Raw genomic sequence first — 72,089 nt, 5'->3', positions numbered from 1 at the left:
TATGTCGGCTATAAAAGACAATGAACGACGTCTTGCGGTAATGGAGACGAAGACATGGGGTTGCACCGATCGTGGGAAAATTGCGAAAGAGGCGTTTTGATGGTATGGTCACATAATTAGCGCTAAGGAGGATTCATTTGCCAAGATTGGTTTGAACATCGAAGTCGATGGTACGCGACCAAAAGGCCGGTCGAAACAACGGTGGCTTGATAAGCTGGATGGGGATTTGAAAGTCTCGCGATTGTATCCAGATCAAACTTTTCGTAGAGCCAAATGGGGAAACCGATGGCAACAAGCCGACCCTACTTGTGAACGGGACAAAGGCTGAAGAAACCGAAGGAGGTGAGGCTGGCTCTAACTAATTTCAGGAAAGGATTTAGGCCATATCTTGGGCAATGATAGAAAGGTATTGATGACTAACCATCTCGTACGGTTTTACAGCTTGAAGTTTTGTGCACACAAAGATCTATTCAAATTGATCTAAATGAATAAAATCATTTTCTTCCACTTTTAACACATCCAGTGGCCACATGCTATTGAATATTTTTGTTAGCCGCCCACTCCAAAGAATATAGAAACAAAATATAATTGATTTATATGATAAAAACTGGGGCTGAACTTCCTTGCAACTCCATAATCACGTCAATCCAGAATCCAATGAATTTTTGTAATGTTTACTTTGAAGTGTTTCTAAGTCGGAAGCCAGATTGAATCTCCAATTTGATGACAGATCAAATCACAGAAATATAATTTGGTAGCAGCGAATCCGTAGTGAACCTGTTGAGCTAGCGATTACTCGGAATATATCATGGCATGGATTGACACTGGACATATTCAAGAAGGACGTCAGAAGTCAAAAAAGGAATATTCTTAGAAAAATGTTAAAATGTTTCTATTAGTTCTTTTTGAAATTAACATGGCCTTCCCTTATTTAAAAAAAAAATGGCTGATATTAAAAGTCAATGTGCATAACTCCCGATAAAATAATACCCCCTTGCCTATACTTCAAAAATTTTCAAGAAAAAAAAATAAAAAAACAGATAGTTCTCCCGTATAAAATCTGGGCTTTAAGATACATCGATATTGTTTACCCTGATCAAACCTTTGATAAGAATATTGTATTAACAAGAAGCAAAAAAAAACGAAAAATTTGGTGTACATACTACTGCAATTAGCAAATTTAAACCAGGCAAAATATTTTTTTCTATGAAGGATTACTTCATTCTGCAACCTAAATTAGTGGTGGTAGCATGCCAAACATTACGTGTAAATTTCAGCCTTTCTTTTTAGTTTCGGTAACTTCTTGTGTTTCCACTCTTCTTGTTGTTTGTTTGTGGGTACTTTGACTATTATACACGATAGCTTTGAAAATACAAAATCTGGTTAGGAAAATTATGACAATATTCGTCATCCATAAAGAATTTCTGCTTTTTCGTCAACGTCAGCTTTTTCCTTTTAAAAGTAATTTCCCTCAGATATAGGCACTTACCCCAGCATCTTTCCTAATCCTTTTTGGTATTGCTTTTACTTCATCAATGGTGGGAAAATATTACCCTTTAACGGCTTCCAACAACATAACGAATGAAAGCAAGCCAACGAGCCCTGTATAACAATACGATAATCAAGGTTAAATGTTAGTAACAGGGTTATCAAGATGTAAAATTTCACGGCTTATTTGACCAAAATCTAGGCCCCTTGGACTCATAGCTTGGTATTCCTCATTGACCGGAAGATCACATGGTAGTTACTTATGATGCCTTACGCCTTTGAAGTCGAAGAAAACTTCACTCTTAATGCAAAGTTTCAATTTAATTTTGGTCTATCCAGTTAGGACAATTGGGTGTGGGAGCTATGACCATTTCAAGAACTTCAAGTTGATGACTTCTTTTAGAAATTCTTTAACGATATCTATGCTATCTGAATTTCTATTAACAAACAGAAAGATTTCTTCTGCTACAGGTTTCGTGTGCAAAAAAAGGGGAAAATTGCAGTACTTTAGACATAGACCACAAAAGTGGGAGAAAGTTTCATTTAGTAGCCCTAATTATCCCTCAATCCCTAAGCAGGCAAATTATGCAGCGTTATCCTCAGTAACTTCTCTAGTAGTATTTCTGCTATTGGAACAATTTTCCCGACTTGTTTCACTTTGTCATCGGTTGTATCGGTTAGATAAAACAAATTTTTGAAAATTGAAAATTTGGAAGCTGCGGTTATAAACAAGGACGATTGATGATTTCATCTAGGGCAGAAGCAGCTCACCAAACGCTGTCTCACGGACAAGGCAGAGGTGCAATGCGTGCCCGAAAGTAGTTACAGCTGTTATATATATTCGCAAACACGGCGTGATAATGATAAACGATGTAAGTTTTTTTATTAAAGGATTGAGAGAGTCCTGAATGTGCCATCTATTTTATGAAGGACTGAGCCAATTCGGGCGAAACTTTCTCGTATTTTTGTGGTCCACATTGAACTTTCTTTTTGAGCTAAGCGCCTTACTTCTTTTTTAAAAAAAAGGACACCTGACCGAGGCAACTCATTATTAAGACAAATCGGACAACCGGAAGCTGGACGCTTCAAGTATGTAAGGTTTTATGTATTTCTTATATAAAGACATGTGGGTCTGTATTTTTCCCATTAGTCTGTAGCACGTAATATAATATATGCATATATTTTGTGAGGATATCGACATTTAGTACTGAATTTGCAAAGAAGTGACAACTTTGACCTATTATACCTTTGTGAGTAATAATGGGTATCCACGAAACTTGGTAGGATCATGCTCTATGTTATACTCTACATTGTTGCAAAATTTCGTGGTGCTATAATGAGCTTAAGGAGGAGTTTTGCAGCCAATTATTAAAAATTAACTTCATTTGAATAGATATCGGTATGGATATTTCGGAGCTTAGGCACTATAAAGTGGCAACCGCTTGATTTTTCAGTTGGGTAGTTTCTGAGAATGGGTCCGTTAAAAAATGATCATTTTGGATTCCCCGCCATCCCCACCAGCCAAACAAATGTCAAAACTAAGACTGAAAAGTACGAATTGAGACCTTTCATTTAATACCCTACATTACTATATCTGATGAAAAAAAATCTACACTCCCCTTTTGCATGTATGGGGACCCCTCCTTAAATTCGATGTAGAATTATATAACTCACTGTATACTTGAGTTTCGACGCTTTCTACCAAATTTGGTGTGAATCGCTGCAGCCGTCCCCGAGAAAAATGCGTGTGACAGGCCGACAGACAGTAAACCGATTTTAATAAGGTTTTGTTTTACACCTTTTTTTTGCTTATCTTCAAAAGAGGTATCTATGGACCAAAAAAATTCGTTCCGGTCTCCAAATCCTTAAAGGAAAAATAAAGCTCGTTATTTCTTTTGATGACATTAGAGGGCTGCGTATTTGTGATCAAGTAAAAGCAATTTTTTTTTTATTTTTCAACAAAATGTTCAAATTACCTTCTGATTTCAAGTAAAAAACGGATTCCATTTTGAAAAAAAATTTTTTTCGAAGGTGCTCCATTTTGAGACCCATTTCCGGAGATCTTCATAACAATGAAATCACTGGCCAGCCAAGGGGTTGCTCGTTGATCTAATTAAATGGTAGTCTGGAAAAGCAATGTCTCACAATTTACCATATTTTAATAATTACAAACTTTCGCAACGTTGTCAAATAGCAGAATAATTTTATCTTGCCGTTCCTTCCATTCTGACCGTCCTTCAGATAGAGCTCGCTTTAAATAAATTAATTGCTGTCGATATTTTTTAAATTAAGGGTACTTTTTTAATTCAATTTTACTTGCTTCGCTCTTGTTTCGAATTTATAAGGTCACATGCACTTTCTTATTATTAACTTAACTAGTGACAAGAATTGAAAAAAAACTAAAAATAACTACAAAATATCACCTCGAGAGCTACACACTGTTTTGATGCGGTTTTTCATACTTCCCAGAAGGTTTTCAATAAAATTTTCCTCAATTTTCTGCCACTCATCCTGCAGCGCCGTTATGAGCTCTTTAACGGTATCGAATTAATAATCTTTATAAACCCGCTGTATAAGTATACCCCACATAACTTTAGTGGGTTTTGACAAAAACAAAGCCAAAGCTTCGCGGATGATATGAATTCGTGCGTTGTTCTACTGAAAAGTCCAGAGTGGGTAACCTTTCTCATCTAAAAATGGCACCAGATTGTCTTCTAGGACCTGAATGTAATCGCTAATTTTCATTCGAGATGTAACGACTTCCAATGAAAGGCATCCATTTGAAGAAAATGCACCCCAATCAATCACGCTACCACCGCCGAAACGAAGCAGCTCCTTTCTAGTGTTTGTTGTTGTTTTGGCTAGTAGCCACGAAAACCGTCGGGCCCATTCAGATTCCATTTTTTTTTTTCATGGGAGAATATGACCTGTGTCCTTGTTGCTTCAGACATTTTTACTGTGAACTGTATAAGGTAATGGTTACCAAATTCCAATTTGTATCCAAATTTGTCTAGCGTCCTTGTGACGTTGGGTTGCTTGGTGCTTGTTTCATTTTTCCATATCGAAGCGTCTGAGCACGTTTTTAGGTCCTCCAAATAGTGGATCGTGAAACATACACATCTGCTAAGCCACGCAAGCCTTCTGAGGACATTGTTGAATTGCTAGCGTTGCGCACAATTTGCCTTTCTATTCGCCCATCAAGATGTCTTTTACGTCCAGAGCGCTTTGTTGTACTATATTCACTAAGACTTTTCATAAAGTTTTGAACAACGCAGAGACTACGCTCAATTGGCCGTCGAGCAGAATTTCAGTTGCAAACTGCAACGCAAGTATCGAATCCTGTCAGTCCAATGGAAACCATATTTCGTTCTTCCGACTCAGTGTTTGGCTTTCTGCAAACAACCACTCTTCCATCGCATCCAAAGAGGTTGTATTTGCTTTTGTCTGCAAAAATAAAATCAAACCAAAACCTGTGGGCCTGTTTACGTATTCTCCAGCAAATTGAAGCCCTTCCTTGCGGTTCTTTTTGGATATATATGGGTTTTTCGAGCTGACCTAGCATCATAGCTATTTAAAAGTAGGTAATTTCTGATGGTTTGCGGTGTAGCCTCTATGTCTAAATGTTCCTTTGTAGCTTTTGCCAATTTTGCGGCATTTGTCTTTGGTCCCTTTTTAAGTTTCCTTACCAGCCAACGCCCTGCAGTCTTAGTCATTTTTTTTTGGTCGACTTGATCTGGGATTGTTACCAACAGAATTTCCTTCTTTAAACTTTTAATTATAAAATGCACAGTTGTTCTGGGTCTATTCATTATTTCCGACATTTTGATCACAGACCGTGTTGATAATGACTGATAATTAAATTTTTCACTTCTATGGACAACTGTTGTCCTTTGCGATCCATTTCGCTCAAAATCAAAACCAAAACCACCTCTTGCCTTCAAAATGTTTAATTCTACCTAACGGTACTTTTGTGTTTTTGCTTTCTAAAATTCTAACAACTCAGCGATGTCGAATACTTTTTTGCTGGCTAATTTGTGCATATGCAAATAATAACGGTTCCTTTGCTATGGTATTTTTTTTTTGTAATTACAAAAAGTGCTAGAGGAGAAGGTAAGCCTGGCTTGTGACAAATCGACAAGCATTTTTAAGGTGTTAACCACCTCCTTCTTCTTCCACTCTCCCCACGGGACTACTATAAGCATTGCATCACGGGGCTGGATCAGTTTTTAACTGCGGCTCATTATTGTTCGCTCCCTTTCTTGCTCTCTTCGCAGTTCTTCATGCCTTAGCTGTTCATGAATCATTTTCAGCTCAACTACCACTTGATTCCACGCCTTCGTTGATTCCAACATAAACTCCATTATATATTCAGGTGTTAAGCGCCTGTCTGCGATTGCCTCCAGCCTAGTTCGGTGTGCTGTAAACTTTGGGCACTCAAATACAGCATGCTCCACATTGTCAGCCACGTTACCATATCTTGGGCAGCATGGTGACTGATCGTGTCTAAATCGATGTAGAAAAGCCCGATACTCTCCATGTCCACTTAAAAACTGTGTTAGCTCGTAACTTAGTTCCCCCGTGGCTCCTTTCAATCCATCTTCGAATGTGTGGAATGATGTTTTTGGATATCAACCTTCCGGGGAACAATAGATTCAAAAAATTGACTGTAGCGCGTGAAGTGTGGCAAGTTGCTCCATCCTGCTGAAACTAGAAGCCTTCCGTGTCATTTTCTTCGATGATTGGCATGACAAAATCATGAATCATGGCCCGATAACGCTCGCCATTGATGGTAGCAGAGACTCCTTCGTAATTTTCGAAAAAAAAAACAGTCCGATGACCTTTTCTGCACAAACACCGCGCCACAGAGTCACTTTTTGATCGAAGAGAGGCTGCTCTCCAATTAATTGAGGATTTTCGGAAGCGTAGAAGCGACAGTTTTGCTTATTTACGCCTCCATTTAACTGAAAATGGGCCTCGTCTGACATGAGGAATTTTCCCCAAAAGTCTGGTACATTACGAACAATTTCCACGGCCCATTTGGCATAATCAAGGTGTTTTGGATAATCAGCTAGGTTTAATTTTTGTGGCAATTGGATTTTGTATGGAAACATTTTTAAATCGATACGAATTATGCACCTGAGTGTGGTTCTTGCGATGCCTAACTCCTGGGAACGGCGATAACTTGATGTTCTCGGAGTCTCCTCAATACTGGCTCGTGCAGCTTCAATATTTCCATCGGGATATCTTGTTCGTTGTCTGAATGCGTGATTGGTATTGCTGAAACTACTGTGGTTAATAAATTTTGTGTATAAACATGGATGGAGCACTTTTCACTTTATTTTTTTTTTACGAAATGCATGTTGAGTTAACACAATTGAGGGCTTATTTTCAATGTAAAGCTGAATTATTTCAGAGCGTTCTTTTGGAGTGTACTGCTCCATGCTATAAATTGGCATAAAATTATGGGGTATGTCACTAGTCAATCTGACACTCCTGCCAAAAGTTACAGGGTTGCCAGGTGGGCCCACATTAAATGGCCTACCGTGTATATCTATGGTGGAAAAAGAAGCCATGGCAGGGCCTGCCTGAAGTGGAGTGATAGTGTAGGCCAGAACGGACAGCTTTCAGGCATATCCAATTGACACAAAACGGGATGTCTGGAGTTCCTTGCCGAGGCAAGTCTAGTCCAGATGCTGTTGAAGATCCTTTGAAAAAACTTGATCTTATTTGGCATTTTAAGGGGCTAGAAATTATATCATTCTACAAAACGGAGCTTCTGTTTTTGATCCAGTTTACCTTTCATTTTGCTTAGTTGATTGAATTTCAAGAACTTTGAATATTAATTCTAAGGTTGATATTCCGCATATCAGATATATCCAAATTTCTGTTCCTAAATCAATCAATATATACTCTCGCAAATGACATAATCTGATATAACTGAAAGCCTTATATTTACACTAAATCGAATGAAACAAGAGAAAGCTAAAAAGAAAGGAATAAGAAATGATATTTGCAAGTACACAAAATGTTTAACTGACGAAAACTAGAAACGAATTTTGTGCCAATTCACTAAAATAAGTAAAAATTGGCCCACATAGCAATGCTTAAGCTTTCATCTCCCAGAAAACAGGCTTGGATTAGAGCGAACGTTTCCTGTAAATAATAATATAAAAATCAAACTTAAATTGTAATTCGAAAATATAAAAGCTAAATCAATGTGAATCGTGTCACCCTCCCTTTCAAAACAAATTTGAGACTATCAAGGTTTGATACATAACCGGGCCATAATAATTACCCGAATGCTGGCAGACCCATGCAATGCCCATGTTACCCGCAACAGAGTCGATAGTTACAAAAGTTTCAAATGTTACAAAAATATACAATTCAGTAGCAACTAAGGACAATAGGTCGATTTCAGCTGAAATTGAAATTGATTGAACAAAACCTGCAACCACACAGATATATTATGATAGCTCTAACGCAACACAAATATATCTTAATCATTTGAATATCTAAAAGGAAACAAAATATTTATAGAAATAGAAACAAAGATATTTTTTGATCCTCCTTCTTCATGGAAGTATGCGTATTTGGACGAAATGAATGTGAAAGTTTCCCCCACTTTTATGAAACGAAACTGAAATGTGATCAATTTAGAGATGGATAGGAAACGGTGATGTACAGGAAAGCATAGAAAAGTATTTACAAAAAAGGAAAATATATAAAAAAAAAACAAATACAAAAAATATATAATAAATAAAAATTAGATAAAAAAAAATTTAAAAAGAAGATAATATTTTTTTAACACAATAGCATGAAATGAAATTACTTAAAGGAAAAATACACGATGAGAGTATAAATTTTCGATACGACATAATGCCTTATTAAGTACAAAAACGAAATTGTTAAATTTAATTATAAAAAATCCAAATATATAATTGAATTTAATGAAGAAAATTGTATTAACTACTGTAAAAAAAAGTTGTTCGAGTGGACATTATGTTATCAATTTTATCTTTCTAAGGAAATGATATTTGAGTGATTTGCGCAGGCGAAGCAGAACTTATTTGTGATGGAACGATAGTGCATAAGTACGCTTAAGGAAACCAAGTTCAAGATTGCCCAGGTTTACATGAAAAGTGAACTTAAAGTACGTTAGTAGGTGTTCATTTGAGTTTTCTGTTTTTACCACAGTAGAAGGGATAGCTGTTCAGACTAAACTAGATCCTATTACTTTGACTTAACGATATAGAAGAACGTGTACAGAGATATATTTGATAAACAGAAACATAAAATATAAACCTCTCCATATTTTTTAAAAACATATTGATAAAAATGGTGGACATACCAAAATGAATCGGTCTAATTTGGTTCTTCATTGCATAGAGTGTAAAAATGCATGTTTGTTGTAAAATATCCAGAATCGAGCATGTCAGTAAATTATCAAATTCGATCACAGATCATCAACATATCATCCGTCTATTATTTTTTCTTAAGAATTATATCTTGAGTTACCCTAAAAATCCAAGTGTATACACATTGAAAAAATTGAATATAATTGTTGATGTAATATTTAAATTTGCTTAAATAAAATTAAAGCGATACGCTCATAACATAATTAAAAAAAAAGTATTCGTGGTGTGAGACATACAATATGAAATTTTATGGAATGAGTTCTTTGTATATTTGTAAGACGTGGTTAGGGCTTTAAATTGAAACAATTGTTGGATTAATATCATCAACTTTAAATTTGTATAATTGTTCGTTTCGAATCATATTCGTCCTAATCTTAAATGAACAGTTCATTTCATTTCTCTTTCTTATCGAGCATTTTCTTTATATATCCATATTATTATCATGATTAATATTAACTACTACTATTACTGTTAAGCTTGTTTATCTACTAAACCAACTATCTAATACCTAAATACAATTATAATTTTGTGATTGATATAAGATATTTTAACAAATGGAATATAAAACAAAGTGAAAAAAATACGAAAAACAAATGCAAAAATGTCAAAACAAAGTGTTCATTCAGTTTTAAGGGCTTTTAAAGTCAATGAAGCATTAGTGTCTAAGATGTTAAATTAAAAACAAAGAAGTAAATATATGAAAGTACGAAATAGACTATTCAATTTTAATTTTATTCCCAAGTAAAATTTCAGCATGGAAATTGAATCCTATTGTAAGGGGCCTTTGGTTCCACTTCAAACTAGATAATTGTTTTCATTGCAGTCAAAATAATGTAACTAAACCAATGTGGTCCAGGGACTAAGATGTGCCCACGAATGATGGTGACCTATGTGCACTAGACGCCCTCCAATTTCAACTAGCCTAGTTTTGGCAAAAGTGGCGATGTTGGAATCTGTTTACCTAGGTATGGCAACCAGTTACGAAAATACAAAATTAAGTCAAAGTCAAAATTGTGGCCTTTGATAATCAGAAGCTGCACGAGAGGACAAATCTAAGCTTATCAATAGAGAGTCTTAGTCCAGGCTCAGGTTTTTCACAAATTTACTTTGGGAAAAATTCCATTCACACATCTTAATCTACGATGGATAACCCACACCAGGCCCCTAATGCCAGTATAGTTGAGACGGGTCCCAGTTGACATGACTTGCTGATGCCAAAGTCTTATCTACCACCGCCTAGAATCCCCTCTGACAATCAGGTGAAAGTTGACAGCAAGAGCTTAGCGATATGGTGGCGTATGCAGAATCAAGTGGCCTCGAACCCATAATCGGTTGCGATGCGAATACTCTACATGTTTGTTGGCACAATACAAATGCAATCCAAGAGGCAAGAAGCTATTTGATTTCATCATTTCAGCTGGTTTTATGACTGCAAACGTAGGGTGCGGCCCTATGTTCGTGGGACCAAGAAGAAGCGAAGTAATTTACCTAACAATGTGTACCTTAAAGTGTTAGAGTTGATTACACACTGGCGAGTGCTAGACCAGGTCTCACTGTCAGATCACCGATACCTAGAATTCAATCTGACTATTGCGGGCGAACAGTCTATAGTACAAAGACGGACCCCAGGAAAACGGATTGGTCAAATTTCGATGAACTTCTTGGCAATAAAGTTCAGTTCCCTAGGCGACTAAGGACTCCTTTCCCCATGGAAGATGAATTGAAAACTCTGAACTGCGTACTTTTAGAGTGATATGAAGTGACTTGTCCTATTTCTCGAGGCCAAAGCGGTAAAACGGTTCCTTGATGGAACCGGGAACTGCAAAAACTCAGGAAATCAACCAGGCGACTTCTGAACCGTGCTTACAAAAGCAATAAGAACGAAAACTGGTTAAATTTCATGAACTCACAGCCTGAATATAAGAGGCTCATTAGGTGTTCGAAACGAGACTCCTTTAGAACGTACTGTAAGGAACTGGAAGGCGAAAGAGAGACTTCTAGGCTGTGCAGGATCCTTAAAAGGAATGAGTCGGCCAAGTTGGACTCTCTTAGAAAACCCGACGGTGCTTTCACGAGCTCCAGACTGAATTTAGTACAGACCCTCCTGGAAGTACACTATCCGGGAGAACGGGAGAGAGAAGCGGCAGGGGGAGGGTTGACGGTTCTTGTAACCCCTTCAACACGCAACTGCAACGTGAACTGGAACACTGCGAAAGTGGTTATTACCCATGAAAAGGTGAGAGCTGCCATACTGTCCTTTGAACATTTCAAAGCACCTGGCACGGATGGCATCTATCTGACAATGCTAAAAGAAGGTGTGGAGCACTTAGAGCAACCTCTAAGAAAGATTTTTCGTGGATGTCTTACTCTGGACTACGTGCCTTCCTCTTGGCAAAAGGTTAAGGTAGTCTTCATACCGAAGCTTGGGAAAGATGACTATGACTATTCTAATCCATTCTAATTCAGACAGATCAGCTTGATTTCATTCTTGCTGAAAGGTTTGGAGAGACTGGTGGAGTGTCACATTCGTGGAAACGCACTTAGGTCGCACCCACTTAATGCGTCCTGTGAGTCTGCTCTTGATTCTTTGATTACAAAGATAAAGGATGCAACTTTGAATGGTGAGTACGCGATGGGGGTGTTCGTAGACATTGAAGAGGCTTTTGACAATGCGCCTTTTCAAAAACTTTGTGATGCCGCCAGAGCGCATGGTGTTGATAATGCTTTAATTAAGTGGATCCATGCTATGCTAACGCAGAGATTGCTTTGCGTTGAGGTGGGTGTCGATCGCTATCTGACAGCAGAAGCAACGAAAGGCTGCCCCCAAGGAGGTGTGCTTTCGCCACTTCTGTGGAGTATGCTGATCGACTCACTACTACGCGAACTGCAAAATTTGCTAATACACGATCACGCTCAAGGTTATGCTGATGACTTGACTGTGCTTGGTGTTGATCGGGATCTTGAAACGATGTGTAGAAATATACAACGTGCCGTTGCCTCTCAGTTAATCCAAATAAAACCACAATGGTATTATTCACAAAAAGGAGAAAACTGGATGGACTTCGCCTCCCTGAGATAAGGGGTACTATCCTTCAACTCCTCGAAGAAGTGAAATATCTGGGAGCCACTCTAGATAAAAAACTTCTTTGGAACATGTAGAGGTAAAGATGAAACGAGCTGCAGACTCAGGCCTCATGTGGTAATGTGGATATACGTATCATTAGGCCGATGTTCGCTTATGCATCCATAGTGTGGTGGGTTAAGGTGAGTAAACTAACTGCACTGCAAACAACTGTGTGTCTGGGTATCACTGGTGCCATAAGCACGACATGCGTCGCAGCTCTAAATACACTACTCAATTTGCAGCCCCTGGATATATTTATTGAAAGCACTGCAGACTAATTCGATTTGATCTATGGGGAAACCACGGATGTAGGGGGCACAGAGCACGTGAAGAGTCACTGGGAGTACTGAATCCAGTGCTCACAATGCCTTCCGATTCTCGTGTCCCCATACATCAGTTTGGTAGAAGATATGAAGTTTCACTGAAACGTAGCGAGAACTGGGAAGTCTCAGAGGAATGCGTGACAGGATATACGGAAGTCTTCTACACTGATGGCTCAAAAACAGAAGAGGGTTCTCGAGCCGGAGTCTACCTCATGAATAAAACGAAAGGTGGATTTTTCCTTTGGAACAATATGCAACGGTTTTTCAAGCCGAAGTTTATGCGATCCTAAGGGCGGCAAACTGGGTAATTGACGAGCTGTTGAAGGGCAGGCGCATCGCGATCTGCGATGATAGTCAAGCTGCATTGAGGGCGTTGAGTAGTCAGAAACGTTTGAACTCTATCTCTAGATTCAATACGGTTGAACTACTCTGGGTACCTGGTCACTGTGGCGTAGAGGGAAATGGAATCTCGGATGCTTTAGTGAAAGAGAGGTCGATCGATGGGCTCTGAGGTATTAGCACCCTCAGATGTACGGACTGATAAGGTGGTATGCCACCCTTCCATGACTGTCGCCAAAAACTTTATTAGTTTCGGATCAATGCGATACAGATGTAGGATATCGATTAGCAAGGTATGCGGAACGCTATAGAAAGCCTAGGCATCATCGATATAGTAACTAGAGAGGTTTCTTTGGCCTCTAGTTGCTTGTCCTACAACTACCGAGTCGATAATGAGTTCCTCTTTGCAGCCCCTTTAACCAACTCGGCAGGTCTTATGCTCCTCGGACAAAATGTTGTTGGTCTCGAGGTGCGCACTGTCCCTTCCACTAATAATGGATGTAATGAATTTGTAGAGAGTTGGTAAGCAAGTAATCGGTCTTGTGTCTGCGGGGTCCTGCACTCAGTCCTTCTTAGGGGTAAGGTAGGTAATCCCCGCAGTGACGAAGGGTGGAAATTCCTCCAGCCGACTCAAGACCTGATCTATATTATGTGCCAACCGACTGTGTACGCTGGTAAATTTCTTATACCAGAAATTCTGCACCCGATCCAGACCTGTGCCCCTCCAATTGTTCGAGCTGTTTATGGCTCGTCGAACTTTCTCTTCGGTAACATCGGCAACATTCATGCCAGGTGTATTGGCATGGCAGGTGCCTTCGGCGGTGATCCACTCAGCATATTCAGCATGTTGGGCAGGTAACCCCCAAAGTGCACCCCAATACTCTTTCGGGTATCTTACTAGGGATGGCATAGTTTCTGTAAACTCCCTGCACTTTATTTCTCACCCGTCTGCTGGCATTGCTAGTACTGATCTGAATCAGCCTAGCAATGTCCTGCCTTAGTGAATCCCGCCGACGTTCCAGATGAATTTTCCACGGTGGATCTCTTTGTCCACTCAAACGAACAACACGAAAGCGAATCTTCTGACCGTGCAGTCTGATAGCCGCAACTGCACCACAATACACAAGTGATTGTAGTTGCAGCAGCGATATATCAGCACACAGCCGAGATGCAATCTCATCATTGATTTATGGTTGAATTCTCGGAGTTGCTGGAGATGCAGAGAGCCTAGGAATACCTGGTCTATGCAAGGGATCCATATCCGAGAATTCTTTAATATACACGCTCTTTGAAATTCGTCCTGAACTTCAGCGGAAACCTCAGCTGGACGGTGGAAAAGAGTGCTTTGGCGAGTACTGAAACGTTGCCTGCATGCGGCGTAGTGTGTGATGCCGCTGCCTCTGCCCCCATCGACTCTTGGTCACCAGTTTCCCCGATGACCTCAAGTCTAACACGCTCCTTGATGATAGCCGATATTGTGTCGCGACGAGATATAAAGCGGTTTTGGTCTGCGACTCGCTGCGCAGTCACGTGCACGAATTGCGGGAAACACTCGACGAATCTCTGGTGCAACAGGGGCGGTAAGATGCTGTACCCACCCCCGCCGATATTTCGTAGTAGGAGCGGATGATGAAGAGATTCATTTCTTCAGTCCACTTAATCCGCTGCCTACGCGAATCTCCTGAAGTGGCCGCCACAGATTGTGACGATACAACGGCAACAGGGGGAGCACCGCCCCACGACTAGCGGTTTCGACAACGTGCTGTTCATTACGAGAGCCCGACCCAGTCACCAAGTCAAACGACTCCCCGGTTATCCGTACGGGACCTTAAATTTCTTCTTCTTCTCATAGATGAATTTGCATTTTAGACCTAACTGCCAGGTGTGGTGATAGCTTCCTCAGTAAGTAATCTGCAAGACTGCAAAGTTGCTCCACTTTCCTCACCTACCGCCTGAGACACTGCGGTGGCGTACAGCCATTCAGACTGAAGCTATCCATCCCTCCTCCTTTCACAACCGGGCTTGCGACCGGCTACGGCGGAATTCTTATTTTTATTATTATTAAATCCCATATATGAACATTTGCTGCTTCTTAAAGTACAATTTACTGATATAATACGGTTGATTTTGTAATAATTCTTGTTGACTTTGTTGTATATCATGTTACACCCAACATTTCTTGATTATACTCTTTGACCATTTTCTTTATCCTCATTTGAATTTGGTGCCTAAATGTTTGTTTCCGAATAAAAGATTACTCAGAAAATGTAAGTAAATATGGAAGTTTACATAAGTTCTTCGTCAGTTTTACAAAAGATTTATCTAAGAGCTATAGATAGAAAATGAAAATAGTATCATAAGATGCCCCTTCCCTCTTCCCCCTTACATAAATGGATGCATAAATAGATGCATCACTAAACTTACGCATTCTAACAGATACCGTTATTATGTACGTTGTTATATATTCAAAAATCATACAAATAGTCACTATTTCTGTAGCAGAGTCAACAAAGGTGAGTATCTGTTAGCTTGAAAGTTTCTTTATCTAATTTGCATACGAATAAGATGCAATCACAAACCCAATATTTCCTAGAATATTTCAATATTCTCATTATAGCGTCCAATTCGGAAGACATTCTAAACGCGAAGCTAGTTAAGGTGCACCGAATTGTGGGCAGTGCATCAAGCCATGGTGGGTCTATCAGGAAAAAGTTATGCAACTATTTACATTAGCATAATGCGAAATGAATTCAAAAGCCTACACAGAAAAAGGCTACCCAATCTTGAGAATTTTCAAACAAGATACTTTTGTAGATATGAACTAGAAGCTTTCCATGGAGTTAAGCCGATGATTTTTTAGCTGAGAATTTATTTTTGGGAGGGCCAAACGAGTTACAGGGCATATGTTAAGGTCAGATCCCCAATCCATACCTCGATTGTGCAAGTCAAAAAGATGAATAGAACATGGACAATCTAAGGCAGAAGCAGTTGAGACATTCATTCGAAAGGTTCACTTTTAGAATTTGATCAAACTTAGTTTTCTGAGAAAAGTCTAGTGACAAAATGATTGGTGTTTTATTTGTGATAACTATTTTGATATTGTTCATATGGAAAGATACTGAGAAACCACAAGGATTCCCTCCTGGTAAGTTTCAAATTTACTTTTAGTTATTCTTGAGGCAGGACTTTTTTCTTCAATTCTCAATGAAGCTTTGTTGTAGCCTTTTTTTATGATGTCATTAAAAATCTCAAGGGATCCTGCGAAGATGCTGCTTTACCAGATTGTAGAGCGCACATTTGATGATCTCTATATTAGCAGTACCCAATAGTTGAGAATTCTATTCGCTCCTCCTTTAATTTATTCTTTCAGGTATTTTTAAATAGGAAAATACTGAACATTTCTGAAATTTTCAAATTTTTCCAACCATTTCCTCTTAAGACCATCGCAATCGAGTAAACCTTTCCCCTTTTTAAAACAGTGCCTATAATGCAGTTTCAGAAGTGTTTTTATTTCAATGACGGTCCTTAACGCAATTTGTTATTCTTGTTTGAGAGTGAGTGCAATTTGCGTTTTTAATATAAAGTATTCGATCTTTCAATCAAAAGATATTATTTCATTTATTTATATTGTTTTTGTGGGGCGCGAGATTTTCATATTATCGTACAATATATCTTCGGTCTCCCGATGCTGACCTTCATTCTTCTTTCAGTTTTTTCTTATTGTAAGTAGTATTGAAAGCCTTCCGAATTGAATAGTCCTTAAACAAGATAAAAAGGGTGAATTTGCGTCGTACCTTTCCAAGAGCAACATAATCACAGTTACGGGAAGATGTTCAGAACACGGAGCAGTACTCGAAGGTACTTGGAACGAGGGGGTTGAAGAGAGTTAAGGAGGGTTGGATGGAGTCAAATTCAGAGGAGGAGCGGTGTAAAAAGGTCGAAAATATTGCAGCCTGATTGGTAACGTAGCGAAGCTTATTGTCGAAAGTAACTCAGTGATCTCGAGTGTAGTTCTGATATGATAAGGGTTAGGATTTGAGCGAGTAGCACATAGGCTGACACTGTCTGAGGTTTAGCGCCTAATGATTAACAGAGCACCTGCGAACCAGAGTGTTTAGGTTTGATTGAAGGGAGACCCAGAGGGGAAGGTCGTTCATGAATAACAAAAATAACAAAGGACAAGAATAGATCCCTGTGGAATGCCAGAGATGGGGGAGAAGGAAAGGAATGTGCAGCTATAAAGACTGGACTGGAAAGGTAAGAGGCAAGCCATGAGACAGGTAATATGGGAAGATAGCGGAGAGAAGAGAGGAGAGTTTGGACAGAAGTATCTTGTGATTTACAGGCTTAAGGGAGTCATCCCGTGTGTTGGATCCGCGAGATCGAATTTTTTTTTTGCATCAATTGTATCTAGACATACTGTAGAATATATGGGCAAAGTGATTTTTTGATATTCGAAGTCATTCAGAAATTATAGTGTTAAATATGTGATAAGTCACATGCCAGATTTATATAGTTCGCCGAAATAAAACTTGTATTTATCGGTCCGAATGACGTTGGGATGACTTCGCTAAAAGGACAAGAATTGAAGTCAAGACTTTATATGTGTTTCCTGAAGAAACCTAAGGTTTATGGACTAGGCATAGCAGATTAATGGTCATTTAAGGTTTTATGGCTAAAGATCGCATTCTACTTTTTAAATGCATTTTTCTCGAAACTGCATGTTGAAAATCGGCTGCCACTATAGCCCAAAATCTATCGAAATTCTTTGAAATTTTCACGACTTATTCAGAACATATTTCTACGGTCCGTAAGCTACAATAATTGCGATTCATTCAGTAGTTTTTTTTATTCATGAAGAAACCGTGAAAAAAAAAAACCAAAATTCACAAAAAAAGTTTAACGCGGCGCCAAAAATTTTTTTAAATATTTTTTAATAATGCTAGTTTGCGGACTGTAGTTAAGTCTGTACGTCAAAATGCCGTTTACTTTTTTTCTTTAAGATGATCACAGCGCCCTCTAGCGTGGCAGCAGAAAAACACCTTTTCTGGAGATGGGTGTATAAATTGCTCTGTATTTCAATAACGAATTATGCGATCGGGTTGGAAGAATTACTCAAGATATCAGTAAATCTATTGCGGAAAATTCGTATTTGTATCTTTATCCAGTTCTTCACAAAAAAATTCTAAAAAAAGACAAAAAACGGGCTTCACACGGGATGACCCCCTTAAGTAGGAGATTTGAATGTGCTGTGCCTTTCTGATATAAAATATCTGATCTTTCATTAAATTTGAATTTTAAGATAGATGTACCTACTGTTTTGTTGTGTGTTAAAACGCAGCCTCTCTCAGTGTCGCTTTTGTGGGAGATGGGATTTTTATGCCACCATTCCTTTGGATATCACAAATGCCAAAAAGCAGCGGTTTATTTGTGCTCTTTCGACAAGTAGTAGTCATGCTGTCATGCTGACCTTCATTTTTATTTCAGCTTTTCTTATTATTAATGCGAGCATCGAAAACGCTTCGAATTTTTTATCTTTCCTACGAACTTTTCTGTCAAAGCTAAGACCCCACGATAGTTTCGGTATTTCGCCTTTCCAAAGGTATTAGTAACTAGCTAAACTCCGAATCATAAACACTACTTTGTTACAAATGGGATTAGTGTGATCTGAACTGCGATCGTTGACGATTTGTTGAGATGCGGTTCAACTGATCCCAGGATTTATTGAGAAGTTTATGCTTCTCCTCCACTGTTTTGCGCATAAGTTTCTCTCGTCAGCTACGCCATGTTATGGAGCCCTTTCTTAATGTGTGACTTATCGACTGCGAATTCCGCCTTTCGAACAGCTCATCTGCGGGTAACTGGCCAAAAAAATTCTTCATTCGAAATTGTATCAGGTCAGAATATCTCGATGACACGTCGCAGATAAATATTAACGAAGGTTTAGAAAATTTGTGTAACAGTGGAGACCACTCTTCATGTGCTACTTCTATATAGAAACACATGCTCCAAAATGGGCCGCATAGTCATGATGTGGTCAATGCAAAGGGATCCAGACTGGAATTCAGTCTACCCTCTGTCGATCAAGCTTTCGAGATGTTCTTTGATACGTTCCAGCCTTTGCGACGGCAAAGCGCACGCAAATATGTCTCCAGCTCTTACACTCAAGATAGATACCTTTTTCTTTGGAATTTTAGCGATCATTCCCCTTTCACTCTCTGGGAAAAATCTGCTATTTCCACGATTTTTGCGCAACTTGAAGTAGCAGATCTGCAGGAAGTGCAGGTGCAACGATGAATAACTCTGCGGGGAGACCGCCAAGCCCAACGATTTTACTCCATTTGAGTGCATTGATGGTCGAAATGGTTTTTATCTTCTGTTTGGTGGAACAGTCCGCATCCGCTTCTTACAGTGCTTAACCATTTCTTCCACAAGAAAAGGAATTCCACCAAAAGTGATTCGGTTAGGAACCGTAGTGAAGTGTTCATCATCTTTATCGTGAGTGAGGAGTCTGATGGTTAACGTGCCTCACAGGACCATTGAAAAGTTTTCGACCATATTCTTCAATGATGGTGTATATACTTGCGATCTGCGGCAACTGTTGTTCATCAATATTCTCAGGCGTATTACTCAGGGTATCTGCCATCCGATCAGCAAGGTAGCTCTCCCACTGTCAAACCACAGCTGGATCATATAAACGACCGATATTGGACTAGAACTCGCGACTCTCCAACCCTGTGAGAAGGGCGGATACAACAAGTGTGGAAACATGTAGATGTTTAAAGATATAATCCCCGGTTTATAAGATGACTCAGCTTATTTTAAAAAGGTAGTAAAAGCATGTATTTTGATAACAAGGTGAACTTGCATGTTTTTGGCTGTTATTGCTGTCTTGTTCATAATTTTGAAGTTTTATTGTTAAAATTTATGTTGAATTCCAACCCCACAGCCAACTGCAGATATCCCATCAAGCGGAGAAAGTTGGTCAAAGTTGTTTTAATATACGAACCCCTTTGAAAAATTCAACTTGTGTAAGAGATATCCTAACTTGGTAGTTCATATAACACCACAGGTTTACCCTTCAGGTACTTCCTGTCTGAAGTTTTGCGAGTGGCAAGCTCATAGTCAGCTAGTAACTGGGTTCCGCTTGGCTATAAGGCATTTCGTGTGTGCGAACAAGCTTTTTTCAGCATCTATAATAGATTGTCCTGTTTAGGTTCCGACTGCTTCGATCACTCCATCTCTCTAATGAACAAATGTTTACCTACAGCTGGGTGAGTCAATTCCTCTAGGTTCAACCATGTATAAAACAAAACCTTATTAAAATCGGTATACTGTCTGTCTGCCTGTTTTTTTTTTTTTTGAGGAGGCGGAAATCTTCAAAAGACACTGACCTGGACACACCAGCGTGTGGGATTCTTACCCACTAAAACCACCCCGGACTCCCTCCAACCCCCGCGGAACCACCATATGGTATTACATCACGGGGCGGAGTCAGCTCATTTAAGCTTGATCCCGTTTCGTCTCTACGCAGCGTACGTAACCGCGCCTTTCTAGTCTCCTCTGCTTTTGACAGTTTGCTCTGGATAGATGCGACCATGGAGTTGATCGCATCCCAGTCTTCCTGATATGCTAACATTCTTCGTACCAGATTTCTTGGTCCTGGAGTCTCCTCTAGGTTCTTCCTTTCCTCCACAAACCTTGGACAGTGGAGGAATACATGCTCTGTATCCTCTGGGGCTCCATTGCAGTTTGGACAATCGGGTGAGGTATCTAGTTTAAACCTGAACAGGTACTGGCGATATCCTCCATGCCTCGTGAGAAACTGAGTAAAATTATAATTAATCTCACCGTGTCGTTTCTCCAATCGCTCTTTGATGACAGGGATGAGCCTGTGTGTCCACCGGCCCTTTCCCGAGCGTTCCCAGCGCTCTTGCCATCTATTTAGAGATCTCTCTCTCCGTCTGCGATAAAGGGGAGATAGACTTCGCGCTGTGTATATTCGTCATCTCATCTGCTAAGATGTCAATGGGCATCATTCCAGAGATGACGAATGCTGCATCCTCTGAGGCAAATGCTGAATGCCGAGCACAACCTTAGGGCTGTTCTTCTGTAAACTGAACTCAGTTTGTTTGCGTTAAATAATAGCATCGAACTAATTACCCTAGTTCTAAGCAACCTGAAAGCACGTCGTGGCCCTCCCACGTTCAGCATCATATTTGCCAGAGCCACACTTGCAGTGGATGCCATGGCATAAGCATACTGCACGTGTTGTTTATAGCCAAGCTTCCCATCTATCATTACTCCCAAGTATTTGATGGCAGGCTTAGAAGTGATGATATGATTCCCGATTTGAATACGGGGAAAAATTTTTTTACGGCGCTTGGTGATGAGAACCGCTTCCGTTTTTTCCTCCACAAGTGTCAGACCAGAACTCTCTAGCCAACCCTTAACAGCACTGGTCGTTTAGCATGAGTATAACTCAGCATCTTCGAGGTGCTTTGCGATCACAACCAGCGCTATATCGTCGGCGTAGCCCACCACCATGGGAAGGGGAAGATTAAGTACTTCGGTGTACATGATGCTCCACAGCAGTTGGCCCAGTACGGAGTCCTGTAGGACACCCGCAGATCCAACGTACTTCTGGGGTCCGTTATCAATGTCATACCAAAGCCCCCTTTCTTGTAAATAGTTGTTGACAATAGCTGCAAGATAGTCTGTTTGTCCGTCACACGCATTTTTCTCGAAAACGGCTATAGCGATTAACACCAAATTTGGTGGAAAAGTGGAAACTGTGAACGCTCACGCATATAGTGAATTACGTCATTCTACGTCGAATTTAAGGGGGGAGGGGGGTACATGCAAAAGGAGGGTACAAATTGTTTTTTCACCAAATATAATCATGGTAGGTAATGTGAAAGGTCTTGGTTAGTATTTTTCAAAGCCGGGTCTAGTTTTGACATTCGCTGGAAAGATGAGGAGTGCGGGGCTCGAAAGTGATCATTTCTTTAACGGACCTATTCTCAGAAATTACCCAATCGAAAAACCTAAAAAAAAATCAAGAGGCTGCCACTATATACTGCATATGACCTCTTCCATTGTATAATATTCTTGAGAAATGTAATCTCAAGAATATTTCCCCATCATATCATCATCATCATCAACGGCGCCACAACCGGTATCCGGTCTAGGCCTGCCTTAATAAGGAACTCCAGACATCCCGGTTTTGCGCCGAGGTCCACCAATTCGATATCCCTAAAAGCTGTCTGGCGTCCTGACCCACGCCATCGCTCCATTTTAGGCAGGGTCTGCCTCGTCTTCTTTTTCTACCATAGATATTGCCCTTATAGACTTTCCGGGCGGGATCATCCTCATCCATACGGATTAAGTGAACCGCCCACTGTAACCTATTGAGCCGGATTTTATCCACAACCGAACGGTCATGGTATCGCTCACAGATTTCGTCATTGTGTAGGCTACGGAATCGTCCATCCTCATGTAGGGGGCCAAAAATTCTTCGGAGGATTCTTCTCTCGAACGCGGCCAAGAGTTCGGAATTTTTCTTGCTAAGAACCCAAGTTTCCGAGGAATACATGAGGACTGGCAAGATCACAGACGTTTCGAGCGGAACAGTCTTTCTAAGCTGAAATAGGCTCTGTTGGCTGACAACAACCGTGCGCGGATTTCATCATCGTAGTTGTTATCGGTTGTGATTTTCGACCCTAGATAGGAGAAATTGTCAACGGTTTCAAAGTTGTATTCTCCTATCCGTATTCTTCTTCGTGTTTGTGTTTGACCAGTGGGGTTTGATGTTGTTGGTTGATTCGTCTTCGGTGCTGACGTTGCCACCATATATTTTGTTTTGCCTTCATTGATGTGCAGCCCAAGATCTCGCGCCGCCTGCTCGATCTGGATGAAGGCAGTTTGTACATCTCGGGTGTTTCTTCCCATGATGTCGATATCGTCAGCATAGGCCAGTAGTTGGGTGGACTTGAAGAGGATCGTACCTCTTGCATTTACCTCGGCATCACGGATCACTTTCTCGAGGGCCAGGTTAAAGAGGACGCATGATATGGCATCCCCTTGTCGTAGACCGTTGTTGATGTCGAATGGTCTTGAGAGTGATCCTGCTACTTTTATCTGGCCTCGCACATTGGTCAGGGTCAGCCTAGTCAGTCTTATTAATTTCGTCGGGATACCGAACTCTCTCATGGCCGTGTACAGTTTTACCCTGGCTATGCTATCATAAGCGGCTTTAAAGTCGATGAACAGATGGTGCAACTGTTGTCCATATTCCAACAGTTTTTCCATCGCTTGCCGCAGAGAGAAAATCTGATCTGTTGCTGATTTGCCTGGAGTGAAGCCTCTTTGGTATGGGCCAATGATGTTCTGGGCGTATGGGGCTATCCGGCCTAGCAAGATAGTGGAGAATATCTTATAGATGGTACTCAGCAACGTGATACCTCTATAATTGCTACACTGTGTGATATCTCCCTTTTTATGTATGAGACAGATAATGCCTCGTTGCCAATCGTCAGGCATTGATTCACTGTCCCATACCTTGAGCACAAGTTGATGAACCACTTGGTGTAACTGGTCGCCTCCATATTTAACCAATTCGGCTGTAATTCCATCGACTCCTGGCGACTTATGATTTTTTAGCCGATGAATTGCACGGACTGTTTCTCCTAAACCTGGTGGTGGCAATATTTGTCCGTCGTCTTCAGTTGGCGGGACCTCCAACTCGCCGATGTTCTGGTTGTTCAGTAGCTCATCAAAGTACTCAACCCATCGCTCTAATATGCCCATTCTGTCGGAAATCAGATTTCCCTCTTTGTCTCGGCAGGATGAGCATCGAGGTGTATAAGGCTTCATCCTGCTGACTTTTTGGTAAAACTTCCGCGCCTGGTGCGGTTGCTCCCTGTACTTTTCTAGTTCATAGACTTGTTGGTTCTCCCAGGCTTCCTTTTTCCGTCTGTGAAGTCGCTTCTCCACTCGTCGGAGTTTGTGATAAGTCTCTGCGCGTGCCCGCGTTCTTTGAGAATGCTTGCGTCTTAAAATCCGTCCTGTCCGAGGCTCCTGTTGTGGCTTCGTAACGAATTGTTTTCCGTGTAGGGTTGTCAGCCCTACCCAACCCCCAACCTGGAGGACCAGTTGGTACAATTTGTCCCGTTTTTAGGCGCGGGAGACTCGCCTTCATCCTTCTCCGTCTGCAGCTTTTCGTTAAGAAAAAGCTCCCAGCGGTCACCACGTGGAGGTGGAGATAGGGTTTGGTAGTAGAGCTGTTGGTGTTGGTTCAGCAGGCATTTCCCAGGTTTTATACTCCATCGTGGGTACCAATCCACGTTTCGCCCTGGGACCTAACCTCCCCATCATATGTCCGAGAAAAGTGTTATTATAACCCACCTTGACATTCAGATCACCCATCACAATTGCAATGTCACCTGACTCAAAGAAAGCCTCTTTCTCCACTGCATTGAAGTCTTTGTTGCTGCACAAGACAGCGCTATTAAGATGTTCTCCAATTAGTATTTTTTCTGATACCGATACTAGGAACATGAGGGCATGCCTGCCAAATGCAGCAAGCATTAATCCGACCCATGAACACTTACTTTAGTCACATTTTACGACAATTAAGGAATACTTGAATTATAAACAGCTCACTCCGAAGTCACTACCTTAACTGGGTATGGCTTCATAGTAAATGCATTTAGTTCGGGTGGAGTTTACCCCATCCGCCCTCTGACACCCCTATATATTATATGGCTCTTCAGATTTTAGTGACTCTACCTCCGTCCTCTCTAACAGGCTTGTGTTTCTCTATTGTCAAGTTGAAAAATAGCGCAATAATGGTAATTCCTATGCCTATTGTATTTCCACTACTCAATTCTGACCAGAGAACATGGTTACCACCTAAGGACCCTTCTAGCGTTAATTGTACCTTCTCATAGAGCTCAGAAAATATGTAGTCCGTAGCCAAGCCAAGTTTTTAACAAGGACCTTATCGTAATATGCTTGATCTCTGATTTGAAAATGTGTTTTTTACGAAGACATACCTGCTAAATTGATAGGTTATATAGACAGTTGTCCGGATCCACCATTGGAAATTAAGTCAAATCATAAATATATATAAATGATTGCCCTTCACCCCTTGGTGGGATATAGCGCGTCGACCACACTTACGCACCATTGCTCGCGGTTTCCTGAAATGCGCTTCAGCTTCGCCTCAATGACTTCCCGAGACGCTTGCACTAATCTTTTACTGTTCACCGCCAAGTGCCCCTGGGGCAACCCACTCATTTGCCATCTTGGGAGAGTGGATTCCATCGTGTGTGTAGCCCGCAATGCAATTGTCGCCTATCCTTAAAGTGTGACCTATCCACTATGACTTCCGTCTTCCGATCGCAGTGCGAAGGAGTAGCAGGCCTGTGTGCCGAGCCGGTTCTTCATTTTATGGCGCAGACACGTACTGGCGAAAGCTTGGAGCCTTTGGGTAACAGTGGAATTCAGTTTCATGTGCTTCTCCTATATAGCAACACGGAAAGAACACTAGCACAGAGCCGTCGCAACCGAGAAAAACTGAGAGATCTGTATTTCCAGATAGATAGGGCAGCGAAAGCGGATCTACCGCTGTTAATGCGTCGGGCAACATCCAGTTCGATGCCACCGTCCGCAGAAACCACGCTTTCAAAATATAGAAATTGATCGACACTTTCAATACTCTGCACATTAATGCAGGTAAGGAGAGTGCATTGACCCGTCAGACTGAGAACCTTGATTTTATTGATGTTTATTTTCAGTCCAACTCTACTTACCTCTCTTTCCAAATACAGAGCCATTTAGCCAAGGTCCATGCCCCGGTAAGAGAGCAAACAGATGTCATTGATTGAACTCCTCCACGTCCTCTGGACACGGCAGATTTTACCTCGATGCAACACATGACTTTTTGCGCCATCATGTGTCGCTCTGATAACGACTATTAGTTTTTCTGGAGTGCCTGTCCTACGTAGAGCTCTTCAGATACACTCCCTGTTCATGTTATCGAAAGCTTTACCGAAATCGATGAAGAGTAGGTGTAGCGAACTTTATGCACTGTTCCCAAATGATCCGTAGGGTGTTGATGTAACCAATGCAGGACAATCTAGAACGGAAACCAGTCTACCTTCTGCCGATGAAGCTTTTGATATGTTCTTTGATGCGTTCCAGAACTATTTTAGCTCATCTTAGCTAGTATCTTTGCGACGGCAGGGAGTATACAGATACCCCGCCAATTGTCACTCTCAAAATGGGTCCCTTCTTTAGGGTTTTGCCGGTCATCCCCTTCATCCACTCTCTAGGAAAGGCCTCGAATTCTCAAGATTTCCGTACGAATAGAAGCAACAGATAAGCAGTCAAACTCAGCGGATTTACTCCTTTTGAATGCATTCATGGCCTCGGGATAAAACCAATCAAACATACCTATGGTTCCCGGCATTTTCCGAGAAGCTTGCATCTCCTCATGTTGCTCTAGGGCAGTAGATTGTCCTAGAGCCTATCGCCCTGGGGAAGCTAACCTGGGATGGTGGTACCCATTCCATGGCATAGTCCACGATAGAATTTTCTACTTTTCTTAATGTGTGACTTAACTGCTTCTTTCTCTACTCTACCCTACTCTACTCTACTCTACTCTTTCATTTAATATTGCTCCAAATCAGAGTACGCCAAAGGGATGATGCTGTTATCAGTTAACGAAAATTTGGGGCTTTCGAGTAGCAGCGGTGGTCACGTTCCATATGATACTAATACTGGGTGGTATCAATGAAGTTTTTACTTTATTTTTAATTTAACATCTGTAAGTAAATAATTGATTTTAATAAAAAAAAATTCCATTACATTTCAGGTCCAAAATGGCTACCAATAGTAGGAAGTATCCCGCTTATTCAGCAGTTGCATCAGTTTTATAAATTCTACCACCTAGTGTGGCAGCATTTCACTTCCTACTATGGTCCTGTGGTAGGTTTCCGTATTGGCCGTGACAAATTAGTAGTTGTTTCGGGTCGTGAAGCCATCAAGGAGCTATACAGCCGCGAAGAATTCAACGGTCGTCCTAAAGGATTCTTCTTTCGAGTCCGCACATTTGGAAAACGAGAAGGGGTTGTTTTCACAGATGGACATGACTGGGAAACGCTGAAACGTTTCTCCTTGAAGGCTATGAAGCAACTCGGAAATGGGCGAAGTGGAATGATTGCTCACATTGAAAAAGAGGCAGCTGAAATGGTAGAGTACTTTCGGTCTAAAGCTGACACCGAGTTACCTGTGGACATGGGCCACGCTTTTGATGTGCCTGTACTCAATGTAATGTGGGCACTACTAGCGGGGTATCGTTTCCATACAGATGACGACAGACTATTGATGCTTTTGAGTAAAATCCACGATAGTTTCCGAGTTATTGACATGTCCGGTGGAATTTTAAACCAGTTTCCTTTCATTCGTCATATTTTCCCGGAGAAAAGCGGGTACCGAAAATTAGTACAAACTCATTTGCCAATATGGAACTTCCTTGTGGAAACAGTTGTTGAAATTCGTGACAAAATGGTTCCAAATACTCCACCGAAAAGCATAATTGAAGCATTTTTGATAGAAATCGAGAGCAAAAATGCCAACAGTTCCGTTTATAACTCTGAACAACTGTTGGCAATTTGCCTGGATTTCTTCCAAGCAGGGTCGGAAACTACAAGTAACACCCTCGGTTTTGGAATCATTTATATGCTTCACTATCCAGAGATTTTGAGGAAGGTGCGAGAAGAAATCGACATGGTGGTTAGTCGGTCGCGTACTCCCTGTTTAGCTGACCGACCTAACCTCCCCTACACCGAAGCTGTGATATATGAGATCCAAAGATTCGCAAATGTTGCACCCTTAGCTATTGCCCATCGGGCTTTATCAACTACAAAGTTCTATGACTACGTTATTCCGGAAGACACCATAGTCATAGTCTCCACGTATAGTTTGAATATGGATAAAAGTTACTGGAAAGACCCACATAATTTTCGACCGGAACGATTCCTGGATGAAGAAGGAAGACTTGTGCATTATGATGCATTTATCCCTTTCGGGTTAGGTAAGAATTACAGGATATTGATGTGAGTATCCTTAATAGCTTTGTTTTTTTTTTTCTTACAGGAAAAAGACGTTGTATGGGGGAGAATTTAGCAAGGTCCAGTTTGTTCTTATTTTTTTCTTCATTTGTTCAAAATTTCGATGTCATTTTATTCGAGGGTCAACCCCTTCCTGATATTGAAGGTCTAGATGGAATTACGCTGTCACCGAAACCATACAAAGCTGTACTAAAAATAAGGAATTGAAATCAATAAAAAATTATTTTATTAATAGCTTCAAAAATGCTGCTTGAATTCCAAGTTATGAATAAAATTTTCTAGGGCGTTCCTTAATTGAAACTAGGGCTACCTTCAAATTTTACGGTTTCTTGAAACCAAATGCAGAGCTCATTGTAGCGATTGTTCATCCTGGGGTCTTCTTTGTTAAATAAATTCTTAAAAAGGTAGATGAAGCGGTTATGAACTTACTCCCTTTTAACCACTCCTTTGTGGATGATGTAACAGCCCCAATTAAACCTCGATTCGGAAATTGCGTTCTTCAGTTGACAAACCCTAGTATGGTGCTTTCACGGTTTATCTTAGACACTTTCCTCCTTCTTTATGCCCTAGGATCGAAATAGAAATAAGAGTCAAGTATGGGTACTGTTCGCTCTTTTATGGACTATATGGACTAAAATAAATCCTACCCCCCCTGGCAGTGTTTGAGGTTGAATTGTACCAACCCCATCTGCGTTGAGATCCCACGGGCACTTGCTACTGCTTGCAAAGTGCCGATGGTCCACACCCTCCTTTTGCACGGTGGGCAATTTGGCTCTGCTCCACACTCCTTGTCAAGGCAACTAAAGCACCGTTTCAGCAACTGCTCCCTAAAATAACACATAACCCAGCTCTTGTTTTCCCTGCTGCTAATAGTTTGAGTGCTGCCTCCATTGGTAGGCTGATGATGACGGTTTTTGTGGCGCGTCTTCAAGTCCAATATGGACGGACTCCTTTTCCAAGGCCTCCTTCCCATGAAGGAGGTGGTGACCTCAACTAAATCCTTGCTTACTATGCTATGCGTCCTTCTGGCTCTGATTTCTGCTCCCTGTGTCAAATAACTTTACAATTTGACTCAAGAATTTGACGATCGTTACATTCTTGGACTTTCTGATCTCCAACATAAGGCCTCCTTTCTGTTCTGTAAGTTGTGGGTCTGCCTCTACTCTCCTGAGAATTTCTGCGTATGCAAAAGGCTGCTTCATTTAGAGATGATAACAGCCTCCGGTCGTATCCTCCTCCTATCTTTCTTTTTTCGAGGTTTCACATCCTCCTTCGGGAGTCCACAGTGTCTTCCAGAAATTGCCGCTACATGAGTTTCGCCAGCAGCTTCAGCTATCCTCCTTACTTGCTGTACTTTTTTGGAGCCCCTTTTTCTCTTAAGTGTTTGGTGGCTAGTTGACGCTTTCAACCATTCGCGCAGTCTCTTTCCCGGCTTCTTCTCGTTCAAGTTTTGAGTGGGCGTTACTTGCTTTGGTTGGTTTACTTTTTCGCCAGGTGCCTTCACTTCTTTTTTATCCTGGACCTTGCCGTACGGAAACATAGGGCCTCTTATCATGGCTTTTATAGTCTGGTGAATATTGCAGCGTTCCTTGATAAAAGCGAAAAGCGACATTATTACTCAGTGTTCCCCGACGAAATTCGAGGGAAGATAATGTGATCCATTGAATTCCTCCACGTCCTATGGATAAGGCACTATAAAGAAAGTCGACGATAATGACGAGAAAAGATGAAAACATGTAACCCTGGCGGCCTCCGCCGTCGATTTCTAATTCCTGAGCTTTTACCTTGATGCAACCCGTAATATCTTGCTTTATGGGATAACTTCCCCATCTTTGTTGTTCCCGACCACTCAAGGTGGTCGTTTAACCATCTCCAATCGGAACTTGTCATTGCAAGCAGTATCCATATGACATATCTCAAGTCATTCAGCGGAGATGGAATTTCACTGCGTGTTATGCGTTCGTTGCGAAATGTTCCTTCCTTTTCTTCTGCTGCTCTTTATCGTAGGTTAGAAGCCAAACTTTTTCGTACTGCGGTAGATGGTGGAAAATCGTTCCTTTTGCTGCCCTCTCGAATGTAATGGTGGAATGGTGTACGTTAACATACTCTTCTCATTCTTTTTCATGGAGCTCCTACACTCACTGCGATCAATCGAATTTTCAGCTTCTTATGTTCCTAGGTTGCAATGGTGATGAACGTATCCATCGCTTCACGATTGGTTCGAGAGTGGTTGACCGCTTTTCCTGCTCTTCATGTTCCTCCATGGAGAGTCTCCACTTCAGTAGAAAACCTACATCCGGTGTCTACGGCGCGGCCAGCCAGAAAGGATATCACAGCAACTCCCTTCACTGGAAACCTGACTACGGCGGGCTTGTCGGTGATACTGTTTCCTAACTCTTCAGAAAAACGGGAAAGGAAGGCTCGGCAGAAGCAAATTTCAGTCGCAAAGAGACAGGACTACAGGCTTGCCCGTCAGAACCATCACCACCGCCTATATTAGGGAAACACGAAGAAAGGGAAACTGATAATGTAGACAACTGGTCTAATTCCGGCATGTAGAAACAGATCCATGTAGCCCTTAGATCGAGAACCTAGGGGGGAAGTTTCTTGGGAATGAGGTCATGGGCGTTGCTATACCACCAAGTGTGGTGATATCCAGAGAAATCAGACGCAAGAAAGCGCAACTTTCGGCGGGAGGTGAGGACAAGCTGATAACCCCAGTAAGATTCACAACGAACGCAGCAGACTTTTGAGCTAGCGGCGGTTTTCATATTAGACTGCATTTATGTCTACAAATATTGCCAAGTTAATCAAATTAGCCTGCATCATGCCAAAGCCTCTCTCTGGTTCAAGAGCCATGGGTTCGTTTCAATAAAATCTGTGGTATTGGATCAGTCAAGGGGACCAGGATTTTCTTCGATGAGAGATCCTCGAGACCGAGAGGATGCGTTCTGATGTCAAAATTATTAGAGGTAACCATGCTGAGGCAATTCTGTTCCCAGGACCTTGTTGCAGTCAACTCACAATACCAGGTTAACGGTAAGAGGAGAAATGTCATAGTTGCCCTACTCACTTACCCTATGGAATGGATCTGGTAGTGTATGCAGAATCAAGTCGTCTTGAACTCTAAATAGGTTGTGATGCCAACACTCAACTTATTTGTTATTTGCCTCCACCACCTCGAACACATGCACACAAGAGAGTTGCCACGTTGTAAGCTGAGACGTGACGTTCAGAGGCAACTTCTCTACTTTCCAGTTAACACTGTTCGTGACTTGCGCAAGTTAGTGCAGCAAAGCGAAGGTTTAGAGAAGCGCCTCTCCTGACTAATTGCACAGAAATTCTGCTGGATCTGCAGAGGAGGTGAACATGAAGTACATCGCCGAATATCCGTAACCTGAAGATCAAAATTGTGATTCCGATTTAGGCGGTGAAAGTTGCAGAAGTCTACAAATATTTTACGGTAGTTGCTGCAGACAATAAGACCATAATATAGCTCCCCACCACATGTCCGAGTCGAGCAAGGCTCATAATTTTAAATCTAATATCGGACGTGGTTCCCACGCACTTTTTAACCCCATCAACGGTGCTACAATCAGTATCCAACCTAAGCCTACCTTTGTGAGGAACTCCAGCCATCCCGGTTTTGCGCCGAGATATACCAATTCGATATCTCTAAAAGCTATCTGGCGTCCTGATCTACCCCATCGCTACATCTGAGACAGGTTTTGCCACGTCTTCTTTTCTCTTCCATAGATATTGCCCTTGTAGACTTTTGGGTTGGATCCTCCTCACTCATAGAGATTAGGTGACTTGTCCCCTACACGCTATCTTTCATTGTTATATAAACTACGAAAACGTCCTATTGTAAGGAGCCAAAAATTCCTTGGAGAATTTTTCTCTAGGAGAAATTCGAAAATTTATTGTTTTCAGGTGACCAGTGCTATTTGATGTTACTTCTTGGTTGCGTTGCCACCATAATACGCCTGGTGCCGATCGCCGCCTGATCGATTTGGGTGAAGGTAATTTGCACATCTTGGATTGTCTTCTCATGATGACTTAAAGAGAATAATGCCTCTGGCATTTACATCAGCATCACACATAATAGAGCATACCCTTGTTTTAGGCCGTTGTTAATGGTCAAAGGCCTGGAGAGTGGTTCCACGGCTTTTATCTAGCCGGTCGATGAATTACACGGATCGTTTCCTCCATGCTTGGTGGTGGCGGTATTTCTCCGTGGTCTTCAGTTGGCAGGACCTTCAATTCGCAGATATTCTGGTTGTTGAGCAGTTAATCTACCCCTTTTCACTACAAGTTGCTCATATGGTCAGAAATTAGATTGGTGGTGAGACTTATGCGTCTGATATAGTTACTTTCTTTTGGTTCTTCCAGCCACGTTTGTTTGCAGATCTCTTTCCACACAGGTAATTGCAGCAACTATTTCGTGTGGCACTGCTAGTTGGATAGTCGGCCGTCCTTTGTCTTGGTTACTGCTTGCAAGTATTGGGAGCCGATATATCGCCTAAATATGGGCTCCGTCCTTACTTGATTCTTAAAGTGTAGAATGCATAGTGGTTCGTGTATGTTTTTAAAGCCGATAATAGCAGGCTTTCTTTTTTGACTGACTGGGAAATCTACTCCAGACACATGGTTTACTGGATGGCCGCTATAATACATTGTGTAGTGGCACTTCTCTAGAAAACCCCGTATCGCGGTGATATCAGCGCTATATTGGAATATTTGTACGCATGTTCCATGAGAAAGCGCCTGAATCCTTAGTCCTTTTCTTTTGCCGAATCTGACATTGTGCTATCAGTCCACTTCGAGACTCCTTCCAATACAGGGTCTTCAGTCCCATCCAAGCTCAGTCTGGAGGACCAGTTGCTACAGTTTGTCCCATTTCTAGGAGCGAGAGGCTCGTCTTCATCCATCCTTACTGTTGGTTCAGTAGGCGTTTCTCAGGTTTCACGCTTTCACCATGGGACCTATACTACTCTTTGCGTGCTTTTCCCAGGATATTAGCAATCTGCAAGGATAAACGCTTGTGCATTCTCCATAATTCCTATTGTGATAGCGGTTAGTCCTTCCGAAGCTTTGGGTAAAGATATCCGCTTTTGCTGATTTACTGGAACGGCCCAAGACGTACAAACTGCCTTCATCCAGATCGAGCAAGCGTCGCGGGATCTTGGACTGCAGATCAAGGAAGGCAAGACAAAGTATATGGTGGCAACATCAGCACCGAAAACCAACCAACCAACAACATCAAACCGCATTGGTCAAACGGGAAGAATAAAGGTACCGTTTGAGACCGTTGATAATTTCTTCTATCTAGGGTCAAAAATCACAACCGATAACAGCTACGATGATGAAATCCGCGCACGGTTGTTGTCAGCCAACAGAGCCTATTTCAGCTTACAAAAACTGCTCCGCTTGAAACGTCTCACCATAGGGTCAAAGCTAACACTGTACAAGACTATGATCTTGCCAGTCCTCATATATTCCTCCGAGACTTGGGTTCTTAGCAAGGGGAATTGCGAACTCTTGGCCACGTTTGAGAGAAGAATCCTCCGAAGAATTTTTGGCCCTCTACATGAGGATGGACGATTCCATACCCTACATAACGACGAAATCTATAAGCGATACCATGCCCATCAGGTTGTGGACAAAATCCGGCTCAATAGGTTACGGTGGGCGGTTCATTTAATCCGTATGGATGGGGATGATCCAGCCGGGAAAGTCTATAAGGGCCATATCTATGGTAGAAAAAGAAGACGAGGCAGACCCTGCCTGAGATGGAGCGATGGCGTTGGTCAGGACGCCAGATAGCTTTTAAGGATATCGAATTGGTGCTGATGATGATGACTGGAACTCTGTCTCTTTGATCTTTGGGGTTTGTTCTCATCAGGATTACGCTCCCTTAATATAGGTCCTTAGAACCTTTTCCGTCCCCTATCTGACGTGGAAATTTAGGCATTAATGGCGAATTTTCCCAGGTTCTCATTGGTCGAAACTGAGACTGATGCTTTTCCCGCGATTCTTCTAATTAGCTAGTAATTTCGATAATTAAATAATTGCAGAAATTGTCTCAGCCGATCGTGTATCATATCATATGCAAAAAAATATCTCCTGACATGTGAGTTGATACTTCTCTACTAGTCAATGGATCTGGTGCGACAATTAACACTTTATAGATGTTTACCACAATGGGTTGTAATTCAAACTAACCATAATCGGTGTTCAGTCAGCCCATATCTGTAGATACTAAGTTATAAATATATACACAGTACGTGCGGAGAGCGACATGCCAATTTGTTACCATGGATCAATGTTCGGCAATCAATCCACATGGTACACCACATATCGTAGATGAAGCATATGTGGTCACCCCACATGAGAGAGCTCTTAGTACAGAATGCCTGAAGCTTAGTCGTCTCCGCTCGCGATTTCGATCTTTTTCAAACACTCGTTCCAAGTAATTTATCTTTTAGTGAGTAGCGAGTGATCAATCAGTTCTTGTTAGTTCTGTTGCACCGTCGTCCGCTCAAGATATAGTCGAGGCAATTGTTGGCTAAATTGTGAAACTTTTCGGTTTATTATTTAATAAACGCTCTTCGAGGGCCCAACATTGTCGCGAATTTGATAAACGTCCGGCTGAATCTAAAAGTTTGGATAAGATCCAGAACAAAGCCCATTCACGTGCTTCAGATAGATTCTCTCGGATCGCGTGTGCGTGACATTTATGTAATAAGACTACCGGGTCGCTGAGTGTGGCTCAATTTCCGGATATGCTGGGGACATTTGTGTTTCTCGTTATCACCGTTTTATGCACCATAATTTGGAATTTAGTGATTTCTTTGCGCAGACCACATAACTATCCGCCCGGTGAGTATGTAGAGTGTTCAGGGGTCTTATGAGCTCACAGGCTTCAAATAACATGTAAAAATATCTCCCGTTCGACTGTACATTCCTTTGATAAGATATGAGGTACGCGGTCCAAGAAAATTGAATGTAGGGATTAAGTGTATATAATAGATATTGTCACTACACAGATTTGCTATTTAGGATCAACTAAAATCTAAAGGAAGATAAAATGATTTTTCCAAAAAGATACAGTAAAATTATTAGTGAAGTTACCATATTGATACGGAAAGGTAGAAATGATCTACTATCCTAGCATGTCCCACATATGATGTTCTGAAATTTCCGGAAATTATAGTTGCCTTTATCTACCCCGTTTGTATTTTAACCCCGGATTGATTAAATTTCATATTCAAAAATTGCCAATAATAAATATATTACCAGAACTCGATTACTCATATGAGGGCGTAGTACTTGATTGAATATCCCCAACCATTCTTTGGAGCAATTTGTGCCCAGTAAAAAAAAACTCGCACTATCTAATATGTGTACATATAATATATATATATATGCATTCTCTTTCTCCGAAGTGGTGACGATAAAAATTCCAAATTGGGGAAATATATGTGGGTTCTAAATGCATGTCGTCTTTGAGTCTATAGCTACCTAGCCATAAGATACTAGCGGGAAGCAGTTGGATTTCCAAGAACGGTAATATCGTTCAAGCTGGTCTCAAAGGCCGATCTTCCACAAATGCTGCCTGAAGTTAAGAGCTCTCGAATTTCATGGAAAAGAGCATTTATTGCTCCCTGAATAGATCCCTACGGTTGTGAAGGCATCACATTCAATTAATTTTAATTATATCAGTTCCAAGATTCTAACTATTATCTCCAGATAGTAAAATTAACGACTTTAACTGCAAACGTTACACAGATACGAAATTAACATTTTCCATGCACTAAAACGTGTGTTTATATTAATAGCAACTAATATGTTCAGTTCATGGCACGTTCTCTGACGTACAACGTGTGATATTCGTCGGGCTCGTTATAAACGACTCCAGTGCCGAGCATTCCTCTTTTCTACTTACAAACCTAGGGTTTTGCATTATGTCTGTCATGTTGCCTCCAATTTCCTAGATCCCATCCCGACTTCACCAAATTATCATCATCATCAACGGTGCAACAACCGGTATCTGGTCTAGGCCAGTCTTAATAACTGCAGACATTCCGGTTTTGCTCCGAGGTCCACCAATTCGATATCCCTAAAAGCTATCTGGCGTCCTGACCTACGCCATCGTTCCATTTCAGGCAGGATCTGCCTCGTATTTTTTTTCTACCATAGATGTTGCCCTTATAGACTTTTTGAGCTGGATCATCCTCATCCATACGGATTAAGTGACACGTCCACCGTAACCTATTGATTTTATCCCAAGCCTGGCTAACTGAGATTCTGATAGCTTTTCCGTCGTGATTGACCATGGTCAACACGCATCATCTTCTTCGGCACGGCTAACAGCAACGTATAATACAAACCAGCAAAAAGTGACAGTCACGCGGGACACATAAACCCAGTAAAAAATCCACCAATTTCGATACGTAGACCCAATAGCTGTATTTTGAACCCTTGGCTTTTCTAAATGCATAACCCTTCCACTGCTACTTCACCTTTTAATGAACACTCACCAGAAGACTTTCCCCATAGGTAGATAAGTATCAGTGACCGCTCCAATTAGCGTTATGGTGCGCCGTTTCAATGCCATAAATTCCTAAGACCATGACTACTAAGGGTATGGCAAGGATTGCAAAATACCGCCGGGTCAGATCTCATTTATTAAGAATACCAGCTCTCCTACTTTGTAATCAGAGAGCTCTCTGGGGTCCTTAAAGAATTGTTTACCGAGTGTACGCAGCCGGACCCTGGCAGTGAAGCGTCTGAAGGTTTCTCCATTCTCTACGCAATTCCAGCGTGTAAGGTATGCCTCTGGCATCTTTTACACGCCCTATAGGTTAGTGCCCCTGAGAACCACCATAAACCTGTACGCACTTGCACAGGTCTGGATTAAAAGCCCTTGCAATCGGGTTTGCTTATAGGAGGTCCGAATCCTCTTGGACTTTAGCGCGGTGTGATGTCTTAGCCGTACTTACAGATTGTGCAATGTTCATAGTCAGTGTCACGCCACTCGTCCAATGTAACATAGTCGTCTCCATTACCGCAAGAAGCGGTTTATTGTCTTTAATAGTCGGCCAATACTCAGAACCATAGAGAGCGACAGGACAGACGACATTGCGACATTTTAGATTTGAGACATTCATTGATACGTCGATCACAAAGAACACCAGTTGTGGAACGCCACTTCATCCAGGTTGCGTTAATGCGTGAAGCTATTTCATAACGCAGTTCTCCATTGGTTGATAGCATTGACCCGAGGTATTGAAATCGCGCAGTTCTGGGCAGATCACCTCGACTTCAGTTGCACTGACAGTTACCTCACGGTGCTTTACGTGGGTACCTGCCTTGTGGACTTTGTGATCACAATCAGAACCCCGTCACAACAATCTACAACGGTACCAGCTTATACCGAATGCATGGCTCGGCATTCATACTGGTGGATGCAAGACCTACCTAAATCTCTACCGAACTAAGGAGTATGGCACCATCACACTGAGTTCTCTTGTTGTATGTGAATCCAGGGGCTATCCCGGTTCCCATGGTACCAGTATACCCCTGGTAAGGTTTCGTGACTATTGCGACTTCAGATGAGTCCCCGTGCAGACTCGGGTCTGATCGGCCTAATTGAGCGGATTGGAGCGTTCGCCTACTGCATCGCGGCCGGCAAGCCAATGCGATATGCGTCTCCCGGTGCCACCACTATGGAGGTTCTCTTCGGCCACTTAGTTCTGGTTCAGCCAACAGAGTTGCCCCCCCGTCTTCCTCCCCGCCACCTCTGAGCACCAGCTGCGCTGACAAGTGCTCCAAATGATTGTGGAAGGGGAGGATGAACAAATTCCTCAGTTGAAATCTGCTCAAAATATTCTTGCCATCCATCCTTCGCGGCTCGACGGTTGGTAAGTAGTAGTACCATTCTTGTTATTAACGCAACAGAAGTGTTCGATATCCTTTTAGCAAGTCGATACAGATCTCTCTCGCCATCCCGAGCGTCCAGTTTATCGTAAGGATTTTTGTAATGGAGTGCTCGGGTGACAGCGATCGCTTTCTTTGTTTCCCGATTGGCATTCTTATAAATATGCCAATTGGTCAGCGTTTTATCGTCGAGAAACTTATGGTAGAGGCGTTTCTTTTCACGGACGTTCATTTAAGCGTCGTCGTTTCAAAGCCAAGTATCTCGGTTGATGTACCGCTCGCCTAGCTTGGTGACCCCGAGGGTTGCAGAGGCTGCTTTGTGGATCGTGTCTTTAATTTAATGGTTGGTAATCGCGTAAGTGAAATCATTTCTTTTTTCTTCTCCCGAAATCGCCACCATTTAATGCGCGGCGGGCCAGTGCGTTCCTCACGCTATTTCATCGGTGGTTTAATTCTTAGGACGGCAACCAACGACCGATGTTGAGGTGCGATGGTCTCATATGGAAGGGCTTTGCAATCAGTGACGGTGGTAAAATATCGGCGTCTTATGAGAATATAGTCGATTTGCCTTTTAATGTTCCCACTATAAAATGTAGGAAGATGAGACAATCGTTTGATGAACCATGTATTCATAAGTACAAGGTCAAGGTTTGCGTTCAAAGTCGCAGCTTTTGGCACCAGACTACCCGGTTTCTTGCAGAGCGCAGATATCAATGCGCCTTTTCCGAAGGACTCTTGCGAGTTTCCCAGTCTTTGTAGTTAGGGAATCAACATTTAGCGTGCAGAATCGTATTTGTTTTGTTCAGACTAAATTGTTTCTCGACAGGACCGGGGCCCGTCCTGCCGCGTCGACTAGCATTTTTCCGTGTCTTCTTACTCGATCCGATCATCTTGTTTCTAATGATATTGTATACATTTTCTTGGTCGGTCTGTCGCGGGACCTGTCACCAAGAGAGATCAGGTACGATTTAGCATATTGCAATAACTTATTTTTATTGTACTTTTTATTCTATTATTTTTTATTTATTTTATTATTTTTAATTTGATAATTTTAATTATTTACCTTTCTTTAAGAATTAATTCCTTTATTTTCTTCCTTCCTTTTGTTGTTATATTTAGTTTCTTTTTGTATATATTTATGTATAAGTTTGAAAAATATCTAGAACGGTGAATTATAGTTAAATCTGTCAAGGCTGTCGTACGGAAGGTCGCGGTTCAAATCTCACTGGTAGCAGTGGAATTTGTATCGTGATTTGACGTCGGATATCAGTCGACTCAGCTGTGAATGAGTACCTGAGTTAAATCAGGGCAATAATCTCGGGCGAGCGCAATGCTGACCACATTGCCTCCTAGTGCACCATTACGGTCTTGAATGAAGTTCTCTAACAAACTTCAAGGCCCTGATCCAACATGGATTGTTGCGCCAACGATTATTTATTTTTGATTTGAGGACTTCCTCCTTAAACCCACAAAACTCTATCAACTGAGGGACATCATCATCATCATCAATGGCGCAACAACCGGTATCCGGTCTAGGCCTGCCTTAATAAGGAACTCCAGACATCCCAGTTTTGCGCGAGGTCCACGAATTCGATATCCCTGAATGCTGTTTGGCGTCCTGGCCTACGTCATCGTTCCATCTTAGGCAGGGTTTGCCTCGTCTTCTTTTTCTACCATAGATATCGCCCTTGAAGACTTTCCGGGTGGGATCATCCTCAGCCATACGGCTTAAGTGACCCGCCCACCGTAACCTATTGAGCCGGATTTTATCCACAAACGGACGGTCATGAGGGAAATGAGGGACATCTTCCAGAATAATGGCCTGAGGATGTCAACGAAGGGAGGGAACCTCAGGGGTCGCGCCTCAATAAGCATCTGGCAGGAGAAACAGGGATCGAGACTGTGATGCGTCGTGGATTTTCCCCCTTCGATCGCGGCACTCGTGTGTGAAGATTTACGGCCCCACGCATGCGATCGAGCCGTCGTTTGTTTTATTTTTCTGGTTTTGGCTCGAGTTTTGATTTAACTCGTTAGATTTACGCGAATTCCTGTGTTTGTGCTATTATTTTCAAGATCGGGGCGGACCCAAGCTCTGGTATAGACACGTGAATTATGTATAATGACACTTGACGGATCGTTCAAAGGATTACTAACGCCTGACTTTTGATCAGAATGAGTATGCATATTATTTTGCGCTTGCAGTTCGCATCATGCCCCAGGCATCGCAAGTGCCTCTGGCGGATCTCAGAAGATCGTACGACCCAACTACACTGTGTGTATCTAAGGAAACTTTCGCACCGTCTCCGCAGACGATCTTTGTTTCGTTGGTGAAAAATACTGTCATATCCGTTCCTGTGTTCTATTCTGCGCTGGTTGGGAAGCTCACAACAAAAAAATCGTCTTAAAACTCGGGTCGCATGTACCGTACCGTGCCGTACCACTGGAAATACCCGCGGTTCCAGGGATTGGCTATAGGGTTTTCCTGTCTAACATCTGGACTCATGTAGTCCAGGTGGAGGAGGTGTAGGAGGACATTGAGGGTAGAGTAGCACCTAAACTCAATATTCTTTGGATTTTATTAAGCTGGGTTCTATTATATTTTTTCTTAGCCGCAAACAGTCCCTGTTATACACTGATAGGAGAACATCAACCAATCAATGAAAGTTTGAGGTACTCAACAACTCCATTGAGGATTATGCATATGAAGTGCAAGCTTCCCAGAAAACCATGTAGGGTTTTAAGGCATATTGCCAGGAACCGACAGTCATGGCGTGTAAGTATGGTTGATGTGTTGTGCCCCATATAGGGATTTATTGTAACCATCCATATTTGGAGGAAGATCCAGAGCAAAAAGATGTCTACTCCCTGTCGAAAAATATATGTCCTTTGATGTGCAAGAATATTATTTTAGCAATTATGCTTGTGACGATAAGAGGAGCATAAATACGGTGCCGTTTTTCCGATCACGACATGATAAAAGAGTGGAGTAGTCCTCGGATTTGCAACGATATCTAACAATTACTATTTGATCACGACGTATTTGAGCAAAACCTCGCGAAAGCCGATCCCAAGCTTCAAATCTTTCATTGTGGTTACATACAACCTTTAAGGAATCCCTACTAAGTCGTATTGGGTATCTTCTAGAAAATAGTCCTGTTTTCTTGGTCAAAAGTCCCTGCTGATGGATAGCACTGTAATATTCTAATGGTCCTCAGACTGCATTGAGATGCTCGATACCATTGAGATCAGTAGATACCATTATTGTGGTATATTGTACCCTCATTTCAAAACCAATTCTTGCCTTATATCAAAGAAAAGTGCAGCAAGGATGCTACCATCTTTTCTCGTTCAGACTCACAATGTTTAGTCTTTACCACTGAAATTTTTGAGGAGCTGAAAAAGCTATATTGGGAACAATAGATAGTATTATTGCGGAAAGTAGTTATGATTATATGTGAAAAGCTGTTTTTATTTAAAGCTAAGATACTATTCATTTCTTAGATTAATTTCGTATTTTTGTCGTTTGGGAAGCACCAGTTTAGATTGCTTGCAAAAGTGCACTCATGAAGACCCACACTGAGCCTATAAACTTATCGCTAATTGCAAAGGCTAAATCGGCGGCATATGCTTTCAGAAAGAGTTTTCGTCCTCCAATTATAAAAACCAAGAATGCATTACTAGAAACCATAACCAGCTCCTGCCTGTGGACAGCCCTCAATCGACTTCCTTCTGATAACGGTGCCGATTTTTCTTCATTCCAACTAGTGAAGAACCAACTGGGAGTGGATAGATCACCTAAAACGAGACATAGTTGAAAGACCTGCCTTCATAAATACGCCCAAATCGCGTCTCCTTGCGATTTTTCCGCTTTTGTGGTCAACTGATGGAATGCTGTCTTCCTATATTTCACTGGTAGGTGCACTGAAATCGTCACTTCCGCATATAGGCATCTCTAGTTAACTGATCTGAGCCTTTCCAATCCTTCTATTGGACGAATTCGAGTAGGTGAGTTTCACAGGCTTGGAAATAAATACCAAATGATATGTAGGTCTAAGACATTGATTTCCATTTCTATCTCTTGGACATGATTTAGAGTGGAAGAACTCAAAATCCTTGCGTGCTGATGTTAGAACTTTTCCAAAAAGTATGTTGGACGCCCACTATTATCTCCATGCCTTTAATCTTGGCATATTGGGTAGTCCCTATTACCAGTCTGTTATCAATCAGAATACCAAAGAATCTCCTTATCTCTCTATCCACCCTTCATGATTTATTTGACCATTGTTATTTCGCCATCAATTAGGTTATTAATCAAGGTGTCTGTCAGAAAGAAGATCGTTATTGGATGAGCTATATATATATCTCGCAGCAATTGACTAGGCTATTGATGAGGGCAATTAACGTTTTCCAATCCCATCAATTAGAAAATTGTTCCCTGGACTACGTATCCTCTCCGCTCCGAAAATTATAGCGTGTCGGTATCAAACTCGCAGCTTGAAGTCATGCGTTGGTCAATTTGGTTGAAAGTGGTTCCATCTGTTTGTTTGTGGACCATTTTCCGCGCAAACCAGGCACTTCCAAGAACCATTTCGTACGATACTTCTAACTAAATAATCCGCAGTCCATTATGTAAGCTATTTGAGCCGACGTATTGCGTGAATACGGGCGGCGTTCCTACTTGACTGTTGAAATTTCCAAAGGTATCCTTCTCGGATTCGGCAGTTACCTCTGTAGAGGCGTCAACGTTTATGAGGCCTATATTTCTAAATTTGCCTTGTAAACGCAGACTGCATAGCCTTTCACTTATATTTTCAAAGCCGATAACAGCAGGTTTTATTTTTTGGCTGACTAAGAAACCTACTCCGAGCACATGCTTTACTGGATGGCCACTATAATATAAGGTGTAGTGGCTCTTCCCCAGGAAACCGGTCCCCTTCCTGCAACGCTGTTACATGAGCCTTATATTTAAACAGGGTATCGGTCTGTACACGGAGCATACGCTCCAGGAGAAAATGCGTTAATTGTTATTCCGTTCTCGTTGCCGTCTTCGTCGTTGTAAAATTAATCCTGTCCGAGGCTCCTTCTGTGTGTGCGTGCAAAATGGACGTTTCATAAGAAGCCAACGCCCACCCTCAAAGCTAAAAAAGCGCAGGAGTGACTCAAAACTCACTTTTCAGGTTTCATTATACCTACTATTCAAATTTCCTTCCGAAGGACGGCGGTGTCATGCCGACTTTAGAAGCGAGACAGAATTGTAAGCCGCCTTAGATGTTCTAAAGTAATTTTTGGTAGAATTTTTGGAGTCAGCTAACAAAAATGATAAGGAGCATTTAGCACTTTGTAAAGTCAGTACCCATTGCTTCTTTGACTTATTTGATTAAGAAACAAAAGCTTAATCTAATAACAAAAATTTTCTTTTTCAGGTCCCAAATGGATACCCTGGGTCGGAAACACTCACCAAATTCAACAACTAGCCAAAGAGCTAGGAGGATCTCATTTAGCATATGAACACCTTTCTAGGGAATATAAAAGCCCAGTCATCGGTTTAAAGCTAGGTCACGATTATGTAGTCGTCGCTCTTGGTTACGAAATGGTCCGTGAAATACATACCAGGGAGGAGTTTCAAGCACGTCCAGATAATTTCTTTATTCGTCTCAGAACCATGGGGACTCGATTAGGGATAACTTGTACGGACGGTCCATTATGGTCAGAACATCGTAGCTTCACGACTCGGCACTTACGTCAAGCGGGCTACGCCAGGCAACCGATGGAACTACAAGTACAAACTGAACTAATGGATTTGATAGACTACATTAAAAGTCTGAAGTCAAAACCAACATGGCCTGCTAGCTTCTTAGCACCCAGCGTTATAAATGTACTTTGGACGCTAGCGACAGGCAAGCGTATTCCCAGGGACGACAAAAGACTTTCAAACTTACTGACTATGCTTGAAAAACGATCAAAAGCCTTTGATGTTGCGGGAGGTCTTCTCTCGCAACTCCCTTGGTTGAGGTTCATCATTCCCGAGAAATCTGGCTACAACTTGATACAGAATTTCAACATGGAATTGCATAAGATGTTTATGGAGATAATTAATGAGCATAAGCTCAATTACTGCGAAGAAAATTCCGCAGACGATTTAGTGTACGCTTACATCAAGGAGTCTAAATCTAGAGAGGGCCGTCCAGACAACACATTCACGGATGTTCAACTCACCATGACGATTCTCGATATTTTCATAGCAGGATCTCAAACGACTAGTAACACTTTGAATATAGCCTTAATGATGATGCTAGTGAGGCCCGATATCCAGGATAAAATCATAAATGAGATTGACACTCATTTTCCAAGACCTAACGTTCCTAAATATCAAGAAAAGTCCCTTTTACCATATGTCGAGGCCTATCTGATGGAAGTGCAGCGATTTTTTTCAATAGCACCAACAACAGGACCCCGACGAGCTTTGAAAACTACAACGTTAGGATCATACACTGTCCCTGAAAATGCGACAATATTGATAGGATTGCGGTCAGTTCATATGGACGCAAAACATTGGGGTGATCCTGAAGTATTCCGACCGGAGCGGTTCCTGTCCGAAGAAGGGAATATCATCAGTAACGAATATTTCATGCCGTTCGGACAAGGGAAACGAAGGTGTCTTGGGGATTACCTGGCCAGAACCTGTCTTTACACATTTTTCGTTGGTATTATGCAAAATTTCCGATTAAAACTTCCGGACAATGAGAGTGTGCCGTCGACAAACTTGCTGCCAGGGCTAACTATGTCCCCAAAACCATATAAAGTATCTTTTGTACCAAGATAATGATTATGTGTAATTTCATGCATGGAATCGTAACATTGTGACTTGTATTTATTTAGATGTGATTAGAGTAAGTTTTACAAAACACACTGTTTTTAAAATATAACCCCCTTTTAGTGACGCCTCTGATAGAGCTGAGTCTTTGCTACGATGGTTGCTAAATTCGATTTGCATTTTCGGAGTGGTTCAAGCAAACGATAAACGCGGTTGCAATATAGGCTTGCGTAGTGAATACGTAAACCCATTTCGGTATAGGTTACAGGGTGCACTGCATTGCAGAGTAGTTTAAAATTTATATATGTTGGTACCTAACGAATTAATCTAAAAAAATCATTATTTTATTTTCATCAAATTGAAGAAGAGAAAAGAAAATGGAAAAATAGATACGGTGTCGATATGTTTTCGAGGAAATTTTGAGTTTTCCGCAAGTCTTTAATGCAACTCGATTCGTCAAACCGTTTACTCAGGAGTACAGCTTGGTAGCGATAAATATGCCTTCGAGTGGACCACGCTTTTATAAAGTCTACTTGTTGTCTATGGGTTAAAACCGCAGAAGGAAATCAATCATAAAAACATTATTTAATTTTATAATTTAAATAACTTTATTACATAAAGTGGACGAGAAACTAAAAACTTTGTATATACTCTTTTCTTAATTGACATGTCAAAAATCATTTTTTAAATTCAATTCTTTTTTCGATCTAATCCAGGCCTACTCCGCCACGGAGAACACCGGTGGTGGCAACTGTCAATCGAATTAACAACATTCGAAATGAATTTCGAATGTTGTTGACCCCACTGCGCCACATCACTGCCAGCGAAATACTATATAGATGCTGGATGTGAAAAATGGTTATAATTAAAAATGCGCGGGCTAATATAGGTGCGCCTAAATGTCGAGATTACCTTTCCGAGTGTAAGGGCGCGGGACGGACAACGAGAGGGGTAAAGGAAATAGAAGGAGGTAATTGCCCCAGCTCGGAGTTCTCTCAAGGACCTAGAGTATAGATTTTGATGAAATAAATGGACCATGGGGAAGCCCACATAATTTTCACCACGAGAGTGCATTCTCTTTCTACGACTCTGGCGGAATATTATGTAAACTAGATTTCTAGTGGTTCTCACCTTAAAAGGAGTGACGATTTCCCCATTGCAAATGATTGGCTGTTAGCGTAAAAGATCTAGAGAATGCAAAGCTTACGCAGCGGAGCCAGTAACAGTAGTAAAGTTCTGGCTGAAGAGGGTTTGACCTTGGAGGGAAGTGGTCGTGATCATGAACTGCAAAAAGAATACCAATTGAAAGCAAGTTAAAGCATAGTAAATGTAAGTGCGTCCTGATAGCTGAGTGGTTAAAGCACGAGGCTGTCATACGGAATTTGTATCGTAATTTGACGTCGGACACCAGTCGAGTCAGCTGGGAGTACTTGTGTCAAATCAGGGTAATAGCCTCGGGCGAGCGCAATGCTGAGCACATTGCCTCCTATAGGGTACTGTAATCCTGTAGTGTACCGGTCTTGAATGAAGTGCTCTAACACACTTCAAGGCCCTGATCCAATTGGATTGTTGCGGCAACGATTATTATTAAATACAAGGTCATTTCGAAACCACTTATTAAATATCCAGAGGTGATGGTCGGCGGCAAGTTGACCTTCAGGTACTTCTAAAATATGCCTGTGGGTCGGTGTCACTACGAATTTTGCAGGAATATTGCTGAATGCCGCAATGCTGCAATCGATACTGTTGTTAGTCATAAAAATGTTAATAAACTCGCAGAACCAGAAGAAATTCGGTTTTCCAGCTGAGATATCTGAGAGATCGTTTTTAGGGCAATGTCAGACGAAACAGTTTTAGTTTTAGCACACATGATCCCTATGGACAAAATTGCATTAGAAAAACTTCTACTGTACTTAAGTAACCGGATGGGGACATTACCAACGAACTCAGAGTACAGGGGTGAGGCATGGACGGAGTTGGTATGGTAGATGATACAGGTCCCCGACTCGCTGAATGCACAAAATCTTCCTTTGTAGACTAGAATAATTAAAGCGGAGACATGAAGGCGCTAATTACAACCACTTTACATGACATGGAAGCTGTCATAAACAATATTTGAATGCCCTTAATGTGGTAGCTCAGCGAAGAATCCAGAATATGTTGGTTTGTCCTAGATTTATAGCTGAGTGAAGAAGGCTGAATCTGAACCTGAATGTTGAAGAGATGTTCAAAACAGAGAAAAGCTGGCAATTCTGAAAACACCGGACAAGGGTACTTAAAAGAGTTAGAATTATTGGGCCTAACAGAAAGTAATAGTGAGCAACCCACGTAGTAATATTATAATTAATTTATGGGCTGGTGAATGCAGATTGAAGAGGTGAAGTTTTCCAAGTGGGCGAGAAACTTGCTGCTGGACTGAAGTGGGTGCGTCTTACATGCCTCCGTACAATGAATACACAAAAATACATGCACAAATATCTCTATATCTTCAGCTTGAGATTGCGCACGAACGGACGGCATCTAACCACTGTGGAGTGATTGGAACGAGATTCACAGTGTATTCTACCTAGGGGAAAAGAAGATGGAAACGGTCGACCGGAGACTGCAAAACTAACTGGAATATCCTTTTCATATGGCCACGTCCATACAGAAGGAAAAAAAGGAAAAGGAGGAAATCGTGCTATTATCCAACTATAGAAATTCAAGAAACTGAAAAAAGATAGAACAGCTTTATGGATGTTGGTGAGCCTATTCAATATCAATGTTTCGGGAGGTCACTACATCTCTTAGAGGCATTTTCGTTGAATTGACAAGTGTTAGTTAATGCTCGTGATGCGTGATATATGATATACAATTGTCTGGTTCACGACTGAAGTCCACGAGAAATTTCGCCAAAAAGTTACTGCTAGGAAAAAGTTCATGTCTTCTGAAACCTACGCTGGCTTTGTTCTTTTCAAAACTTTGCGTTCTTCGGTCAAATCGTTATCAGTTAAATCCGGAGAGGATTATCTGGCCAGTTTCGAAGACTCATTGGAGCGCGCAAACCTCAATCCATTGCGCTTTTGCTTTCGCAACTCCTGCAGTCCACCACAGCTATGTCTTCTTTTAATTAAATTTTCTGGCTCTTCCGCTCTCCGCCAACTATCTTGTGATTTACTCTGCCGCTACTTTTCGTCAGTCTATGTTCCATTTCCCCCCTCTTCTTCTCTCTCACTAGGGGATACAGCCTGTCCTTCTCCTTGTCGAGTAAGTTTTACTAGCTTCTCTTTGTTTAAAACTGGCAAGTCCTTCCCATATGCATTATTTTTAAAAAGATCCCTTAAAGAGAACCACTCTCCTAGCCTGTAGAGGCTATCTTGCTGAAAATTACTGTCCCGTTTCTTTTCTCTTCTTGTTCTAAAATCTTAGAAAGATATGTCAGTGACCCGCTAGTTCGACTTCATCAATTTCGTCGCGAAATGTCTAAATTCACAGCGGTAAGTGCATACTATCTACACCGACTTTCCATACCACTTGTATCATGTCTTACCTTTCCAACTGATCTTGCTGCATCGCTTTTGATGACTGCACATCCTGTTTCTCGACACCGCCCCCTCCCCTTTGGCTATCCACAAGGCTCTAATCTGGGCTTTTCGTTATTTTCATTCCCCCTCCTTCATCATCAATAGCGCAACAACCGGCATTCCAAAGATCCAATTGACCAAATGGCACAACCTGTTGAACCGGATTCTATCCACAACCAGACGGTCGTCGTATGACTCATAAATTTCGTCGTTATGGAGGCTACGGAATCGTTCCCCCCTCCTTATTTGTCTGAAATTGCTCTTTGCCGACGTTAAGCTCTTTTCCGCTATATCATCACCTAACAGCGTCCATTTCTTGGCCCTACTCTCTTGATGGTTATTCTTTATCATCTCAGAATTACACTCAAGACGTCGAGTCACTTTCGACAATAAGCTCCGCTTCGACACCCACTGCCTCGAATCCTTAACTTCCTCAAATTTCCTCCTGAGAACTATCCTCTAATACTACTCCATGATCTAGTTACTCTACCGTAACTTTCTCCCTCTTCTTTAAAAAAACATTCATCGGGTGTGCTACCCCTTCCGCATTTTGTAAGGCGCTTTTGAACTTCTCCTCCCTACAAAAGCATGGAAAATAGCTAGATTTATGCACATATGTTAAACTTTTCTCGGGTCTGATGGACCGTTTCGACTCCAACAACATCATTCGCCGTCCATCATCTTCGAATACACGCAACGCAGACATTTTTAACTTGCGCACAATCTGGTTCAAATCATGCAGATGTACACCATTATGCATATGTGCTCGATGTTGCGGAGGGTTCTCGATGGATTCTCCCACTAACCTACCACCGGTACCACCACCAGAGCACCTTTATGTTTTAAGTAGGTGGGATAGTCAAGCCTAAATGCTTGGCACTTAGTGCTAGTATTAGGTAAAATCCGGCATCCTCCAAGATTATGATCAACTCGGAAAGAATAACAATAACCCTCGGCGCAACAATCCAATTGGGTCATGGCCTTGAAGGGTGTTAGAGCACTTAATTTGAGACCATAAGTAACCTGTAAGACCCTGTAAGAGGGAATTTGGTTAGCGCTGTGCTCGTGCCGTGATTATTACCCTGATTTAACGCTTGTATACATTCACAACTGAGTCGACTGGCATCTAGTCACGATTCAAATCCCTCTGCCACCAGTGAGATTTTAACCGTGAGCTAAAAACCAGAAGAGAAAGTCACAAAAGTTGATCGTGCAAGTCCGTCGACCTCCGATTGTAACTTCACTGGAATGTTCACAAGGACCCCTCTCCCAGCATTTCCGAGTCTGACTGGTATTTCCACGTACCATTTCAATGGGGCTACACTTAGTTGCTGGCAGCCCTGCATGGTCAACTTTCGTCACTTCCTTATGTATAGCTCATCCTTCGGGATTCAAAGGACTGTGTATGCTTGTGACATCCTCGAGGCTGATGGGGCAGTGCAAGAATGCGTTGGATAGACTAGGCGACACGCTCAAATTCACCCTTCTGGGGGTTCCCGATCATGGGAGCCTAGAGAATATTAGCGGACTATTAAGGGAAATTTGGCACGGGACACTTTCCTAAAACGGACCGCCAAACTCGACATACCCTACAATTCGCATTGCCGAATTTGCGGAGAGTAGAGAGAAACCCTCAAGAACTTTCTTTGTGATTACTCAGCTTTAGTTAGAGCCACACAACGGACATTAGGTAAACCATTTTTTGAGAACCTCAGAGAGATCTTTAGCTGCAAGGTGGGGGAGCTGATTTCCTTCGTGAATACTATGGACTGACTCTGAAGTTCTGAGCCAGCTGTATTCTGCCCCTTGCTCTTACTACAGCAATTATGGTCTTAGAAGTTTGTGGTATGAAAACGGCGCACGACGCCTTCCTTATCTTAAGGGATTTCTTTATCACTTGCTTTTAATAAGGCATAATTTTCAAAGGAAATTAGAAGGCTCCCGATGGAGCATTGGGAAAGACACTCAAAAGTGTCAAGGACCTCATCCATATTTCACAAAAAAAGTGGACCCTTCTACGAAGCTGTGTCTAGGTGCTGATGGACATATGCGCTCACTATTTAATCCGTGATCAACTTGAGGTGTTTTCTTAGACCGCCAGTCAAGGTTTGATCCACGACCTTCGGTTGTGAATGGCTTAGTACTTTAGTCACTATGTCAGACAGGCTCATTACAGTTTCCTCAAAAAAAAGTCTGGATTGATATTTAACAAAATAATTTCTTTATTACAAGTAGCGTCTTAAATAATAAACTAGAAATTGCCTAATTAATTATGGTAACGGCCAAGGTAATCCGGTGAAATCGACTGGTCCTCCAAGTCCTGCATCGGCTTCCAGTAAACTCATGATCACGGCCATAGCTGCCTCGTCGTTCCCATCGGACGTTGTGTTATTGGACACATCATTGAAGGAATTACTAATCATAGACAGCTCTCCGTCGTTAGCTACCGAGTTGAGGTGAATATAAAATGAAATTTGAGCACGGAAACTTCAATGTGAAAGGATAAAGCCATACCATTGTCCGAATTCGACAGGAAATTATTTCGGACATTATTGTAGGTTGGAAGCGTCCCATTTGGTCTGTTCAAAGTTGGTGGTGGAATCCTTCTATCTGCTCCAAGCTCCCCGCCTGAGGTACTGTTTTCGCCCGAGGAAACGTTTAGACTCGGCCGGCTATCAGGATCAGGACTACTTTCTACGTCCAGAGAAGAATATTTTTTAAGGATATTTTCATACGTTTGATATAAATACCATATAATGTTATAGTCAATTACCTGCAGAGGAGTCGCTAATGCGCCTTTGATAATCTAGAACTTGCTCAGCTATTTGTCGACCTATTTTACTAGCTTCTATATGAGTGTTAATAATCCTATGAATATCACGTCCATTAGCTAAAAATTGAAACTGGTTACGTTACTGAGAGTGCGATGCTTACTACTAGGGCTTACGTTGATTAAAGAAGTCAAAGTTTGTAGAGACATTATTAGGGCCGTCTGGCCTGTATCCGGGGGCCTCTCTGTAGTCAGTTCTGGAATGAATTAAAATGAGCAAGGATATGCAGGGGTTGAGAAATTAAAGTATAATTGCGAGGTGCATTGGAAAGTGGTCCTAGATCTTCTTTCATACCAAGAAGGGTATGACAGAATATTTGGTTAAAGTAATGATTCTTCAGGTTTTCAATGGATGCCCCGCAATTATACTCATTATCGACAAATCCTTACAGTATGACGGAATTTTTTGCTATCAAGTACTCCACGTCTTTTGTCCAAGGATTTTTGAATGCTTTCCAGTCGCTTTGCAATCGGATAAAATAGTTATCCTTTGTTCGAAATCGGTATATCAGCGTTGTGACTTTTTCGGTGGTTTGCAAAGCTGCTTTGTGCGATTCAGCTATGGAAGGGATGTCCTCGTGGTGATAATATTCATACATACTTGTACCGAGAAGTTCTTGAGGTAGGAATCCTAAAACGAGTGTTGCTCTGCAATTCAGGAAAGGATGATGTAGAAACGGATGACAGTGTGAACAGGAAATCTTTCAATGATACCTCTGATCAACGAAAAGGAATTTACCGTCCATTGCATGTCTAGACATAAACTGTATTGATCTAATATTTGGATAGTTATTGGCTGGAGGATTTACATTTGGAGAGAGGACATTCGGTGGTATCCTGCCCACTGCCACAAGACATGAGAGGTTACAGGAGTCACTATCGGATTCTGTTTCCTGCTCTTCAAGACCAATCTTGGCCGGTGCCCATGACTTCAGGTATCCTGTGCATTGGATTACGCTATACTTTTTATCCGAGTTCAGTTTGTTTTTCCGTCGATGACTGCTTGACGTCGAGTCGCTCTCCTCCTTGATTTGTGCGGAAATTTTACACTTCATTCGACAAAAGAACGAGCGCCGGGCTCCAGGACATAGCCTCGATAATCCTTGTGGAACATCAGTTTTAACAGGAAGCATAGCTATAAAAAAACATTTCTTGATAATGACTTTCTTCGATCTATTCGTTTTACGTACTCTTCGCATCTATCAGCCGCTCCCTAGGACTCAAGTCTGATGAAGAAAGCTGCTCTTTCACTTTGGCTACGTCTTTTGGATGCAGGATATCGAACCAACTCTGACCTAGTAATTCACCTTGTGTATAATTTAAAACCTGGTTTACTGATTCTGAAACGTACAGAATACGCCCTCGGTCGCAGCCCACAACGAATAGGAATCCTTCGGCAGCTTGAAGAATTAACATTTTCAGTTCTTGGTCAGACAGGAATGTAGGTTTGTAATGTCCTTCCGTATACGAATGCACAGCCCCTCGTATTGTTTTCAAATGCTGCACTGCCATCCTGAGGACCGTGAGCTTATCAAGTTTTCGGGACATAGCGTGGCACATGGGCACCATGGCTGACAGCTCTGTTATGTAGGTGTTCATTTTGTCGCGTCTACGTTTCTCGATTTCGCTATGATTTTGTCTGGAAAGGAGAAAAATAAAATATATGTATTTTGTTGAAGTCTAATATATAACATTAAATTTATTTGATTATTTTAAGTTTGGGCAAAATAATAGAGGTCAGAGGTTACCCGTTTAAGGCTATGGGAAGGATTCGCAGGAATAAAACCAAATATGGAGGAACAGAAGGAGAATAAAGTGACGGTGCAGGGCTTCGGAAACCCAGTGCCGACGACCTCAGTGTCTCAATAGTGGGAACCTTGACTACTGGAACTGGCTCCATTGACGGACCCTTTCAGAAGAAGTTCCTTTCTTCGCAGATCACCCGCGATGGCTACCCCCAGTGGGAAGTGCGTAGCGGGAATCTTCGATGAGGAAGAATCCTTGAAGCCGAATCACCCGAGCGATGTTTTAGGCAACGATCAGCCTGGAGCTGCCTTTACTGCCCAGGGAGTGTGTGAATTCATAAAGGAGCGCAGGAACATTCACCAGAATATAAGGGCCACGATAAGAGGCATCCTTTTGGCGTACGGTAAGATCCAGGACGAACGAGGGGGAAAGTCGTTGATTAAAAAGTGAACCAGGCAACTCAAGTAACGCCTGTTCAAAATACAAAAGGGTAGAAACCAGGGAAGAGGCTGCGCGAAAAGCTGAACGACTCAACAGGCCAGCAAACCTTGAAAAGAAAAAAGGATTCAACTCCAAAAAAGGCGGAGCTCATGAGAACTACGACTGAAGCTGCCGGTGGAACTATTGCAGCGGCGACCTCGAGAAAAGGGGCCGGACCTTCAAAGGCGGTTCCGGAAGATTGGAGGAAAGTGAGACTGCGGAAAAGAAATGATCGGAGGAAGATAAGACCGGAGGTGATTATCATTTCCAAACGAGGTGAAGGGTCATACGCCGACATTCTCGGGAGAGTGAATACAGACACGGAACTCACCAACTTAGGAGACAATGCCAGCCGCATTAGACGGTCCCAGAAGGGAGTCCTTATGTTGGAGCCTCAGAAATCCAAGAATGTAACCGCGGACAAATTCTTGACCCAAATCGGAAAGTCGTTAGGACAGGAAGCCGACATAAGGGCTAGTAGGCCGGAGATCACTATAATCTGCAAAGATTTAGATGAAATCACGACGAAAGAGAAGTAGTTCGATCTTCCTCGACTACAAAAGCCAGCGGTGGAAAGCCCACGGGGGAACACAAACCGCCATCATCAGCCTACTAATAGGGAACACGTTCAAACTGTTAGCAGCAGGGAGAGTGAGAATAGACTGGTGTTAAAGCGGAGGATTAGATGCCTTGGCTTCGGTCATATTGCGAAGGCATTCACTAGTCCAAATGACAGTTCGAAGCAATACAAGAGATGCGCAGTGAAAGGCCACAGCAGCAAGGACTCCGGAGCTGATCCAAATTGCCTTCTGTGCAAAGGGAAGGAGGGTGTGGATCATCGGCACATTGCAGACAGCAGCAGGTGTACGGAATACAGGAGGACTCAACAAGGAGAAATCAACCTCAACCACTACGAGGCGGCGCAGTATCTACTCTCGCAAACCATCCGCGAGAAAAACATTAATATAGCCATAATAAGTGAGCCATATCGAAACCATAGTGGTAGCATTTGGGTGAAAGACCAAACGAGCTAAACTGCGCTATGGGCTTGTGGGGAACAAGCCTTCGAGGAAATAATAGAACACCCGGAGGAGGATTTTACCAGAGCGAAGGTGAAAGGCATTTACACTTACAGCTATGCTCCACCAAGCGCTACACTCGCCGAGTATGAGTAGATGCTTCCCGCTCTGATTTTGGATGCAAGAGGACGTTGACCGACCATAATAGCAGGCGATTTTAATGCGCGGACTCTTGCATGGGGCAGCCGGACAACTAATGCGAGGAGACGTGTTCTCCTCAAAGCATTCGCGGAGCTAGACGTGGTACTGGCGAATGTTGGGGCTTTGTTCACTTTCCGGGGAAGGGGTCTGGGGTCTATAGTGGACCCGACATACGTGAGTGCCACTTTAGCTAGTAGAGTCGCTTGGCATGTGAGTGAGGACTATACTGACATCGACTACCAGGCAATCTGCATAGAAATCAAGTGCGGATAAAGCTCGAAAAAGAGTTCTCGCAGAATGCCCGGTGGCATGCTCGGCTGGACAGCTGGATAGTTTTCCTCGGCGCTCAAACACGAAATATCCCTGAATGATATGGCTAGAGAAAAAGCCACACAAATCACCCGATGGGTGACAGAATTATGCAATGCTACTATGCAAGAAGGCTCCCCACTATTCAACCCAACTACTGGTGGAACAATGAAATCCGCATGTTTCCAGGCATGGAGGTGACGGTCGAGAGGAGGCAGACAGGCAATTGCGTGGCCACCTAAAAGAAGCCATTCGGAGGAGTAAAAAGAACTGCTTCAAACAGCCATGCCGACATAAACCCTTGGGCGAGGTCTACAGTGTGGTAATGAGAAGGCTGCGGAGATCACCCCAGGTGACCTGTCCGCGTCTCCTGAAACAGATTGTTACAACTCTGTTCCCTCACCACGAAAATAGGGAAGGCAAATGGTTGTCCAGCTAAATGAGGGCATAATACCTCCAGTAACTGTCGAGTAGTTGCGGGAAATATGTGATAGGATTGGTGACAATAAGGTCCCAGGTTTGGATGCTATCCCCAACCGAGCTTTGAAACGGGCAGTGAAGATTAGGCCCGACCTTCCCGCCAACACCTTCGAGGCGTGCCTAAAAGAAGGAATATTCCCTGTCCAGTGGAAAAAGCAAAAGTTGGTGTTGATTCCGAAACCTGGCAAGCCACCTGGAAACCCAGCGTGGTATCATCCAATTTTTCTGCTAGATTCCCTTGGGAAGATGATGGAGAGAGTCGTTTATAAAAGACTCTTGCCCATCGTCGAAGTCAGCAATGGTTTGTCGGAACGCTGGTATGGTTTTCGACGTACCCACTCTACGGTGGATGCAATTAACATGGTGGTAAACCTGGCAAAAGGTACACCGATTTCTGGCGGCTGCTGTGCCGTGTTGGCGCTAGATGTCAAAAACGTATTCAACTCGGCAAACTGGAACAGAATTAGAGGGGCGTTGGCTGACATGTGTCCCCGGATATTTAGCGAATTTGGTGGAAAACTACCTTTTAGAGAGGACTCTCTGGTACGGGACGGATGAGGACCCCAAAGAGTACATTGTCGGCGCTTGCTCTTCCCGTCCCAGAAGAGACTACGATTGTCGGCTTTGCTGATAACCTAGCTGTGGTGGTTACAGCAAAACACCCAGAAGATGTGGAGATCTACGCGATGGAAACACCCTGGCGGACGCCAAAACGAAAGGGGTCTTAATAATCAACTGCAGGAACAATAACACTGTGAAAGCGAAGGTCGGTGGATATACGGTCGTATCAAAGCTGGCTATCAAATGCTTGTTGGTAATAATTGACACCAAATTGTGCTTTAGGGAACACCGAGAATATGCATGCCAAAAGGCAGCCAGTGCCACGACGGCATTTGCAAAAATGTTGCAGAATATTGGTGTGTCGAAATACTGCCGAAGATTTCTGCTAGCCGGAGTGTTGCGCTCTATCCTGCTCTACTCGTCACCTGTGTGGACAGAGGCGCTTGTAAACTCTCAGAGACGGAAGCAAGTGTACTCGGTTTACCAACTGATGGCTTTGAGGGTTTGCAGTGTTTTAGAACCACATCAGATGAGGCAGTATTGCTGGCGGCAGGCATGATCCCTGTCGACATTCTGGGTAAAGAAATGAGTGTGCTGTACCATGCAAGACTTATGGAGGGGTACACAGAGCGTCAAAATGCGGCATGATCTCTGGCAAAGCAGATGGGACGAGTCTACAAAAGGTCGGTGGATGGACAGGGTGATTCCCAACATTAGGGTGTGGCTTGAGCGGAAACATGGAGAGATCAACTACCACATTACCCAGTTCCTCACGGGACACGGTGGTTGCTACAGGCAGTATCTGCACCGCTTCCGGTTGGATGATTCTCCGAATTGTCCCAGATTCGGTGGCATACCGGAGGATCCAGAGCATGTGATGTTTCATTGCCCAAGATTTGCAATGGTGAGGAGGAGCTTATACCAAATGCTGGGCGGGAGCGTGAGCCCGGAGAACTTAGTTGCAGAGCTACTGATGTCTGAGGATAAGTGGCTTACGGTTTGCTCCGCAATCATGCAAATGCAGAAGAAGTCGCTGAAAGAACAAAGAAGGAGGAAAGTCGCAAGTAGAAGAAGGACGAGTGCCTAAGGGCAAATCTACCCCGCGAAGTAATGCCTAAATGGTGGTCCTGCGGGGCTGAGACTGGAGAGACCGTGATGGTTTGTAGTGGGTGCGAGTCCCACAGGCGCCGGCTGTAACTCCGGCGGTTGGGCGACGGTCTGGGGCGCACGTGTGGGCTTACAAACCGAAGTAGATCCTTACAAACTGAAGTAAATTCTTCATAAAGCAAAGTGCAATATTGTAATGATGTTGTGTTCACTTATCGTTTCCCTACTCAACTCTTTAAACCACCATCAAACCTGACCCTAAAAGTACTCCATTTTCGTACTTTATTTCTCCCGTCATTTCCAGGAAGGTATTTAATTCGATCACTAAGTTACAGTGAGTGCTCGATGGCTTATGTTGATTTATTAACAAAGAAGTTACAAACTGGAAGCTAGTCGTTTTAGGTATGAAAGGTTTTGTGGATCTCCTATGAATGTACGATGGTTTCATTTATATTGTTTATATTTCCCATATTCATTGTGTGTGTCCGACTACTCATTTCAATATGATTCTGACATTTTATTATATATTTTAATATATATGGTTGCTATTTACCCTTTAGTGGGTTATAGCGCATCAACAACACCTACACGCCTTCACTCGCAGTTAACTGAAATGCCCTTCAGCACCCACGATTTCCTAAGCCGCATTCACTCTTTCTCAATTGTCCTGTGCCAAGTGCCCATGGGAAGACCCAACCTTCCCCATCTGTGGAAAGTAAATTTATTCCACCGCATGGCGTAGCTCGCAATGCAATTGCGGCCACTTGTGTGATCTCTCCACTGCCACTTAGGCCTTCCGATCACAATGCGTACGAGTGCCAGGTCTGTGGGCCGACCAAGTTTTTTGTTTGAGATAGTGTCGCACCAGTGCATTCCGATGATATGACGCAGATAGGTGTTAGTGGCCGAATTCGACCAACAGGTGAGGAAGTATCCCAGGAAGCTAACAATCTTTGGCCGTGAAAGCCTAACCGCAAATACTAAAGCTTCATCGACGTGTTCGACATGCGCTTTCTTGCCTCTATTCCAGCCAGGCCCGGGAATGTGTGGGGTCCTTTGAACACTTCAGTCCCTTACACATCATCTTATAAAAACTTCATTTTTCCTTCACCTATGCTTGGGTCCCCACTGGAATAAAAACCACCCACACAAGTGACATCCTGACTATAGAGAGATGAACTTAATTTGTGACAACAGAACCTACCAAAGGTCAATTACCCGAGAGATCATCACAATCATTAATTCATGATTAAGGAGGATAATAGCAAATAAATACATAAATCAGCTTAAGAGAATTATCATTAAGAACAGCAATCCTTTTTGGACATCGCCCTAAGGGTGGTTTATCGGAAAACTTGAAATCGACACCAAAGTTACATAAAACTAGCAAAGAGAGAAATTATTCCAGCAAGGAAACTCGATCTCCATCACCTAAAGTAATAAGACAAGTAATCTCCCACTTCTCAGTTCGTGCCATTTAACTGTTTTACTGTTCATTACTACTTATCTAGTACAAGATTGAAGATGGCTACGTAACTGAAAGATACACGTGGAAGCCGCTTAACATCTTCAGTGCCCAAAATTGAATAAATACAATCAACACTAAGGGTAAAACTAGCGCCTAGTCCTTGCGGTACAGTTTGTTCAGACAGTAGAAATGAAAATTTCCACGACCCCCGCGGAGGGGCTGGCCGAAATCGAGGAAAATTGAAAATTTTTTCAACGACCTCCGGGTCGTAAAAATTCGCAAAAATGCAAAATCGTCGGATTACTGTGGGCGATACCTCGTTCGAACGGGGAGGCGACCCAGATTCAGGAAATCCAAGAATTTTAACGCTACGACCACAGAAACGCCAGATATCGCAGAAAATTGACGGTCGGAGGGGCTGGCCGAAATCGAGGAAACTTGAAAATTTCCACGACCCCCGGGTCGTAAAAATTCGCAAAAATGCAAAATCGTCGGATTACTGTGGGCGATACCTCGTTCGAACGGGGAGGCGACCCAGATTCAGGAAATCCAAGAATTTTAACGCTACGACCACAGAAAGGCCAGATTTCGCAGAAAATCGACGGTCGGAGGGGCTGGCGGAAATCGAGGAAAATTGAAAATTTCCACGACCCCCGGGTCGTAAAAATTCGCAAAAATGCAAAATCGTCGGATTGCTGTGGGCGATACCTCGTTCGAACGAGGAGGCGACCCAGATTCAGGAAATCCAAGAATTTTAACGTTACGACCACAGAAACGCCAGATATCGCAGAAAATCGACGGTCGGAGGGGCTGACCGAAATCGAGGAAAATTGAAAATTTCCACGACCCCCGGGTCGTAAAAATTCGCAAAAATGCAAAATCGTCGGATTGCTGTGGGCGATACCTCGTTCGAACGGGGAGGCGACCCAGATTCAGGAAATCCAAGAATTTTAACGCTACGACCACAGAAACGCCAGATATCGCCGAAAATCGACGGTCGGAGGGGGTGGCCGAAATCGAGGAAAATTAAAAATTTCCACGACCTCCGGGTCGTAAAAATTCGCAAAAATGCAAAATCGTCGGATTACTGTGGGCGATACCTCGTTCGAACGGGGAGGCGACCCAGATTCAGGAAATCCAAGAATTTTAACGCTACGACCACAGAAACGCCAGATATCGCAGAAAATTGACGGTCGGAGGGGCTGGCCGAAATCGAGGAAACTTGAAAATTTCCACGACCCCCGGGTCGTAAAAATTCGCAAAAATGCAAAATCGTCGGATTACTGTGGGCGATACCTCGTTCGAACGGGGAGGCGACCCAGATTCAGGAAATCCAAGAATTTTAACGCTACGACCACAGAAAGGCCAGATTTCGCAGAAAATCGACGGTCGGAGGGGCTGGCCGAAATCGAGGAAAATTGAAAATTTCCACGACCCCCGGGTCGTAAAAATTCGCAAAAATGCAAAATCGTCTGATTGCTGTGGGCGATACCTCGTTCGAACGGGGAGGCGACCCAGATTCAGGAAATCCAAGAATTTTAACGCTACGACCACAGAAACGCCAGATATCGCAGAAAATCGACGGTCGGCGGGGCTGGCCGAAATCGAGGAAAATTGAAAATTTCCACGACCCTCGGGTCGTAAAAATTCGCAAAAATGCAAAATCGTCGGATTGCTGTGGGCGATACCTCGTTCGAACGGGGAGGCGACCCAGATTCAGGAAATGCAAGAATTTCAACGCTACCACCACAGAAACGCCAGATATCGCAGAAAATCGACGGTCGAAGGGGCTGGCCGAAATCGAGGAAAATTGAAAATTTCCACGACCCCCGGGTCGTAAAAATTCGCAAAAATGCAAAATCGTCGGATTGCTGTGGGCGATACCTCGTTCGAACGGGGAGGCGACCCAGATTCAGGAAATCCAAGAATGTTAACGCTACGACCACAGAAACGCCAGATATCGCAGAAAATCGACGGTCGGCGGGGCTGGCCGAAATCGAGGAAAATTGAAAATTTCCACGACCCTCGGGTCGTAAAAATTCGCAAAAATGCAAAATCGTCGGATTGCTGTGGGCGATACCTCGTTCGAACGGGGAGGCGACCCAGATTCAGGAAATGCAAGAATTTCAACGCTACCACCACAGAAACGCCAGATATCGCAGAAAATCGACGGTCGAAGGGGCTGGCCGAAATCGAGGAAAATTGAAAATTTCCACGACCCCCGGGTCGTAAAAATTCGCAAAAATGCAAAATCGTCGGATTGCTGTGGGCGATACCTCGTTCGAACGGGGAGGCGACCCAGATTCAGGAAATGCAAGAATTTCAACGCTACCACCACAGAAACGCCAGATATCGCAGAAAATCGACGGTCGAAGGGGCTGGCCGAAATCGAGGAAAATTGAAAATTTCCACGACCCCCGGGTCGTAAAAATTCGCAAAAATGCAAAATCGTCGGATTGCTGTGGGCGATACCTCGTTCGAACGGGGAGGCGACCCAGATTCAGGAAATCCAAGAATTTTAACGCTACGACCACAGAAACGCCAGATATCGCAGAAAATCGACGGTCGGCGGGGCTGGCCGAAATCGAGGAAAATTGAAAATTTCCACGACCCCCGGGTCGTAAAAATTCGCAAAAATGCAAAATCGTCGGATTGCTGTGGGCGATACCTCGTTCGAACGGGGAGGCGACCCAGATTCAGGAAATCCAAGAATTTTAACGCTACGACCACAGAAACGCCAGATATCGCAGAAAATCGACGGTCGAAGGGGCTGGCCGAAATCGAGGAAAATTGAAAATTTCCACGACCCCCGGGTCGTAAAAATTCGCAAAAATGCAAAATCGTCGGATTGCTGTGGGCGATACCTCGTTCGAACGGGGAGGCGACCCAGATTCAGGAAATGCAAGAATTTCAACGCTACCACCACAGAAACGCCAGATATCGCAGAAAATCGACGGTCGAAGGGGCTGGCCGAAATCGAGGAAAATTGAAAATTTCCACGACCCCCGGGTCGTAAAAATTCGCAAAAATGCAAAATCGTCGGATTGCTGTGGGCGATACCTCGTTCGAACGGGGAGGCGACCCAGATTCAGGAAATCCAAGAATTTTAACGCTACGACCACAGAAACGCCAGATATCGCAGAAAATCGACGGTCGGCGGGGCTGGCCGAAATCGAGGAAAATTGAAAATTTCCACGACCCTCGGGTCGTAAAAATTCGCAAAAATGCAAAATCGTCGGATTGCTGTGGGCGATACCTCGTTCGAACGGGGAGGCGACCCAAATTCAGGAAATGCAAGAATTTCAACGCTACCACCACAGAAACGCCAGATATCGCATAAAATCGACGGTCGAAGGGGCTGGCCGAAATCGAGGAAAATTGAAAATTTCCACGACCCCCGGGTCGTAAAAATTTGCAAAAATGCAAAATCGTCGGATTGCTGTGGGCGATACCTCGTTCGAACGGGGAGGCGACCCAGATTCAGGAAATCCAAGAATTTTAACGCTACGACCACAGAAACGCCAGATATCGCAGAAAATCGACGGTCGGCGGGGCTGGCCGAAATCGAGGAAAATTGAAAATTTCCACGACCCTCGGGTCGTAAAAATTCGCAAAAATTCAAAATCGTCGGACTGCTGTGGGCGATACCTCGTTCGAACGGGGAGGCGACCCAGATTCAGGAAATGCAAGAATTTCAACGCAACCACCACAGAAACGCCAGATATCGCAGAAAATCGACGGTCGAAGGGGCTGGCCGAAATCGAGGAAAATTGAAAATTTCCACGACCCCCGGGTCGTAAAAATTCGCAAAAATGCAAAATCGTCGGATTGCTGTGGGCGATACCTCGTTCGAACGGGGAGGCGACCCAGATTCAGGAAATGCAAGAATTTCAACGCTACCACCACAGAAACGCCAGATATCGCAGAAAATCGACGGTCGAAGGGGCTGGCCGAAATCGAGGAAAATTGAAAATTTCCACGACCCCCGGGTCGTAAAAATTCGCAAAAATGCAAAATCGTCGGATTGCTGTGGGCGATACCTCGTTCGAACGGGGAGGCGACCCAGATTCAGGAAATCCAAGAATTTTAACGCTACGACCACAGAAACGCCAGATATCGCAGAAAATCGACGGTCGGCGGGGCTGGCCGAAATCGAGGAAAATTGAAAATTTCCACGACCCCCGGGTCGTAAAAATTCGCAAAAATGCAAAATCGTCGGATTGCTGTGGGCGATACCTCGTTCGAACGGGGAGGCGACCCAGATTCAGGAAATCCAAGAATTTTAACGCTACGACCACAGAAACGCCAGATATCGCAGAAAATCGACGGTCGGCGGGGCTGGCCGAAATCGAGGAAAATTGAAAATTTCCACGACCCTCGGGTCGTAAAAATTCGCAAAAATGCAAAATCGTCGGATTGCTGTGGGCGATACCTCGTTCGAACGGGGAGGCGACCCAGATTCAGGAAATGCAAGAATTTCAACGCTACCACCACAGAAACGCCAGATATCGCAGAAAATCGACGGTCGAAGGGGCTGGCCGAAATCGAGGAAAATTGAAAATTTCCACGACCCCCGGGTCGTAAAAATTCGCAAAAATGCAAAATCGTCGGATTGCTGTGGGCGATACCTCGTTCGAACGGGGAGGCGACCCAGATTCAGGAAATCCAAGAATTTTAACGCTACGACCACAGAAACGCCAGGTATCGCAGAAAATCGACGGTCGGAAGGGCTGGCCGAAATCGAGGAAAATTGAACATTTCCACGACCCCCCGGGTCGTAAAAATTCGCAAAAATGCAAAATCGTCGGATTGCTGTGGGCGATACCTCGTTCGAACGGGGAGGCGACCCAGATTCAGGAAATGCAAGAATTTCAACGCTACCACCACAGAAACGCCAGATATCGCAGAAAATCGACGGCCGGAGGGGCTGGCCAAAATCGAGGAAAATTGAAAATTTCCACGACCCCCGGGTCGTAAAAATTCGCAAAAATGCAAAATCGTCGGATTGCTGTGGGCGATACCTCGTTCGAACGGGGAGGCGACCCAGATTCAGGAAATGCAAGAATTTTAACGCTACGACCACAGAAACGCCAGATATCGCAGAAAATCGACGGTCGGAGGGGCTGGCCGAAATCGAGGAAAATTGAAAATTTCCACGACCCTCGGGTCGTAAAAATTCGCAAAAATGCAAAATCGTCGGATTGCTATGGGCGATACCTCGTAGGAACGGGGAGGCGACCCAGATTCAGGAAATCCAAGAATTTTAACGCTGCGACCACAGAAACGCCAGATATAGCACAAAATCGACGGCCGGAGGGGCTGGCCGAAATCGAGGAAAATTGAAAATTTCCACGACCCCCGGGTCGTAAAAAGTCGCAAAAATGCAAAATCGTCGGATTGCTGTGGGCGATACCTCGTTCGAACGGGGAGGCGACCCAGATTCAGGAAATCCAAGAATTTTAACGCTACGACCACAGAAACGCCAGGTATCGCAGAAAATCGACGGTCGGAAGGGCTGGCCGAAATCGAGGAAAATTGAAAATTTCCACGACCCCCGGGTCGTAAAAATTCGCAAAAATGCAAAATCGTCGGATTGCTGTGGGCGATACCTCGTTCGAACGGGGAGGCGACCCAGATTCAGGAAATCCAAGAATTTTAACGCTACGACCACAGAAACGCCAGATATCGCAGAAAATCGACGGTCGGCGGGGCTGGCCGAAATCGAGGAAAATTGAAAATTTCCACGACCCCCGGGTCGTAAAAATTCGCAAAAATGCAAAATCGTCGGATTGCTGTGGGCGATACCTCGTTCGAACGGGGAGGCGACCCAGATTCAGGAAATCCAAGAATTTTAGCGCTACGACCACAGAAACGCCAGATATCGCACAAAATCGACGCTCGGAGGGGCTGACCGAACTCGAGGAAAATTGAAAATTTCCACGACCCCCGGGTCGTAAAAATTCGCAAAACTGCAAAATCGTCGGATTGCTGTGGGCGATACCTCGTTCGAACGGGGAGGCGACCCAGATTCAGGAAATCCAAGAATTTTAACGCTACGACCACAGAAACGCCAGATATCGCAGAAAATCGACGGTCGGCGGGGCTGGCCGAAATCGAGGAAAATTGAAAATTTCCACGACCCCCGGGTCGTAAAAATTCGCAAAAATGCAAAATCGTCGGATTGCTGTGGGCGATACCTCGTTCGAACGGGGAGGCGACCCAGATTCAGGAAATCCAAGAATTTTAACGCTACGACCACAGAAACGCCAGATATCGCAGAAAATCGACGCTCGGAGGGGCTGACCGAAATCGAGGAAAATTGAAAATTTCCACGACCCCCGGGTCGTAAAAGTTCGCAAAAATGCTAAATCGTCGGATTGCTGTGGGCGATACCTCGTTCGAACGGGGAGGCGACCCAGATTCAGGAAATGCAAGAACTTTAACGCTACGACCACAGAAACGCCAGATATCGCACAAAATCGACGCTCGGAGGGGCTGACCGAAATCGAGGAAAATTGAAAATTTCCACGACCCCCGGGTCGTAAAAATTCGCAAAACTGCAAAATCGTCGGATTGCTGTGGGCGATACCTCGTTCGAACGGGGAGGCGACCCAGATTCAGGAAATCCAAGAATTTTAACGCTACGACCACAGAAACGCCAGATATCGCACAAAATCGACGCTCGGAGGGGCTGACCGAAATCGAGGAAAATTGAAAATTTCCACGACCCCCGGGTCGTAAAAATTCGCAAAAATGCAAAATCGTCGGATTGCTGTGGGCGATACCTCGTTCGAACGGGGAGGCGACCCAGATTCAGGAAATGCAAGAATTTTAACGCTACGACCACAGAAACGCCAGATATCGCACAAAATCGACGCTCGGAGGGGCTGACCGAAATCGAGGAAAATTGAAAATTTCCACGACCCCCGGGTCGTAAAAATTCGCAAAACTGCAAAATCGTCGGATTGCCGTGGGCGATACCTCGTTCGAACGGGGAGGCGACCCAGATTCAGGAAATCCAAGAATTTTAACGCTACGACCACAGAAACGCCAGATATCGCAGAAAATCGACGCTCGGAGGGGCTGACCGAAATCGAGGAAAATTGAAAATTTCCACGACCCCCGGGTCGTAAAAATTCGCAAAACTGCAAAATCGTCGGATTGCTGTGGGCGATACCTCGTTCGAACGGGGAGGCGACCCAGATTCAGGAAATCCAAGAATTTTAACGCTACGACCACAGAAACGCCAGATATCGCACAAAATCGACGCTCGGAGGGGCTGACCGAAATCGAGGAAAATTGAAAATTTCCACGACCCCCGGGTCGTAAAAATTCGCAAAAATGCAAAATCGTCGGATTGCTGTGGGCGATACCTCGTTCGAACGGGGAGGCGACCCAGATTCAGGAAATGCAAGAATTTTAACGCTACGACCACAGAAACGCCAGATATCGCACAAAATCGACGCTCGGAGGGGCTGACCGAAATCGAGGAAAATTGAAAATTTCCACGACCCCCGGGTCGTAAAAATTCGCAAAAATGCAAAATCGTCGGATTGCTGTGGGCGATACCTCGTTCGAACGGAGAGGCGACCCAGATTCAGGAAATCCAAGAATGTTAACGCTACGACCACAGAAACGCCAGATATCGCAGAAAATCGACGGTCGGAAGGGCTGGCCGAAATCAAGGAAAATTGAAAATTTCCACGACCCCCGGGTCGTAAAAATTCGCAAAAATGCGAAATCGTCGGATTGCTGCGGGCGATACCTCGTTCGAACGGGGAGGCGACCCAGATTCAGGAAATGCAAGAATTTTAACGCTACGACCACAGAAACGCCAGATATCGCACAAAATCGACGCTCGGAGGGGCTGACCGAAATCGAGGAAAATTGAAAATTTCCACGACCCCCGGGTCGTAAAAATTCGCAAAAATGCAAAATCGTCGGATTGCTGCGGGCGATACCTCGTTCGAACGGGGAGGCGACCCAGATTCAGGAAATCCAAGAATTTTAACGCTACGACCACAGAAACGCCAGATATAGCAGAAAATCGACGGTCGGAGGGGCTGGCCGAAATCGAGGAAAATTGTAAATTTACACGACCCCCGGGTCGTAAAAATTCGCAAAAATGCAAAATCGTCGGATTGCTGTGGGCGATACCTCGTTCGAACGGGGAGGCGACCCAGATTCAGGAAATCCAAGAATGTTAACGCTACGACCACAGAAACGCCAGATATCGCCGAAAATCGACGGTCGGAAGGGCTGGCCGAAATCAAGGAAAATTGAAAATTTCCACGACCCCCGGGTCGTAAAAATTCGCAAAAATGCGAAATCGTCGGATTGCTGTGGGCGATACCTCGTTCGAACGGGGAGGCGACCCAGATTCAGGAAATACAAGAATTTTAACGCTACGACCCCAGAAACGCCAGGTATCGCAGAAAATCGACGGTCGGAAGGGCTGGCCGAAATCGAGGAAAATTGAAAATTTCCACGACCCCCGGGTCGTAAAAATTCGCAAAAATGCAAAATCGTCGGATTGCTGTGGGCGATACCTCGTTCGAACGGGGAGTCGACCCAGATTCAGGAAATCCAAGAATTTTAACGCTACCACCACAGAAACGCCAGATATCGCCGAAAATCGACGGCCGGAGGGGCTGGCCGAAATCGAGGAAAATTGAAAATTTCCACGACCCCCGGGTCGTAAAAATTCGCAAAAATGCAAAATCGTCGGATTGCTGTGGGCGATACCTCGTTCGAACGGGGAGGCGACCCAGATTCAGGAAATGCAAGAATTTTAACGCTACGACCACAGAAACGCCAGATATCGCCGAAATCGACGGTCGGCAGGGCTGGCCGAAATCGAGGAAAATTGAAAATTTCCACGACCCCCGGGTCGTAAAAATTCGCAAAAATGCAAAATCGTCGGATTGCTGTGGGCGATACCTCGTTCGAACGGGGAGGCGACCCAGATTCAGGAAATCCAAGAATGTTAACGCTACGACGACAGAAACGCCAGATATCGCAGAAAATCGACGGTCGGAGGGGCTGACCGAAATCGAGGAAAATTGAAAATTTCCACGACCCCCGGGTCGTAAAAATTCGCAAAAATGCAAAATCGTTGGATTGCTGTGGGCGATACCTCGTTCGAACGGGGAGGCGACCCAGATTCAGGAAATACAAGAATTTTAACGCTACGACCACAGAAACGCCAGGTATCGCAGAAAATCGACGGCCGGAAGGGCTGGCCGAAATCGAGGAAAATTGAAAATTTCCACGACCCCCGGGTCGTAAAAATTCGCAAAAATGCAAAATCGTCGGATTGCTGTGGGCGTTACCTCGTTCGAACGGGGAGGCGACCCAGATTCAGGAAATGCAAGAATTTTAACGCTACGACCACAGAAACGCCAGATATCGCACAAAATCGACGCTCGGAGGGGCTGACCGAAATCGAGGAAAATTGAAAATTTCCACGACCCCCGGCTCGTAAAAATTCGCAAAACTGCAAAATCGTCGGATTGCTGTGGGCGATACCTCGTTCGAACGGGGAGTCGACCCAGATTCAGGAAATCCAAGAATTTTAACGCTACCACCACAGAAACGCCAGATATCGCCGAAAATCGACGGCCGGAGGGGCTGGCCGAAATCGAGGAAAATTGAAAATTTCCACGACAACCGGGTCGTAAAAATTCGCAAAAATGCAAAATCGTCGGATTGCTGTGGGCGATACCTCGTTCGAACGGGGAGGCGACCCAGATTCAGGAAATGCAAGAATTTTAACGCTACGACCACAGAAACGCCAGATATCGCCGAAAATCGACGGTCGGCAGGGCTGGCCGAAATCGAGGAAAATTGAAAATTTCCACGACCCCCGGGTCGTAAAAATTCGCAAAAATGCAAAATCGTCGGATTGCTGTGGGCGATACCTCGTTCGAACGGGGAGGCGACCCAGATTCAGGAAATCCAAGAATGTTAACGCTACGACGACAGAAACGCCAGATATCGCAGAAAATCGACGGTCGGCAGGGCTGGCCGAAATCGAGGAAAATTGAAAATTTCCACGACCCCCGGGTCGTAAAAATTCGCAAAAATGCAAAATCGTCGGATTGCTGTGGGCGATACCTCGTTCGAACGGGGAGGCGACCCAGATTCAGGAAATCCAAGAATTTTAACGCTACCACCACAGAAACGCCAGATATCGCCGAAAATCGACGGCCGGAGGGGCTGGCCGAAATCGAGGAAAATTGAAAATTTCCACGACAACCGGGTCGTAAAAATTCGCAAAAATGCAAAATCGTCGGATTGCTGTGGGCGATACCTCGTTCGAACGGGGAGGCGACCCAGATTCAGGAAATGCAAGAATTTTAACGCTACGACCACAGAAACGCCAGATATCGCCGAAAATCGACGGTCGGCAGGGCTGGCCGAAATCGAGGAAAATTGAAAATTTCCACGACCCCCGGGTCGTAAAAATTCGCAAAAATGCAAAATCGTCGGATTGCTGTGGGCGATACCTCGTTCGAACGGGGAGGCGACCCAGATTCAGGAAATCCAAGAATGTTAACGCTACGACGACAGAAACGCCAGATATCGCAGAAAATCGACGGTCGGAGGGGCTGACCGAAATCGAGGAAAATTGAAAATTTCCACGACCCCCGGGTCGTAAAAATTCGCAAAACTGCAAAATCGTCGGATTGCTGTGGGCGATTCCTCGTTCGAACGGGGAGGCGACCCAGATTCAGGAAATCCAAGAATTTTAACGCTACCACCACAGAAACGCCAGATATCGCAGAAAATCGACGGTCGGAGGGGCTGGCCGAAATCGAGGAAAATTGAAAATTTCCACGACCCCCGGGTCGCAAAAATTCGCAAAAATGCAAAATCGTCGGATTGCTGTGGGCGATACCTCGTTCGAACGGGGAGGCGACCCAGATTCAGGAAATCCAAGAATTTTAACGCTACCACCACAGAAACGCCAGATATCGCAGAAAATCGACGGTCGGAGGGGCTGGCCGAAATCGAGGAAAATTGTAAATTTACACGACCCCCGGGTCGTAAAAATTCGCAAAAATGCAAAATCGTCGGATTGCTGTGGGCGATACCTCGTTCGAACGGGGAGGCGACCCAGATTCAGGAAATCCAAGAATTTTAACGCTACGAATACAGAAACGCCAGGTATCGCAGAAAATCGACGGTCGGAAGGGCTGGCCGAAATCGAGGAAAATTGAAAATTTCCACGACCCCCGGGTCGTAAAAATTCGCAAAAATGCAAAATCGTCGGATTGCTGTGGGCGATACCTCGTTCGAACGGGGAGTCGACCCAGATTCAGGAAATCCAAGAATTTTAACGCTACCACCACAGAAACGCCAGATATCGCCGAAAATCGACGGCCGGAGGGGCTGGCCGAAATCGAGGAAAATTGAAAATTTCCACGACCCCCGGGTCGTAAAAATTCGCAAAAATGCAAAATCGTCGGATTGCTGTGGGCGATACCTCGTTCGAACGGGGAGGCGACCCAGATTCAGGAAATCCAAGAATTTTAACGCTGCCACCACAGAAACGCCAGATATAGCACAAAATCGACGGTCGGCGGGGCTGGCCGAAATCGAGGAAAATTGAAAATTTCCACAACCCCCGGGTCGTAAAAATTCGCAAAAATGCAAAATCGTCGGATTGCTGTGGGCGATACCTCGTTCGAACGGGGAGGCGACCCAGATTCAGGAAATACAAGAATTTTAACGCTACGAATACAGAAACGCCAGGTATCGCAGAAAATCGACGGTCGGAAGGGCTGGCCGAAATCGAGGAAAATTGAAAATTTCCACGACCCCCGGGTCGTAAAAATTCGCAAAAATGCAAAATCGTCGGATTGCTGTGGGCGATACCTCGTTCGAACGGGGAGGCGACCCAGATTCAGGAAATGCAAGAATTTCAACGCTACGACCACAGAAACGCCAGATATCGCCGAAAATCGACGGTCGGCAGGGCTGGCCGAAATCGAGGAAAATTGAAAATTTCCACGACCCCCGGGTCGTAAAAATTCGCAAAAATGCAAAATCGTCGGATTGCTGTGGGCGATACCTCGTTCGAACGGGGAGGCGACCCAGATTCAGGAAATCCAAGAATGTTAACGCTACGACGACAGAAACGCCAGATATCGCAGAAAATCGACGGTCGGAGGGGCTGACCGAAATCGAGGAAAATTGAAAATTTCCACGACAACCGGGTCGTAAAAATTCGCAAAAATGCAAAATCGTCGGATTGCTGTGGGCGATACCTCGTTCGAACGGGGAGGAGACCCAGATTCAGGAAATACAAGAATTTTAACGCTACGACCACAGAAACGCCAGGTATCGCAGAAAATCGACGGCCGGAAGGGCTGGCCGAAATCGAGGAAAATTGAAAATTTCCACGACCCCCGGGTCGTAAAAATTCGCAAAAATGCAAAATCGTCGGATTGCTGTGGGCGTTACCTCGTTCGAACGGGGAGGCGACCCAGATTCAGGAAATGCAAGAATTTTAACGCTACGACCACAGAAACGCCAGATATCGCACAAAATCGACGCTCGGAGGGGCTGACCGAAATCGAGGAAAATTGAAAATTTCCACGACCCCCGGGTCGTAAAAATTCGCAAAACTGCAAAATCGTCGGATTGCTGTGGGCGATACCTCGTTCGAACGGGGAGGCGACCCAGATTCAGGAAATCCAAGAATGTTAACGCTACGACCACAGAAACGCCAGATATCGCAGAAAATCGACGGTCGGAAGGGCTGGCCGAAATCGAGGAAAATTGAAAATTTCCACGACCCCCCGGGTCGTAAAAATTCGCAAAAATGCGAAATCGTCGGATTGCTGTGGGCGATACCTCGTTCGAACGGGGAGGCGACCCAGATTCAGGAAATACAAGAATTTTAACGCTACCACCACAGAAACGCCAGATATCGCCGAAAATCGACGGCCGGAGGGGCTGGCCGAAATCGAGGAAAATTGAAAATTTCCACGACCCCCGGGTCGTAAAAATTCGCAAAAATGCAAAATCGTCGGATTGCTATGGGCGATACCTCGTAGGAACGGGGAGGCGACCCAGATTCAGGAAATCCAAGAATTTTAACGCTGCCACCACAGAAACGCCAGATATAGCACAAAATCGACGGCCGGAGGGGCTGGCCGAAATCGAGGAAAATTGAAAATTTCCACGACCCCCGGGTCGTAAAAATTCGCAAAAATGCAAAATCGTCGGATTGCTGTGGGCGATACCTCGTTCGAACGGGGAGGCGACCCAGATTCAGGAAATCCAAGAATGTTAACGCTACGACGACAGAAACGCCAGATATCGCAGAAAATCGACGGTCGGAGGGACTGACCGAAATCGAGGAAAATTGAAAATTTCCACGACCCCCGGGTCGTAAAAATTCGCAAAAATGCAAAATCGTTGGATTGCTGTGGGCGATACCTCGTTTGAACGGGGAGGCGACCCAGATTCAGGAAATCCAAGAATTTTAACGCTACGACCACAGAAACGCCAGATATCGCAGAAAATCGACGGCCGGAGGGGCTGGCCGAAATCGAGGAAAATTGAAAATTTCCACGACCCCCGGGTCGTAAAAATTCGCAAAAATGCAAAATCGTCGGATTGCTGTGGGCGATACCTCGTTCGAACGGGGAGGCGACCCAGATTCAGGAAATCCAAGAATTTTAACGCTACCACCACAGTAACGCCAGATATCGCAGAAAATCGACGGTCGGA

At 43.7% G+C, this 72,089-nt stretch overlaps 3 protein-coding genes across 4 annotated transcripts in view; 2 read left to right on the top strand and 1 right to left on the bottom strand.

The window, feature by feature from the left end:
• The first annotated feature begins 15,683 nt into the window (after nucleotides 1–15,683).
• LOC119647701 (methyl farnesoate epoxidase-like) lies at nucleotides 15,684–28,033 on the top strand. The gene is made up of 3 exons (XM_038048786.1): nucleotides 15,684–15,834; nucleotides 26,569–27,789; nucleotides 27,852–28,033. The coding sequence occupies exons 1-3, from the start codon at nucleotides 15,753–15,755 to the stop codon at nucleotides 28,031–28,033; spliced, it is 1,485 nt and encodes a 494-aa protein (XP_037904714.1). The 5' UTR covers nucleotides 15,684–15,752.
• A 6,224-nt stretch (nucleotides 28,034–34,257) lies between these two features.
• LOC119649786 (probable cytochrome P450 305a1) lies at nucleotides 34,258–44,673 on the top strand. The gene is made up of 2 exons (XM_038052091.1): nucleotides 34,258–34,708; nucleotides 43,192–44,673. The coding sequence occupies exons 1-2, from the start codon at nucleotides 34,612–34,614 to the stop codon at nucleotides 44,589–44,591; spliced, it is 1,497 nt and encodes a 498-aa protein (XP_037908019.1). The 5' UTR covers nucleotides 34,258–34,611; the 3' UTR covers nucleotides 44,592–44,673.
• Nucleotides 44,674–50,343: 5,670 nt separating this feature from the next.
• The window catches only part of LOC119650009 (protein cycle), a 94,624-nt gene continuing 72,878 nt past the window's right edge, over nucleotides 50,344–72,089 (bottom strand). Inside the window, exons 4-10 of one of the 2 annotated variants that reach the window (XM_038052477.1) lie at nucleotides 52,166–52,614; nucleotides 51,690–52,110; nucleotides 51,366–51,623; nucleotides 51,093–51,172; nucleotides 50,919–51,035; nucleotides 50,660–50,839; nucleotides 50,344–50,588 (exon numbers count right to left, since the gene is read on the bottom strand). In XM_038052477.1, coding sequence (XP_037908405.1) covers nucleotides 50,416–50,588; nucleotides 50,660–50,839; nucleotides 50,919–51,035; nucleotides 51,093–51,172; nucleotides 51,366–51,623; nucleotides 51,690–52,110; nucleotides 52,166–52,614 — 1,678 coding nt within the window. In that variant the 3' untranslated portion in view covers nucleotides 50,344–50,415. Of the gene's footprint in view, nucleotides 50,589–50,659; nucleotides 50,840–50,918; nucleotides 51,036–51,092; nucleotides 51,173–51,361; nucleotides 51,624–51,689; nucleotides 52,111–52,165; nucleotides 52,615–72,089 lie in introns of those variants that run through there. The other variant, XM_038052478.1, reaches the window with a different exon arrangement.

This window comes from Hermetia illucens, chromosome 2 (genome assembly GCF_905115235.1).
Source record: "Hermetia illucens chromosome 2, iHerIll2.2.curated.20191125, whole genome shotgun sequence".
NCBI lineage: Eukaryota > Metazoa > Arthropoda > Insecta > Diptera > Stratiomyidae > Hermetia > Hermetia illucens.
This window is presented reverse-complemented; position numbering and strand designations above follow the sequence as displayed.

What these genes read in the sequence shown, in the direction of transcription:
- LOC119647701 (XM_038048786.1), top strand. Translation starts at nt 15,753, where the DNA reads ATGATTGGTGTTTTATTTGTGATAACTATTTTGATATTGTTCATATGG. An exon ending in ACCACAAGGATTCCCTCCTG is followed by an intron (nt 15,835 to 26,568) that starts GTAAGTTTCAAA and finishes ATTACATTTCAG; the next exon opens with GTCCAAAATGGCTACCAATA. An exon ending in ATTTATCCCTTTCGGGTTAG is followed by an intron (nt 27,790 to 27,851) that starts GTAAGAATTACA and finishes TTTTTCTTACAG; the next exon opens with GAAAAAGACGTTGTATGGGG.
- LOC119649786 (XM_038052091.1), top strand. Translation starts at nt 34,612, where the DNA reads ATGCTGGGGACATTTGTGTTTCTCGTTATCACCGTTTTATGCACCATA. An exon ending in ACCACATAACTATCCGCCCG is followed by an intron (nt 34,709 to 43,191) that starts GTGAGTATGTAG and finishes TTTCTTTTTCAG; the next exon opens with GTCCCAAATGGATACCCTGG.